This window comes from Cydia pomonella, chromosome 21 (assembly GCF_033807575.1).
Source record: "Cydia pomonella isolate Wapato2018A chromosome 21, ilCydPomo1, whole genome shotgun sequence".
In the NCBI taxonomy this organism is placed as follows: Eukaryota; Metazoa; Arthropoda; class Insecta; order Lepidoptera; family Tortricidae; genus Cydia; species Cydia pomonella.
In genome coordinates, this window is record NC_084723.1 from 12144492 (window position 1) to 12203790 (window position 59299).

A 59299-nucleotide genomic window follows, 5' to 3' on the forward strand; every position below is an offset into this window, starting at 1 on the left:
GCCATCTTGTGGGCTACATCGGAACAATAAACATCACATTTACGCCTCGCGCCAAAAATCTGACGGCTCCTGTGCTGCCTCCTACAGTTCATGCACGCTCCATATAAGGTTCATAGATCTGTGTGGAAAGAGAAGAGTCGTGGAATATATGGGGCCCAATACATTCCACGACTCTTCTCTTTCCGAACAGACGTAGCTAATCGTTTTGACTGTTCGAAACCAAAGAGCATATAATCACTACGTTCTATTCGAAACAAGAAACAGATTTGACTAGTAGGAATGTACCCTATTGATACTCTTTGTTGTTTAATTTCGTAGCTTATAAATCTTATAATACCTAATATACTTTACTCTTTGGCTTATAATATTTTCATTGTCATGGTTTTATGTCAATGTGATGTGCCGTCAAATGTCAACCAGTAAAAGACTGCTGCACCCTCTTATAAATAAAGGTTCTTGCGAGTTAAGGATTATTACAAATAGGTCTAAAATACGAAGTATGTTTCTCATTTCAGTATAAAAAATATTACATTAAAAAAGCTTACATACTAGTTTATAACCTGCCGTGGTTATATTTAACTAAGTAGATATGTTTTTTGAAAACTGTTCTGATCTCGATGCATTGGCGCAACTTCGAAAATGCGATACTTTTCAAAATCACTAATATCTAAACCATAAGCAAAATAAAATGCCGCATACAAAGGAAATAAAACACAAGTTAATATATTTTTGTAAGAAAGTCATTTCATTTGTTCTTAGAAACCAAAAGCACTTCATTTGCCAGACACGCGCTACTGCAACGATTACCAAGACATCTTTTTTACCTGTTGCTATAATAGAAAATTCTTCTAATTTAGTGGATATTTGTTATTTTAAAATTATCCCGTTCTCGAAATTAACCCAATACAGTCACCATCATTAAATTTAAGAACAGGGCTCTTGTCGATGCAGCTTGATGAAGTTGTCTCCACCTTGGTCGATCCAAAGCCAGCCCTTTTGTGTCCTGGTATGACACGGCCCCTACATGCTCCTTTACTTGGCTCATATAACTTTTTCTTGGTCTTCCCCTCCCTCTCCTTCCATTTATTTTCCCTTCTAAGGGTATTTAATGTTGTATTCGTAAAATTGTGACTAAGAATTGTAAATTGTTGTTGCTTATAAGCTTTCCTCATATTTTTACAGGTTGTCAAAATGTCTTCCAAGCGCGTGGAGGACAAGCATAAGAAATGGCTGGACAGGATCCTCTCGCACAGCGGTCTGGTCTGCGTCAGGTCGCCACCACCGTCTGCTCAGGTTTCGGCTGCGACTCTAGTGACGGAAGAAGCAGGTAGAATTTAGACAGAAGCTAACTTAGGCCGCGAACTGGACGCAAGAGACGCAACACGGCCACAGAATAAATAATAGTAGTACCGTGCCGAAAGGAAACTTCCTACAAAACCGAAGTTTGACAGCGATTCAGGGACGAATCGTGTTGTACCTTTCTATTGTATGGAACTATCCCTTTCGGCTATTTAAGGTTATCAAAATAACGTAATTATGTTATCTGTGGTTGTACACGAAAAGGAACGTCAAGTTGTGCCAACGCTAATAATTGCTCGGAGCAATGCTGAGCCGAAAGGAGCCGAGAAAACCCGAACGTACCTACTAGTTTCCTCCCCCTGACATTACGCTCGCTCGACCAAATGTATGAATGGCCTGGATATGCCTCTTGCCGCGCCGCGCGCCGCTTGCGTCCAGTCCGCGGCCTAATAGATATCCTGTTCTACTCATCTCTTATCATCTTTGGTACCTAACGAGCTAGGAACCTGAGCATACACGCCTCCGCTCAACGTCCAGCCTTCTCGGGTGAAACCAACTTGTCACCCGCGCCTTCAGACTGTTCAGCTAGAGGAAGGTTTACATCCTGAGGTCAGTCTGTTTTATCCTTATAATTCCAAGGGCATCTGTGCCAGCTGCAAATAATTAGACAAAATTTAAATCATTGATAAAAATATTTCAAAATCCTGGTACAACACTGGGGGCGACTGTTTTTCTTTCGCAGCGATTATTTCCGAAAATATTCATTTTATGAAATGTTCAATTTTCGGCAATGATTCAGAGAACCGTGGAGTATCGTTTGATATATCTTTCGGAAATAATTACGGAACCCTAAACAGAATACTATTATGTGAAGTCGCATCGTTTGTATCTTGAGCTTACAAATAACTCTCCATTCAGCTTCCACTGAGGAGGAAGAAGATAGCAGTATAGAAATCATATCACGCGAAGAATCACAAAAAGAGGTCCTCGAAGAATCTTACGAAGAGGAAAGCACTATCTTCCCCTCTCCTTCTCTCCGCCGACTTGTTCCTGATAAAATACGAAAAATTGAGGAACATAACAGAATTCACGTATTGCCGAAAGAGTTTAAGACTAATATAGATCCGGCGTTAATACCTAAGATTGTTCCTCAAGTGAGGTAAGGATTCACAGTTTTTTCTCTTAATTTATTAAGCCCTCTTCGTTCCCATTAAGCCCTCAGTATGCCACGGGATCGTCCATATACAAAAAGAGAAAACGTTTTTCCACTTCTAAATATTTTACATTCTGCATGACTTTTTAATATGTTATTGATACGAAACCTAGAAAAAAGGGAAACCTATAAACCTAGAATATATTATGCTGAAGAGATCGACATCAAAATCAAAGTGATTTGTTAAGATTTATAGTTAGTGGAAGCCGTTTTCTTCTGAAACGTAATTTCATGGAATAATTACCGTTATTTGGTTAGATTCAAAAAGCTATTCTTCCCTCTTTAAGCGAGTTCTATTTTAGCAAGAACTTGTACCTATGCAATTTTCATTAAGTACATTGCGGCACCTTTTCAAGGTCCCTTTTTAGTTTTTCGTAAATGACCCGTTAACGGTGGCCCATAGCAAAAAAATGTACCCGAGCAAGCGAAAGATTTTGAAATTGAACCACGTAGCGAGTGGTTCGAAAAGTGGTCTCTTGAGCGTTGCAGGGTTTCAAGGCACGAGGGTTAAACAAATTTTGCCACCGAGTGAAATACAACATTTTTCACCACATCAACGCAAGGAAAATACTAACTGTAAAATATCAAACGAAACGAAATTAATTCAAAAATAATGTTATTGAATATTTACCCTTCAAAATTATGATTTAAAAGTCAATTCTACCAGCCAACGTAAGAAAACAATTCAAAATTTGCATTTGATTAGGTACTTTGTCCCACATGTGGATAAAATGCAACTTTCTCATTCGTTTTTGAACAATCAAGAAGGCCTACTAGCTGGTGTGGTGAAAATACTAAAAATTATCTATTCCAGGTATATAGATATAATAGCAAGTTTGGTGGGTTGTACGGAGTATAAGAGCAGTTTGGCCGAGTTCTGGTTCTTGGACACGTTGGCCAACTTGTTGAGGAGGGCTCAGGAGGATCTGCTTCCAAGAAGTAAGTTTCATTCATTCATTTTGGTAAATATTTTTTCTTGGCACAACATGGATTGCGCGCGATCAGAGGGCCTACCGCGAACCACGTTCGACGTGTTGCCTCTCTGTCACACTTGTAAATTCGTACGTAAGTGTGACAGGGAGGCAACATGTCGAACGTGGTTCGCGGTAGACCTTTAGATACGCGCATTGCATGATCGCGATCTTCATACGATAGCGTCCACACTAACGATCATGATACGCTACGCGACGGACATACGATACGGCGAAATGATACAAGTGTGAACCTAGCTTTTAAGAGAGACACACTAGCGTCTTTTGAGCGTCGGCGTCTAGTCAGCGCTATGGCAAATGGCGTCGCTGTGCAGTTGCGCCAACGTTGCGTCGAGCAGCAGCCATAGAGTTGACTAGACGCTGACGCTCGGGAGTCGCTAGCGTGGGGTGGCCCTTATTTCTGGCATTACCGCGTAGGTACGACTACGAGAACCTTATCTCTACTACAAGTAGGTATCTATGTAGTCGCGTGACTGCGCGACTACAGAGACCCTACCGCGAAAACCCAAAATCGCTAATTGCGGGGATCTTTCTCTTTTACTCCAATGAAGGCGTAATTAAAGTGACTGAGAAAGATGCCCGCAATTTGCGAACTTTGATATTCGCCGTTATAGCCCAGTTCAGCAACTGGCGGTGAATTTCCTAAAAGTTGCAAAATGTTTTCAGTTTATGGAAAATTTCGTGGAAATATATGTTTTGGAAACGGAACGTGCATGTATGCACCATTGGTAACTACTGGGAAAAAAATATCCCACTAGTTACCACCAACTCGGTTTGGTGGTAACTACTGGGATTTTTTTTCCCAGTAGTTACCACTGGTAAAAGGTGGGAATTTTTTTCCCAGTAGTTACCACCAAATTTTGGTTAGCGTTCAATAGTAATAAAAACAGTTTAAATAGAGAGTGCTTTAATCAATAATTAATTAAAAGTTCAATTAATTATAAGTCGATTAGTGTTTCAGACTGCCTTAAAAGCGATAAAAACTAGTAACTAGTGGGATATTATTTTCCCAGTAGTTACCAGTGGTAAAAGGTGGAAAAAAAAATCCCAGTAGTTACCACTGGTAACAACTTGGTGGTAACTAGTGGGAATAACCCGCGAAAACGCTAGAGGGTCAGCTGTCAAATTCACGGCTACAACCTTACACCATGATCAGCATTCCTTTATTGCAGCCACTCAGGCGGTCCTGATGCTGTGGTTCTGCGAGTGGATGAAGGAGATTCAGAACTTCGACGCTGCGAGCCGAAAACGTATGCTGAGACGATTCAAGGTATCATGCAATACCTCCTACAGGTACCTACTACAATTTGATCCGCTGCAGTGTCCAGAACTGTACCAGGATATATTTGTATGTTCTGTCTAGTGTTCCTATCTTAGACTTGTACTGTGAATTTGTATTTTGTAGCTAAGAAGTGACTGACTTTAACCTAACGCCCGATTCGAAGAATGAGATACAATAATGATAAGTTCTCATTCACTTATCGTTTATATGTCGTACAATTGCCAGAAGCAGCTCGATTCAGGCAACCAATGTCACTTTGACGTTAGAAATATCGCAGATAGATCTTATTGAGATCACAGCGGAATCAAAATAAACGTCAATTTTAACATGTCGTTTAGTTATAGATCTTTCCAAGATTTTAAACGTGTCTTAATCATTGTTCGAATCAACGTGAAACACTTGTTATCGGCTACGACCGTAGCTCGGCGGTGAATGTGTTAAGGGAGTAAGTTCCTATACAGGTTGTTTATTTAGTTACCTGCAATAATTTATGTGCAAGGTTAGAGTAAATAGGTATCTCATAGGTAAGCGTGCTCCACCGTAGACCGCATCATCACTTACCATCAGGTGAGATCGTGGTCAAACGCCTGCCTATCCTCCATAAAAAAAAATATATGTGCTGAATATAGGTCATACTGAGCAACTTTTACTATGGGACCAACCCCGAAATCACGAAAAAAATTACTCTTTCAAAGAGTCCACACTTACGTACAAATTTACGAGTGGGACAGAGAGGCAACACGTCGAACGTGGTTCGCGGTAGCCCCTCAGGGCCCATACATTTCACGCCGTTGACGGAAAAGTGACGTCACGCTACATAGAGTATGATTCCAATTAGTATTTTCGTAATAATTAATCATTTATCAACCTCTTTAGTTCACAGATGTCTGATATAGATACATACTTGACAAGCACTACAGAAACGTCTAACTGACTACCATCTTATTGTCACTCAACTAAATCTGATCATTACTATATGTTCCCGCCTCATATAAGGTGGCGGTCACGTGGGGGGCACACATGGTCTACCTACACCATTAAATTCCCCAGGACAACATGCTCTCAGCCGCCCGTTTCATCGCCGAAGTTCCCCGCCTGCCCACTCCCTCGGAGGCCGGGGTCCGCTACAGAGCCCTAGAGGAAGATGTAGAGACACATACTAAGGATGCGCGCTCGAAGAAAAGCCTAGTGGTTGAGGATATACGTCTGGTGACGTTTGAGGGCTGCGCGTACGAGTGCGCCATGAGGGATCTGGTTACGATCATGCATTATATCTTTGATTTGTAAGTCATTGTACTGTTATTTTTTTTATTATTATTAAGAAACAAACGGTCATTTACAATATGCGGCATTATTAAATATTGCATTTTAAACATAGACCAACGGTTTCCTTAATTAAAATAAGAGTGCTAGATTTTTTACACCATTTTTTTTTTTGCTACAGAACATCTGAGTTTAATATATATATATATATATATATATATATATTTCGGCTCTGAGATCTTAGACTATAAGCCGAAGAAAAAAGTCACGAGGAAACCGAACCAACCCTGATATTACTTTATTTTCTGCGTTAATTAGGTTGGGTTAGGATTGTATGGAAGCGACTTTTCGGCAGATTCGAGAGACTTAAATGTCATTTCAGATTTAGTACCGACTACCAGTTCGATTTAGTCCGCTCCATCTTTACTTTCACCCCCGAATACAATCTCATCGACCTGCCCCTCACTCTGCAAAACCCGAAGCGGCTGTTCTTACCCCTCAAGCCCAAGAAGGAGAAACCTAAGAAGGAGAAAGAAGTTAAAAAGGACAAGGGGAAGAAGAAGGACGTGGACACGGAGGAATATTTGGCGTTGATGGAGGTTGGCTTGGAACTTTATTAGCCATTTTAGAGTCCGTCTATAATACCAGCTTATCGACCTGCCCCGCACTCTGCAAAACCTGAAGTGGCTGGTCCTGCCCCTCAAATTCAAGAAGGCGAAAGAAGTTAAAAGGGACAAGGGGAAGACGGAAGACGTGGACAAGGAGGAATATTTGGCGTTGATGGAGGTTAGCGTGGAACTTTAATGGCCATTTCAGAGTCCGTCTAAGCTATAATATAAATTTTACAGTACATATGGGGCTACTTTATAGCACTAGTGCGAGAAGTAGCATATTATGTTACTGTGTCGAACATTTAAAGGGCCATATGTACTGTAAAACGTTGTACGATACATGTGCGAATAGGTAATTCGCAACTCGTGTCGATTTAAAACACTCCCTTCGGTCGTGTTTTAATTTATCGCCACTCGTTTCGAATTTCCTATTTTTCGCACTTGTATCGTAATGTACTATTCTCAAATTATGTTTACGCCTAAGACCCTAATCTATTAAAAAATGGCATTGTTTCTTTTGTGCGAGCGGTGGGCTCCCGTGTTGGGCGCGTGGCAAAGCATCAACGTCGTTTAAATAGCGGCTGTATCGTGGTGGTTTTAAGGTTCAATTCTATTTAATAATATGAGCGCTCGCCTTCATTGAGGTGGTCGATCGTCCTACATTACCAAAACATGTTACATGTACATAGATTTGAACCGTCGCACAAAAGAAACAATGCCTTATGTAACGTTTAACAGATTAGGGTCTTAGGCGTAAAAATCATTTGAGAAAATTCATAAACTCTGCGAGCCGTTTGATAGATAGATTTTATTTGGTAGTAATAAATAATAAATAACACATAATACATTGACCTGTGTCAAGGTCTGATTGGTATAACCTTTGTAAATAATTTAGGTTTTAAGATAATTTTACTAACCATATATGGACTTCTGGGTCTGAAATAAAGATATATTTAATTGATTTTTTATTTATTTCTAGTTAAAAGCTCGATCCGAGCGCGAGTTGGAAGAGCAAGAAGCCAAGGATGCCGAACTTTGGAACATGCGTAGCAGTATTCTTCCGCTGATGTTCGCGGGGACAGACGAGCTGTTCGACAAGTACTGGCCGCCGCCGCCCCCGGAGCCCGAGCCGGAGCCCGAGCCCAAGCCCGACAAGGGGAAGAAGAAGAAATAGGGCTCCATTTTTAACTAATAGTTATTATTTCCCTGTTTTTTTCTATGTGCTTGCTACTCAGTTTTTCCTTCAACTATTCATACAGTCCCTATCAGATATATCAGAGCGGTCACGATGCTCGATAATATCCGAACATGCACTTCAGTTCTGCAGGTACTGGCCCTGGGCGGAGGCCGAGCGCAAGCCAGGGGTCTTTTCCCCGGAGAAGAAATAGGGTTTCAATTTCATACTTTACTAATAATAATAATATATCACTGTAAAACTTTATTCTTTTGCTTGATTATATTTTTCCCTTAAACTGCTTATACACCTATCTGATACGAAGGACATAAAACGGTATTTTTCCCACTTTGAAAAAAAACTATAGGTATAGTATTATAGTTACTATTCTATTCTAACAAGTTGCTAGTAACAGGTAGGAATAACCCCCATTTGTTTTAAACGAAACAAAGTATTACAGTAAAAAAAAGAAGTTTGGATTACAGACATTTTATTCTCTATTAATTTATAATATCAAGTTGCACTGTATATAATGTACAAGAATAACGACTTTTCAAAATACATAGTATTTTATATGACAAAGTTGTGCCGACTATGTTTATACGACAGAACCACAACTATTCTACATCGAGACGATTTTTACACTCTGCATATATCCTTTGGTCTTGGACCATTTTAACCCATTACCTTTAGGTGCCCACCATTTTTCTAATGTTGTTAGTTAGTAGAAAATTGAATCAAACACCGTAACCCAGGTGTACCCAAGTGGGTACAATGGGCGGTAATGGGTTAAGTTCATATAAAGTAAAAGAAATAAGAATGTTACAAAATAATTACTGATACAAATCAGTAGTAACGGGTGAGTTAGTGTAAGGCCTGAGTGGACGCTAGAGTTGTGCGTGCAGCGGGGCGGGGCGTGCGGCGTGCAAGTTAAACAAATGCAGACGTATAGGAGCGGCCGCACTGCATGCTGCTCACATCGCTTGTGAGCCCGACGCCACGCTGCACGCCCCGCTGAACGCTCCGCTTCGAGCGTCCTACCAGGCCTTACTCTAATCCAGGCCAAAATATCTCTTCTTAAGTCAGATTTGGCAGTTGAACCTTTACAAGTTATTACGATACAAGTGCGCAAAGTAGGAAATTCGCAACGATAGTGATAAATTAAAACACGACGGAAGAAAATGTTTCAAATTCAAGTTTCGAATTACCTATTCGCGCGTGTAACGTACAACGTTTTACAATACACATGGCCCTTTAAACTTTCGACGTAGACACGGAAAGTGCTCATTCCTAGCACCATATGTACTGTAAAACCACTTATAGTATAAATCATTACCATATATTTATTACATTATTTATGTATAGAAACATAATATGAAAAGAGAGTTATATTTATAACTGGCCTATTTTATTCAATAATTCTTAATATTAAAGTCTTACGTGTATAATGGCGACTATACAATATTAATAATATATTTACAATACATTTAAAATAATTAGCTTAGTTGAGATATCACTTAAGTGCGTTATAGATACCACAATAAGTAGTAAGATTTTCGCAAGATTACGTTTTCACCTAAGAGACACCAAGGTTAGTTTTTTTTTACAGATTTTTAGAAAGGTTACCAATTCTAACCTAACGTCCAATTACTTCTACGAAATGTTTATCTCAAAAGTTCGAAAATTAACGGTTATCGAAAAAAACGCATTCAGTCTAATGAAAAATCGGGCAAGCATATTTCGAATTTGCGATATGATACGTGTGTTATTTATTTTTTGTTTTTTCAGAGGTCTCTACAGATTAAAAAATACTTTTTCTGGAAGCACAGAATGCGAAAATCTTACTACTTAGGCAATTTTTAATATAACGCACTCTAAATTTGGTTAATGAATAGAAGTCGAAACAATTTGGTTCGAAACTACATGAGCAGCAAAGTTTTGAGCGTTAGTATGGTTCTTGCTAATTTACATTTACTTTTTTAACGCCTAGGTAGCACTGAAAAAAAATACCTTTATTCGTCTTCTAATAGGGAGTATTGCATGTTCTGCCGCCAGAGTGCAGCACTAGCACCTTTCGTAAATCTCTACGTAACTTGTATATACTGTGCCTTAAACTGTTTTTTGGCAAGTTTTCACTGCAGATAATAAAATATGGCATTGATGCATCTAGGCGGTTTGTTTACAAAGAGTCTACCGGGAAACGCGAAAATCGAAATTTAGTTATCTACCTCTTCATCGCTCGAATATGCAAGAGTGATAGAGAGGTTAGATAACCAAATTTCCATTTTCTTGTGCCGCGGTGTCGCGTAATATTCCCTATTAAATAATTACATTATGTTAAGAATTTTACCTTTACCAGCAGTATTCGTAACACTATGAAAAGAAAAGTAGACGAATTGACTATATTTTTATCCCTCCCGCTGTCCAATCCAGGAACATTGATAATTCAAAACTTATAAAAATATCAGCCATAACCACAGCGGCATTTTAGGGTTTTTTTTTCTTCAATATATATACCTAATGTTAAAAAGGCAAATCTTAAATTAAACAACAAATTAAAGTTTAGTGAGCACGAAAAAGGCAAGAACAAGTAAATACAACATTTTTTCCCTCAAAAGAAGAAGTAAAAAGACAATAGTAAATTTTGACTAGTGTAAAAAATAATTGACACTAAAGTAACCGACCATTGTTTTTTTTTATAAAGTTTAATAGTTACAACGAATGAGATGAGCGAGATCAATTATTGTGATGTAATAAAATTGCTTTAGTATAAGAAAAAAACAGATATGAAATAATATAGCGGGGATTTCTATACACGTTTTGCATGAACATGTATGGAAAATTATTTTCCCATTTTGTTACCATTTCACATATTGTGTTATTTAACGGTAACATAATGGAAGTACGAAAGATTTTTGGAAAAAAAACCGATATACGCGATAAAATATTAACTTTTTAGGGAATGTTATTCTATGGATTTAACTACATGAGTTTACATTTAGACGAACCAGAAAAAAAGATGTAAACTTAACTCGAATACAGTTGCACCCGCTTAATACGATGTTTTAGGACATAAGTGACATAATACACACAAAACAAGTTGCAGGTACAGTAGAAAGTGTCTACCCTGTCGCGTCGAATGATGATACCCGTGGCAGTTCCTTTAAATCTTTTTAAAATGTCTACACACATTTTTCGTGACAACTACTCCTTATAAAATGAGTGGTGTAGCCATATCGTGTGAATAAGAAAGAGAAGGGGAATAAGAAGGCAGAATAAGAGATTGCCCAAAGCAGTATTCTACTCGAAGCTCTCTTGTGGAAAGCATAAGCAGGGGGCACCTGCGACATAAAGATGTTCTCAAACACCACCTCGTCGCTCGCGGTATACCAACTGACTGCTGGGATTGCATTACAAAGATCGGAATGGCGTTCTAGTGTTCATGAGAAAGTAGATCAATTTAAGCAGCAGAGTCTGGAAGACCTTGATCAGTGGTTCTTAACCTTTTCAGTTCTGCACCCCTATTACTAACTAGGGAACCTGATTTTACCCCTCCTCCCAATAATTATCAATATTCTTTCTTACAGGGCTAATTTTTGTTATCTTGAATTGGGCTTATTACCCCCGTAAAATACCAGTTTTACCCCTACGGGTTTTACCCCCAAGTTAAGAACCGCTGACCTAGATGCTAAGCATCATATCCGCAAGACTCGACCTAAGCCCACGCAACTCGACTAGACAACTTCATTACACATCGTATGACCGCTCAAGACAAAGTTTGGTTTTGCGAGCTACATTAGACCATTTCATAATCCGGGTAGGAATTGTTGATGGAGTCGCTATTATCGGATACGGCTAGGGAGATTGATATGTGATAAAAATGAATTGTCATAGGGACGCATCGTTCGCATCATTCGACGTGACTGATGGTATAACTTGTTAAGCGCGCCCATACATATAGCAGTAGTACCATATGTACAGTCAGCGTCAAATACTTAGTAGCAGTCAAAGTAGCCTAATAGTTCGGTACACCATACTAAATATATGGTGTACCGAACTATTTGGCTACTTTGGTTGCTACAAACTATTTGACGCTGACTGTACGATAAATACGTTTTCCCGCTTGAGATGCGTTTTTGACGTGGGCCCATCAGAATTTTCTTAAAAGGATTTTACTGTTTAAAAAAAGCGCTGCATATTTACGTATGAGAAATTGAGTCTTATTGCTGCTAGTTACTGATTCAAGGGGTAAACATGTAAGACAGGAAGACAATAGAATATATATGATTGACTTAAAATACTAACTTAAACTAGGTAAAGCAGTTACATTAATTAAATAATGAGTCGGAAATGTAAAAACTGGTTAAAAACTTTAAAAAAAAAACATAATTAAGGACATTGTCTTCATTGAGCCTATTTTTTTCCGCTAGTCTGGAAAATCTAATTTGCCAGTGGAAAAAAAAACTATACTCGTCCCTTTCTTTTAGTTGTTGGTACTAGCGAAGACAAAGACAGTATGATTTTCTCTGTTTATGTTTGAAATGAGACAGTCCCTAGCCAAATTATATTTAATTATTCTCCATTGTGTACCGAATGTGAACGAATGAAAGCCCTTAGTTGTATTTTTTATTTTGTCCATTTTTTAAATCGCAGTTGAAATCGAAATAAATCTATTACTTGATATTTGGCGCTTTGAGTCGACAATGCTTAATGTGAATAACAAGAATTATACTCATAAGAAAAAACTGAATTTTAGATTTAGGCAGTGATACTTTTAATACTATGTTTATAACACACGCAAATCAACAGATATAAAAACAGGTCAAACTGCATAGAATCCCCATATAAAGTGACCCATTTTTATGTATTTTAATTATGTTCATATTTTAATTTTTTGAAATAGGTACTTCAAAATTTCATTTTATATGGTATTCCTTGTTTTGCTTTTTACCCATCAAATTGACAGCTTTTTACAAATTAAAAATTGTATTCATACAAATGACATCATGTCTAAATATAAATTAAATGTCTCTGAGAAATTCTTCATCATTTTAATCTTCATAATTCATCAGAAAAGTATACGTATTAGGTTAGAAATATAAAAATATTTTGAGCTAAAATTTTGGTGAGTTCATTAAATATGTACACATATATAATAACATAGTAAAATTCAAGCTAATTTTACAATTTATCCCATCAAATTGTAGCGTAGGTATGGGTCAACATTATTTTCGATATCTTGTTTCTGACCAAATACAAATCAAATAAATAAATAAAGTCGAGCGCTATTGCAACTCTTTCTAGCTGTAGATTATAATTTACGTGATAAAAAAAAATAACATGTCATTGAAACAGCTACACTCCGTCACATTTTTTCGTCAAAAAACAACGAAGATTTGGACCTAACCTTTTCGCCGCCATTGACTTGATATCAAGTCAGAACATTTCGTGCCCCACACGCCACGACTTCATATTAAGTCGTGGTTTTGGTTAGGTTTGTCGTGTAATTTTTGACGGCGTTGATGACACTAAAGATAAAGATAGTTTATTATTCAAGTAGGCATATTACAATGCGCTTATGAACGTCAAATAAAGCTACACCGGCTCTAACCCTATAGTCTGTTCTTTAATTCCGTAGACTAAAATGACAACCACAAATGTCAAACGCAGAAATAATGTGACCAGCTTAAAACAGAGTGCTGATCTTTGATTTCGGTTTGTGAATAACTGATAAATATTAGATCCAAAATAAACAATTAATGAAATCTACTCACTACATAATAGGAAGTAAATAATAAATAAAATCTACTCACTACTAATCCACTCAAACATTTAAAAATTGCATTATGAGCTTCGAGGTGACTGTTAATCTTACAATAAAATCGCTTTTAAATATAAGAAATATTGTGTTTAGTTAGACTTAGATACAAACTTTCTAAATGCCTCAAAATAGTGTTACATGTCTATATAAGTAACTCCCAATAGTTTATTTTGGGTTAGTACCGGTTGTAGTACATCACTATTTATAAGCCGTAAAAAACCAGCAACACATGAAATGTCATTTTAGTCTACGGGATAAAAAAATAGACTATACACCTCTGACCTGAGATTTATATCCCCCCTCAATTGGAGGAGAGTATCCCAATATGGACCGGCAAGAAACTTTATTACTTCATTGACGTGGCGGCGAAAAGGTTAAATACCTACCTTGGTCAGACCAAGATAAGTTGGCAGCGATTTTGATAGTCCAGACTATGGAGCGTGGAATTAAAAGGTGTGAAATCTCTTATGGTAGAACTGTTGCAAAAGTCCAGCTCTCAGCTATAAATAGTTCCAAATCTCTCCAGAGTAGCGCTAGAGTAGCTAAGAACCTAGGCTTTATTGACGGAGTGAAGTGCGCTGTCTATGATTTGTTTTTTTTTCAATTATTCTAGGTATTGTAGCGGTATTGTACTTTTTTTTTTATATTACGTCGGTGGCAAACAAGCATACGGCCCGCCTGATGGTAAGCAGTCTCCGTAGCCTATGTACGCCTGTAACTCCAGAGGAGTTACGTGCGCGTTGCCGACCCTAAACCTGCCCCCCCTTGTTGAGCTCTGGCAACCTTACTCACCGGCAGGAACACAACACTATGAGCAGGGTCTAGTGTTATTTGGCTGCTGTTTTCTGTAAGGTGGAGTTACTTCTCCAGTTGGACTCTGCTCTAGATCTGGAATGACATCCGCTGTGCTGTGCCCTACCACACAAAGCGAGATGACATTCACAATGCCCATAGCTCTCTTTTGGACGTAGTTTAAGGACGTACCCGGGTCCGGGTCGCGGGTTTTTGGTACATGGAGATTTCATTCCTTAACTCCACATAGCCCAGACGGCGCATGTGTCAAGTAAACGTCATAATTTAATAGAACTTTGGTTTAACATAACCCGTACACGGTCTGGGCTATCAAAATAGCTGCCAAGTTATCTTGGTCTGACTCTAACACGAAAGAAAATCTTACTTCTGTACTTTTCGTGAAATAAAATTAAAACGTAGAGCTTTGCTGGTGAATCGTGTCTTAAGTTATTTTTATGCCAACGATTTTGCTTATAAAAACTGTTTCAAGCTAGGTAGGTTTCACTTCATATCATAGTTGTTTTTAGGGTTCCGTAGCCAAATGGCAAAAATAGGAACCCTTATAGATTCATCATGTCCGTCTGTCTGTCCGTTTTTTTTATTGCCAGGTAAGATTCTGTGGTTAATCTTTAGTTATTTTATTAGTTTTAACCCCCTGGTGCCTAGTGACGTCATATGATGTCAGTATTGAATCTTATATCGTTGTAAAAATACATAGTATATAAATATCGGGGTTCTGACGGGTTACATTTCATATTGATAACGACTACCCCATTTTTGTTAGAAAATATTAAGTACTTCACTTCTACTGAACATTGCAGAGCGAAATAGTGTCTCTTGATTTTTTTTCCCTAATTTTACCAATCTTTAAATAATTCACATAATAGTACGAATATTATACCGTTTTAGACTTATTTTTCTCCTTATTTCAATCGAAAAAACTTGCAAACGTGTACTTTTTAGTACAGTCACGGACTTTAATAGTTGAGACATCTAGGGTTTACTTTACATTGGACATTTCATACCGTTAGTAGTTTGAATGACATGTGACTGTACACACTTAAATTTTTCACATAATTTCCCAAATAAAAAATGGTGCGAGTACAGGTTTTTTTAGACACGTTCTGGTAATAAATGCAATAAATACTTTGAGATTCTATTAATAAATGCATTTGTCGGATCTTAACACTTTGAAGTTTAAAATACATAATGGCACATATTATGCCATATTATGGCTTTAATGACACTTTCAACCACATTTTTTTATATTAAATGCTTTTTTATAGCTTTCTTTCCTGTTCTGTTTAATATTGCACAATTATATCGCTTTACGCTTCTGAGTCAGATACTGCGTTAGTAATTCTCTCCCGGACGATAATTCGTCAAGTGGTTAAAGAAGATGTATGATGAAGTTTCGTCAACGTCAGCTGCCGCTGCGTTCAATAGAAGTCCGCTACCCTAACAAGTAATAAGTTTTTTATTAATATTTTCAATTTTGATACAAGTTTTTATCGCTGACTGTACTTTTCATTCAACAGTCAACTAATACTCATCGAGACAATTCTAACAAACCTAAACACAATCAGGTTGCGTTGTTTTATCAGAGTTCCTATGGCCACCTCCTGTCTTCATCATCAGATCAGCTCGATGGTACCATAATATTGCATTGTCACCCAACTTACATATGTATGTGAAGTTTCAGGTTAATCAAATTATAGAAAAAACATACATTGCAAGTAAAAAAAAAATTTATTTATTTCTTACCATTGACGAGTGGGTTCTGACGTTCACGAGGCTTCATGATACATTACCCTTAATCACAGGAATAGAACTTGTTAATATAATATCTTTTGCTGGCTCGTGATCCATTCATATATAATATTAGTTTTGCGATAGAAATGCTTATATTTCATTTTCCAGTACGCTTAATTTTATATTTAATAAATCGCAGATATATTCTTATAACATATTTTTTATAATACTAATACATTATATTTAAAACCCACAAAACAATCGACTTCTTACCATCTCAACGACATATCTCATTCACATTGATAGCGTAATGTAGACATTATTTCTTGGAGAACAAAGTTTGTTTTGCAATGTGATGGAAATTTTACTATATTTAAGCTGCTTTTTTGGCTAACGTCATAATACAAACCTAGTTTGTTATATGACAGTATAAATCCGTTCAAGTCCACTGTGTTACGTAACACTTCAATACACCTAAAGAGTCCACTGTGTTACACTGGATAATGCGTCCTCAAGTACAAAGCCTTTCCACTGTTTTACACCTTTCCACTGTGTTACACATTTCCACTGTGTTACACCTTTCCACTGTGTTACACATTTCCACTGTGTTACGCCTGCCTCACGCCAAAGGTTTTCGTGCCTTACAGTCATGGGAAATACTTTAATGCGAATTTTGGTAAGTTAAAAATAATTGTGTTTTTTTTTTTTGTATAAGTAATAATGTCATCTCTCATCATCTAATTATAATATGAAATAGATGTTATATCTTAAAGAAAAAGTATTGAAGCCCTCGAGTGGTGAAGTGGTGAGAGGTGGTGACCTAAGGACGCCGGTTCTAATCCGATCACCACTGGAGGGCTTCGTCAATTTTTTTATATATGATTATTGCTCCGAAAGAAGTGTTTACCATATCAAGCGTATATAGAAAACAGATCGAACAAAAAAAACTTGACTCCTTTAGCTTATTATACTAACTTTTTGACCGCCAGGACTATGTTATATAATACGCAATAATAAACTTTACAGTACATATGGGGCTACTTTATAGCACTAGTGCGAGAAGTAGCATATTATGTTACTGTGTCGAACATTTAAAGGGCCATATGTACTGTAAAACGTTGTACGATACATGTGCGAATAGGTAATTCGCAACTCGTGTCGATTTAAAACACTCCCTTCGGTCGTGTTTTAATTTATCGCCACTCGTTTCGAATTTCCTATTTTTCGCACTTGTATCGTAATGTACTATTATCGGTTAATTTTATATTTCAACTTTTGTTAGTTATGCCCGACTGCGGCGTTCAAAGAGTTAAGTACAATCGCCATCAAATATATCTGCGCGATCAAGGTTCTCACAAATATCTGAACATACCTATTGTCAAGGCGTTACAACGCGTGCTCAGATATTTTTGAACACCTCGACCGCTCCGATATATTTCACGACGACTGTACCCTAGTGAGTAATGAAATTGTAACAATGGCTTCGCTTAAAAGTATGCCCCATGACACTCCCTCACACTGCCCACCACTAAATCACATCTAATCACTTACAATACTTACATATTCTTTCTCTTGTATACCGGTTAAAAAGCAGATGCAGAGCGGGAGCGAGAGCGGAGGCGGGCGCGGTCTCAGCCGGCCGCTGCTGTGTCGGGCGGTTAGAGATGCAGAGCGGCGGCGGGCGCGGGCGCGGGGGCGGGGGCGGAGGCGGAGGCGGAGGCGGGAGCGGGCGCGGGCTACAGCAGCGCGCGGCGGCAGTCGTCGCGGTAGGCGCCCGCCGTGCCCCTGTTTCATGTCTGCCATCTGTACAATGTTATATTCAATACATTAATCAATATTATACGGACATTCTTACACAAATTGACTGACAAGGAAGGGTACCCAACTGTCCGGCTCCGATTTGATTTATTTTTATATATGTTATAGAGTAGTCTAAGATAACTGCCACGTATTTTTTTTTAGCTGCCCAAACTCAACTTACTCGGAGAAATTGGCCTCCAAAGTACTGAAAAGTGAAAAAAACCCTCTAATTTCTGTAGAGGGTTTTGTTTAAGCAAATTGCTAGTTAATTACTGGTTTAAATATATGTTGGAGAACATGAAAAAATAATGGACACGTGTTTTGTTATTTCGGCTAAAATTCATATTTTACAAAAAAACGCACATCAAAGTTTCATAATTCTCATCATTTCCACTCAATAGGGAGTATTACTGCAATGTTCTGCCGCCAAAGAGCAGCACTATTACATCACATAAACCATAGAGTGAGTATGGTTGCCAGAGCTCAACGAGGGGGAGGGGGGCGGGTTTAGGGTCGGCAACGTGCATGTAACTCGTCTGGAGTTGCAGGCGTACATAGACTACGGAGACTGCTTACCATCAGACGGGCCGTATGCTTGTTTGCCACCGGCGTAGTATAAAAAAAAAAGAAAAAAAAATAGAGTAACTTATGCATACGATGACTTACACAGTTTTTACTAAGACATTGATGCATCAAGGCGATTTGTTTACAGAGGCCTACCGCGAAACGCGAAAATCGAAATTTCGTTGTCTGACCTCTTTGTCGCTCGAACATGCAAGAGTGATAGAAAGGCAGATAACGAAATTTCGATTAGTTTGTCAAACCACTGAGTCAGAAGAAAAAGGCGCGAAATTCAAATTTTCTATGGGACTATAACTCTACGCGCCTAATTTTTTTTATTTGCCGCTTTTTTTTACAGGCGGAAATGGCTCGACAGACTATATCATGTGACTAAAGTATCAACCGGAAGGCGATGACTGACGAAATTTGCGTCTGGCTCCCGGTCTATTATTTACCACATTTACCTGGATTTCTGCAGCTCGATCTGTCCCTCTAAAGTCTTGGCCAGGTAGATGACGAACAGCTGTGACAGCGCTACCCCCAGAGCCACGGACGTTACAGTGTATAAGTTACGCTCCATCCACACTTGTACACATCATACCTGGATTTCTGCAGCTCGATCTGTCCCTCTAAAGTCTTGGCCAGGTAGATGACGAACAGCTGTGACAGGGCTACCCCCAGAGCCACGGACGTTACAGTGTATAAGTTACGCTCCATCCATACTTGTACACATCATACCTGGATTTCTGCAGCTCGATCTGTCCCTCTAAAGTCTTGGCCAGGTAGATGACGAACAGCTGTGACAGCGCTACCCCCAGAGCCACGGACGTTACAGTGTATAAGTTACGCTCCATCCACACTTGTACACATCATACCTGGATTTCTGCAGCTCGATCTGTCCCTCTAAAGTCTTGGCCAGGTAGATGACGAACAGCTGTGACAGGGCTACCCCCAGAGCCACGGACGTTACAGTGTATAAGTTACGCTCCATCCACACTTGTACACATCATACCTGGATTTCTGCAGCTCGATCTGTCCCTCTAAAGTCTTGGCCAGGTAGATGACGAACAGCTGTGACAGGGCTACCCCCAGAGCCACGGACGTTACAGTGTATAAGTTACGCTCCATCCATACTTGTACACATCATACCTGGATTTCTGCAGCTCGATCTGTCCCTCTAAAGTCTTGGCCAGGTAGATGACGAACAGCTGTGATAGCGCTACCCCCAGAGCCACGGACGCTATAGTGTATAAGTTGCGTTCCATCCAGGAGCGAACTATTTCTATGCACCCGCTTGTCCAGACACGCTTGCTCGCTTCGGCCACCTGGAATGATGAGGTTTTGAATTCGTTTTTGCAGGTTTTCTAACGCGTTTGTTGGAAGACCGGTTAACTGAGAGATTAATCTAAGAAATAAACCTAATACCTTGCAAAATTCCGAATCTGAACTATCTACCTTAATTACGATTTATTGTTAAGTTCTGTTTAAGGCTGGAATGTCCTTAAAAGCACCTAATCGTTGATTTAACCCTTTAACGGTCAAACTAGTATCAGAAATTACGAAAAAAATGAAATTCATTGTTATAGGGTGGTCATTTTTGACATATAATCGAAGTTTCCCCGTTAAAGGGTTAATAGAAAGCAATGGGTCCCATTCCAATATATATATTAGATCCCCTAGATCCTGTAATCTAGCCTATTGTGGCCAAAATTCATAATCTTACAGGATAGTTCTGGGCCCCATATCCACACATGATGTTGACCAGCCCCGAGGCAATGTCCGTGGCGTTGATGCAGCACGAGAATGGAACCCCGCACCGCTCAACAGAGGGCGATGAGCAGTTGAAGTACTCGTTCTTCGACCAGTCCATATAGCCGTCGGAGGTGAGACCGCAGCAATGGAACTGGAAAAAAAAGGATTAAAAACTTTAAACCTCCTCGTTAATACCCAGTCACACGTACGCGATATTTCATCTAAAATGACAACCAACATTCAATTCTAAATTAAAAACCTCATAATCGTTTTTAGACTAGCAACTTTTAACTCCTAGGGCTCGATGGGTCAATAATTTATTCAATAATTTTTGATTCAAAATTAGCTCGATAGTAGGTAGGTATGCATACTCACTTGTTAACATCGATTTAATATACCATGTGCTACCACGGGTATATTAAATCGATGCTTGTATACCTTTCATATGCATACCTTTTTCCTGTGGTCGGGTAACAAAAGTAAAATATAGATTGTGCACGCATATATAGATCACCTAAATATACAGCTTATTAGTTTACTGGTTTTCCGTGTCTCTAAGCGTATTAAGACCGGCGTGTATACGTATTTATTTTACTATTTTAATTGTGCAATAAAGTATAAATAATTGGGTCAGTCACTGATCAATTCGTTCCAACGTTTCGAATCGGGTTTCGCTGGTTATGGATAAATTCACGCATTCGTTGTGCCCTAGCGCGTCGAAATACTTATTATTTCATTAAGCATTTTTCTTTAATATGTATGGAAGCCGTTCAGATTATATTCCACGGAAGGAGACGAATCGAATGAGGAAACGCAAAGAACTCGCTTCATCAAAATGATCATCTATAAACTCCATGAAGCCGATTCTATTGAAAGTGAAGCATATATTAGTCTGGTGGTGGGATTATACATTTTGGTGCCGTGACCAGGATATGTAAGAACGCGGGAACGAAAACTCGTAGTAAAGAAGCAATAATCATGTCGGTGTGAAAAAACTCGAAATGATGAAGGTCAGAATCGCCTCTCTAGGCATGAAGCACTCTCTCCGTGAAACCAATCTCGGGGAAACCGTGAAAATGTTGCTTAAGAAAAGTACTCGATAAGAAATTTTTTAAGCAATACTCACGTCACCCTGAGCAATTTCAATACAATTCTAAACAGGTGACTGTGCAGGTCCCTGGACCGGGGGCCAGTTCGAGTGAGTCATCCGTTAGCCACATAAGTGTTAAGCCACCGCCCTTTTATCCGGATAAGCCGACTATGTGGTTCGCTCAGCTAGATGGCCAGTTTACGTTGACAAAGATTACGAGTGACACTACCAAGTTTTATCATGCCATATCCGTTTTGGAGTATAAATACGCGGTTGAAGTTGAGGATATTATAACCAACCCGCCGGCGAGTGATAAATATGGCACCCTCAAGAGGGAACTCATAGCTCGTTTGTCAAGTTCTAAGCAGGAGCGTTTAAAGCAGTTGATGTCGAAAGAGGAGCTCGGTGACAGGAAGCCGAGCCAGTTTTTGCGGCATATTCGGAGTTTAGCGGGTGCAGATTATCCGGATGATTTTATTCGCCATTTGTGGATGAGTCGATTACCTACAGTGTTGCAAAGCATAGTCGCTTACCAGGATAATTTGCCCTTGGACACCGTGGCGCAGATGGCGGACAAGGTGCATGAAGTTACCCCGCCCGGACCTGGTTATCAGGTGGCTGCGGCGTCGTCATCAAGCGTTCCTGGTTCCATGATAGACCAGTTGCACCAGAAAATTGACGCGTTAGCGTCAAGGCTTGACGCGATGTCCACCTCCCGGGGCCGTCAGGGTCAGCCCCGGTCGAGGTCCCGCGGCAAGCCACGTAATCGTTCCAGGAGCCGGCCGCGAGCTGGCAAGCCCAGCGGCGACGGCCAGCGCCTGTGCTGGTACCACTACAAGTATGCGGAAAAGGCAGATAAGTGCATTCCCCCTTGTGCGTATTCAAAAAACTAGTAGATCGGTCGCTCGTAGCGGCCAGTGAAAGTGTTCCAGTGTCAAAGCGTTTATTTGTTACTGACGCTAAAACAAAAATTCAGTTTTTGGTGGACACCGGGTCCGATCTATGTGTTTATCCGGTTAGCTTTTTGCGTGCGCAACGACGTCATATTAAGACTGATTATGAACTTTACGCCGCAAATAATACTACCATTAGTACTTATGGCTGGCTTACCTTGTCGCTTGATTTTAATTTACGCCGTATGTTTTGTTGGCGCTTTGTAATCGCTGATGTGAGCAAACCTATTATCGGAGTGGATTTTCTCTCATTTTATCATTTACTTGTCGATGTTCGTTATGCTCGTTTAGTCGATGGAATAACTTTGCTCTCATCAGCCGCTGTAGATGCTTCAGCTTGTCCTTACCCCAAAATTAAAGTAATTTCTGGTAATATGCCGTTTCACACCCTACTTGAGGAATACCCGGACATTATTAAGCCTGCCGGTAATCCTCAGCAGCGTAAGTGTAAACACCAGACGCAGCACTTTATTAAGACTACGCCAGGTGCGCCTGTATTTTCAAGGCCACGGCGTTTAGCACCGGATCGCCTCAAAATTGCGAAGCGGGAATTTGAGGATATGGTGCGCTCGGGGATTGCGCGACGATCGGAGAGTCCTTGGTCGTCTCCGCTGCACTTAGTACCTAAAAAGGACAATGGCTGGCGTCCTTGTGGCGATTATCGCGCTCTTAACGCACGGACTGTCCCTGATAGGTACCCAGTGCGGCACATCGCTGATTTCTCGCATAACCTTTTTAAATGCAAGGTATTTAGCAAGTTGGATTTAGTGCGCGCGTATAATCAAATTCCCGTCGCGCCCGAGGACGTTCCGAAAACGGCAATCACGACACCTTTTGGACTTTTCGAATTCCCATTTATGAGTTTTGGTTTGCGCAATGCGGCGCAAACATTCCAACGGTTTATGGACGAAGTCCTTAGGGGTCTTGATTTCTGTTTTCCGTTTATCGATGACGTTTTAGTAGCCTCTGCCAATGACTCAGAACATGAAGCCCATTTACGAGCGGTTTTTGAGCGTTTCAATGATCATGGTATACTGCTTAATGCTAATAAATGTGTATTTGCGGTACCGGAAGTAGAGTTTTTAGGTTACCTGGTCTCGTCGGAGGGTACTAAGCCTATAGGAGCTAGGGTGAAGGCTATTAAAAATATCTGTCGCCACAAATTCAATCAAGTTCTGAATATCAGGAACTCTTGTATTAGCAGTGTACGTATTATTCATAGGCTCTCCAAAACATGTCACGGGAGTGACTAAAAATACGTGAATTAAACCGTACAATTAGGTTAATACTTACATCGCTCTGAGCAAAGTCAATGAAGTTCTGCAAATCAGGGTCATCTCTATATGCGTGAAGAACTCTCTCCGTGAAGCCGATCTCGAGGAAGCCGTGAAGTGAGCGCGGGAACGCGAAGCCGCAGACGGCGCCGCCCATCTCCACAAGGAACAAGATTAGAAGGCAGAGGGAGTACTGGAAATTGATACATATCACTTAATTTCTGTACTGAGCAGAGCCTGCTAAGTTGCAACATGGAGGAATAAAAGACAATATATATAAAAAACGCGTTCTTTCGTTATTCCGGTTATTGCCAAGTGGCGTTACTAACGCAGCAGGTCTCAGTACCATCCTTTTAATTATATGCTTAGACTTCTTATCAAACTAACTTCCGTTCAATAAACGGCGTGACACGATATCATCCGTCTTCGTGTTTCATTCGTCCATGGTTTCAATTAGATTAGATGATTTATTTCATGAAAGACAATTACATAATAAATTTGCATTGATGTCAAAAATATAAGAATTTCTATCATGATCGTCAAAATAAAATAAAAATGAAAATAATAACAATACTAATGAAATAAAATTATAGCTTCAATAAGGATTGTCAACACACAACAATATAAAAAACTATGAAATAGTATCTCATTGATCATCTATGAAATAGTATTGAAAGTACTTACAAATTTGAGCAAGCATGTGTTTTCCCGCAAGGCACCAACACATCCTGCGAAACTAACGACGAACACCACGGCCCCCAGCAACGCGAGTAACAGACTGATGTTCAGCATCACGTCGTATACTGTGTCCAACTGGAAACGTAAACATAAATAAGTGATTTCTAACCTGTAGGGCGCCCTAGATGGTCGAAGCCTCTATGAGATACAAATATTTTGCTAATCCGCGAAATAATAACAACAATTAGTGCTAACCCGTTATACTCTTATACGTGTTTGGCGTTTTTGGCAATCTTCATGAATCACAAGTTTTATTATTAAAAAAAAATAACAACGCAGGACACAAAAAGCGTACATACGGTAGGGAGTTGCTACAAAATGTTTCATTTGAAGCAACCCAAAACTAGTTTTACAAAAAAAACTCATGCCCAATGATATTTCTACCTAACATTTCTTGGTGTTCAAAGAATTTATATTTTGTGGTTAATATAAACGGCTGTATATAGAAGGGCCTGTTTAACAATGTCCAAGTAAAATCCTGAATAAGCTACTTGCCACTTATCTGACGAATAAAGTCATCGTTGGCGTTTCACAATCTTCAAATAAGCTTAACTGGTAGATAAAGTGCTAAGTTTTGCAAAGTTTGTGATTTTCAATCCAATTAGTTTCTACCTTAACAAGAACAATAAAGAATCTCTCGCTACTGTTAGCGCCTACTTGGTATTACCTTCATGCGTTGCTGGCCGCTGATCGCCGTATTAATTTTGAATTCAGTTTTTGACATTGACTATATATATATGCCAATTAATTTTCTTTTGGTGTGATAGATTTTTTTACAAAGAAGAAGAATGTATGAATTTATGTACTAAAACTTAAAAGTATAATAATAAAGTTGATATGTTTGAACGATTGTATGTTCTCTAACAAATTTTGGTGACCCCGACGTGATGTGATCAAATTCGCAATATTTGTATGAAGATTGCGCTGAGTTGAAATGAAGATTATCCTTCAAAGAATATCCCAATTTATCCAATAACGATAACCAGATATTGTGAGTTTAAGCCGGTGAGAAACTAGAATTTATACATTAATAGTACACTATGATACAAGTGCGAAAAATAGGAAATACGCAAGAGTGGGGATCAATTAAAACACGACCGAAGTGAGTGTTTCCTTTCCAGTCGACACGAGTTGCCAATTGCCTATTCGCACATGTATCATACAACATTTTACAGTACATAAGGCCTTTTAAATTTTCGATATAGTTACGGAAAGTGCTAATTATCGCATTAGGGCGGTAAGTAGAACCATATATGTATTTCATACAAATTTTTTTTTTTTATTCTTTGACATTTGGAGAACCTTTACACCTCCAAATCTTATTATTGTGTATTATTATTTTTCTCAGACCGTGGGGACCTTATACATCTCCAAACTTAATGTATTAACCGTGGAGACTATACGTCTCTGTCATATTGTATAATATACTTGACTTGGTACATACTAGTTATGTACAGAATGTAGCATTAGTTTATGAGACTGCTAGTTTAACAGTCCAGACGCGGTTTATTTATTTAGTATAAATTTTATTTTGACACTTGGAGAGACTTTACACCTCCAAATTTTATTAATATTAGTACTTTGACATTGGGGACCTTTTACATCTCCAGATTTAATGTGTTTTTAACCATAGAGACTATACATCTCTATTGTATTGTAGTAATTATTTATTTTAAGATTATTATAATGTAATGTTTACCCAGGTATTGGCTGTTGTATTTATAAAATGTTGTTGTGTATTTTTCATGTCACTATATGATGTTACTATAAATGTTGTATTGACTTGTAAAAGAGCCCTTGAGGCCTACTTGCAGAATAAAATTTTGAATTTTGAATTTTGAATTTTTGAATTTTGACTGTAAAATATATTATAAAAGATCTCGCCTTCAGTGGTAAAATAAATGAAACATACCTTTATGAGTCCCGTAGCCTGCCATTTGTCCAGGAATGCGTATAATCCAACGGCTATCAGTAGTCCTCCGAGCAACTGTGGAACAATGACATTTCATCATCATCATCATCATCATCATATCAGCCTTTTATCGCCCACTGCTGAGCATAGGCCTCTCTTCTAGTACGCCACTTATCCCGGTCCCGAGCCAATCTCATCCAGAAGTGACCCGCAGTCTTCCGAATTCGGAATGACATTTGCAATGTATAATGATCAATAGGATTCATCTTGAAACAATAGGCCAGACAATAAGACTACTAAGAAACTGAAAAATGGGACCTTCAAAGCCCCCTCTCCCTCCCAGCTTAAGGGCTACGGCCGGGGACTTTTGATATGTTTACCTCCTAACTAGTCCAAACTAAGTTACAAAGGCAAAAATTGTGTTCCAAGTATTTCTCTATATTTTTTTTTACATTCGTCCTGCCTACAACCATAAAGCAGCAAATCTGTTATGTTTTCATCTTATAATCTGTTTCTATTTTAAAGAAAGAACGCTTTGTACATTAACCTGCCTGTTTCTAACTCTGTCGCACGCGCATAATTATATTACTGTCCCGCTCACACAGTCACTGACCGCCGGTATCATGGCCTGGACAGCATTATAATTACGTGCGTGGGACAGATATCTCATTCTTCGTGCTCAGAGTTCTTACTTTAATGGAGTTGAGAGATTTGTAACTTTAAGTACTGTTGCTTATGGTTGCTATCATATTATCTCTTTTAAATTGAGTTAAGAGGTTTGTGAATTTTGGCAATAATATATACACAATACATAATACTGCTATAATCATATCCTTTCCTGTAAACATAAAAGGTGATAATTGATAAAGTGTCGTAAATAGGCACTTGTTATTATTATTGCGAGTCTATTGTGTCTCACTGCTGGTCAAAGACCTCCTCTTTTTCGTGTTGTCCCATTTTTTTTACCCACTTAAGAGAAAACTTAAGTGGTAGGTATACATATTTTTTCGCCAAACTGTGGACAGTTTGTTGGCGAATAGTGCGCTCCAAAATAAAACTAACAATGTTGTGTCATTCCCTACTCATACATTATACAAACTTATTTGAGCGTACATTTGGCCAGCCTCTCAAAATGGAGTCGAGTTATCCTACCATCGCCAACGGGGTCTGTTGGATCCTCGGTTTGACTCATGGGGCGCCCACTCCATGTTTATCTTGGGCCCATGGACATTTGTTATTTGTGAATTTTAATAATTTATAACGTTGCAGAGAAGGACAAAATTAATCTCAGATTATTGCCATTATTTGTAGTGTTTTCAACGAAACGTGTACTTATTGTTGGTTGTCAATAAGACGCTATTTCCATAAAGCTTCAAAATTAATTCAACCTAATCGTTGAAAGAGCGTCGTCGTCGTCGGCAATAATCGTTGAGCGGTCGGGTAAGTCGGGTTGAGCTGGAGCGAAGCCAGAAGGCGAGCTGAAGATAGGAAGGCGCACTTGTGAAGGCCCTTTGCACCTCAGTAGGGCTAAGATGGTCGACTCTTTATCATTTGTCACCATGCCTGTCACGTTCTAACAAGTATGTAAGTGCGAAAGTGACGGACATAGTGACAAGTGATAAAAATGGAACCATGCTTCCACCGCTGGGGTGCTCTAGGACATCAACAACAACAACAATCGTTGAAAACTTCTCATTTAAACCCATAGTTCATAAACATTGACATCATCAATACAAGGAAATATTTGTCACATTGCTTTGTTATTATTTAAAATTAAGTTGAATTATGTGACCTAATATTTCCAATCGGCAATTCTAGAATATATCCTGAATGTAAAGTAGATTTTTCCTGAACACCAAGTTAAATTACTTCAATAAAATAAATGATGTAGCAGGCCCGAGTTTGAATCATGGTAAGGGCATTTTTAGTGGGTTTATCACAAATATTTGTCAAAAGGGTATTTGACAACTAATTAATTAATCATGTTATTCTCATAAGATACGGTACATAGGTGTTACATCAAAATAGTACTGCCAAACTGCTGCTGCTGCTAAGTCAAATCAGTTTCTTTTTTTAACAGACTTCAAAAAAAGAGGAGGTTCTCAATTCGATTGTTTTTTTTTTGTATGTATGTTACTCGATATCTCTGAGAATCTTGAACCGATTTTCAAAAAAATTTTTTTTATCGAACGGGTATAACATCGATTTGGTCCCGTTGGCACCAAGTCGGGGTCTGATGATGGGATCTTGGAGAAATCAAGGGTACTCTTCAAATGTCGCCGGCGGAAAACAAGCATATGGCCCGCCTGATGGTAAGCAGTATCTGTAGCTTAAGTAAGTTAGTTGGGTTGATTCAGTCTGATATGCAAGTAGGTGACTAATTGCGCCAGCGAAAGTGTTAAAACAATCATGATAAAATTCATCTTCTAGTTTTTATTGTAACCATAACAATATGTGAAATGAGCAAAAAGATATCTTACTTATCTAAGAGGAAATCAATATGGTTAACAGTATTAACCAATAATTAAGGAAGTAGGTTATTAGGGGTTTATAATTATATTTGAATAGTGATTTAATTAATTACTTCCTCAACATAAATAATTTTATTGTATACTACGTCAGCGGCAAACAAGCATACGGCCTGCCTGATGGTAAGCAGTCTCCGTAGCCTATGGACGCCTGCAACTCCAGACGAGTTACATGCGCGTTGCCGACCCTCGTTGAACTCTGGCAACCTTATTAAAAAAAATTTTTTTTTTTTTAGTTTTTTTATGTAAAAAATTCAGTAAGGTCAATGTAGGTCAAGTCCAAGACCATCTACAAACTCTTTTGTCGCTTTTAACTCTTATGATTGTACACATACTTCACTTACGGAAGGTCGGAAGAGCAGGACTAAAGCTCTGCCTTTCCGACTCTGTCTCATCAACATAAATACAGAAATTCATGTCCAGGCTTACCCTATTAAGCCTATCACAAACAGAGTGATAATATATGTTAATATACCAAGATACTGACAGACATTGTATAAAATAGCTAAGCACAACAAACGCCAACACTAAGTAATTTATATACCAAAATATAAATTACTGACTGTCAAGCACCTACAATGTGAGAGACAAAATATACTAAAATATATTGTAATATACCAAGCTCTATATCGCAAGGTATCTTGATAGGTTCATGTGTGGACTCTGTCAAATAAAGAACATAAAGAATATATTTATTTGAAGAATTTGGCATTACAAGAGCAGGCTCAGCCTGTAACTTGGGAATCTCAGAGAAGTATCGAAATGGTGCGGTTCTTATTTTAACAGAATATATTATTGTTAAAGCTAAATTATACATAAGATTTTTTTTATTATATGGCTAACTATCAAACTAAGTTCAAAGACAGTTAAAAAGGTCTCAGTAAGTTGTATGTAAGTGAATAGTACATAAGATACATATATCAAAAGATGCCTCGCTGTAAGACATCTTTTGGTATATTATTGCTCCATGCTTTATGAAGTTCTTCCCAGCATTACATTTCAAATGCAGATCTTCTCCACATTGAACTTGATATTTTTACTGTTAATGATTCCCAACAAAGAAAAAGGTGAGTTTTTTAAATATGTTTTATTAGGGTACAAACAATATATATATATATATATATATATATATAATAGCATAAATTAATAAGCCTAACTATGGCCATTAAAGTTTTTTAACTGACGAATATGTTTTATATTTTTTTATTTATTAAATATAATGTTTAGCACAAAAGTCCAGGACAATGTGAAATCAATGCAAATAATAATTCGCGACCACTACTGAGATAACCGCAGCGGAAACAGATAGTCGCGGCTACGATTGGTTATACATTTCAATTCAATGCTAACCCATCACCAGTCTGGGAAAAAATGATTCACCATGTACACAATACAACAATAGCCCACACAAAACCGAGGAACTCTTTTCTAATGAATGTAATGAGATAACTATCATTCCAATTATTTTCTATATTTAATTATTACAAAGAATAATTAGCAAAAACTTACCCAAAATATAAAATTCAGCACAAATATCATATACTTCACACAACCACTAACGTAAGTAAAGTTTGGTCCCCTTCGACGCTGCATGATTATTTTTTTACGTCATATAACAGATAATAAAAATAATTTGGGGCTCAAAAATACTACTGGAGTTTACTATTTACAATAACATATAATAAATATAAATAATCCATTGATGAGTAATTCTGTTTCTCCAACCACAACGTCCGCTCGATTATTTTATTGGTTTGACAGCTGAGCATAGACTAAAGTAGACATCTTTTTTTATTGAGTGTATGACCAGTACAAATAAATCTAAAAATTCCCTACCGCGAAAATCGAAATTCGCAAATTGCGGGGATCTTACTCTTTTACTCTCACTAAGACGTAGTTAGACTAGTTAGAGTGACAGATAAAAATGCCTGCAATTGACGAACTTCGATTTTCGCGGTCATAGCCCAGGCATGTCAAGCGCCAATTACATCCACACTTCTCGATATCGGGCCCGAAATCAGGGGGCCTACCGCGAAAACCGAAATTCGCAAATTGCTGGTATCTTTCTCTTTTACTCTTCGTAAGACGGAATCAGAGTGACAGAGAAAAATGCCCGCAATTGACGAATTTCGATTTTCCCGGTAGCCGCCCAGTCCCCCAGTCGCGATTTTGGGCCTGATAATCGTTTTCTGTTTCACGGAATTTCAGCACATCGTTAACAATACTTGAAATGTAACTTTGTCTCTAATTGCCAAAAATGTTCAATGTTTGATATTTTTGCATATGAACCATTTTTTTACATTTCAAATATTGTAAACGATGTGCTGATATTCGGTGAAACTGAAAAATACTCTTTCTCGAGACCGAAATCGGATCTGATATCAGGTCTGATAAAGTGTGAATGTAATTGGCACTTTGTCGGTAGAAAAAGGCGGCAAATTTGAAAAATATAGGCGGGAAATCCCAATTAGTGGATTTTGCACCCTTTTCTACTGAAAAAGTGGGACGCCAGCAAAGAGTAAAGTAAAATTATATTTTGAATTTCTGAGATCTTTGGCGAAAGTCTTATCGCTTTTTTATAGAACGCTTATGTTCGTTCTCGTGATTTTATGTCGTGACGTGATCATTGACTTGAGTCTTCACGATGTCTTGGTGACAAAGCGTTCGAGGTAGTAGCTGTACAGTACTACTAACAATAAGTACACTAAGTAACTATCGTTCGCGTGAAGAATGCAGTATAAACATTATTTTCCGTCAGCCTAGCTACTCCCGTAACCAATTAAATCGTACCTAATTAGAAAGACAATGTCACAGTGACCATCAAAAGCTTTCTATCGAATTATATAGGAACGGTTTGATTGGTTCTGAGCATCACTAGGCCGGCAGACATGATGATTTTACTGTATACAGAGGGCCTACCGCGAACCACTTTCGACGTGTTGCCTCCCTATCACACTTACGCACGAATTTACAAGTGCGACAGACAGGCAACACGTCGAACGTGGTTCGCGGTAGGCCCTCTGTATTCTTAACGCGAATAAACTACATGGTAGGCGGTGATTATATTTAAAACATAATTGTATAATAAAAAACATTTAATATTCCTGCAACGTAGTCAAGTTGTCATTAATGTCCTTCATCTATACTGATAGTGAGATTTTCTGGCTCGTAGTCGGGGTCAATCATTCTGTTGGCGATGATGTGTTTGTAGACCAGCGCGGATTTGCGAGCAGTTCGCGTCCTCTCGGGCGATGTGTAGTCAACCTCGTACAGCCCAAAGCGCTCTCTGTTGAAACAATAATAAGTTTTACGGATTGCCAATGTCAGGTTTGATTGGTTACGAAGTACCTAAGTATTATGAATAGGGCCCGTACTTTTCATGCCGTTGACGCAAAAATGACGTAATTTAACATACAGGGAGTTACTACAAATTTAGATGACTTATACTTATTGATGGGTATCATAATAAATATTTGTTACGTGAATAAAAGCTTGTTACGCTATTAAAAACCAAAAATATATATTATTTCATAAATTAATAATCTATTATTTATTTGTGTGACAATAAAATGAAAGTCAGTTTGACGTTTCTATACTGATTGTCAAGTATATGTATTAGTTACCTAAAGAGGTTGACACATGATTAATTATTACGAAAATACTAATTGGAATCACACTCTATGTAGCGTGACGTCATTTTTCTGTCAACGGCATGAAATTTACGGGCTCTGATTATGAAGATCACAGTTCGTTAGCCTGATTTTTGGGTTGCAAGCACCTCCCGCATCTCGCATAGGTCTACCGCTAAAGATCTTCTTCTTCGGATCTTCTCTTAAAATATGGCTTCCATCAAATCTATGATGACTTTGCCAATGTCAAGTTTCGTTGTAAGTTTTAAGTGTGCTCGTAGAGCATGACGTTGTTCGGTAGTTGCTTTTAGGAAAGAGATAGCTGGACTTTACTAAAAGCCACGATGGATTGCCGGGTCTTGATTAAAACATGGTAAACGTGTTTCAAGATTCACTTCCATGATAGTTCACTGCATAATAAGCTATCAATATTACACTTTGAACAACATGAATGAGCAAAACACAAAAAAATATTCTCGATACATCTTCGCCATCTTGAATCTTAACGACAACCACCAACCGCTAAAGATTAAAATCGAAAATTCGTAAACTGCCTCTCTATCTGACAATATAACGAAATTTCGAGTTCCGTGTTTCCCGGTAGGTCCTTTTTAGTAGGACTTTTTCCGTCGAGAAGGGCAGATAAAGATAGATGTTGTTTCCCTATTTCTCATAACATCAAGACAGCACAAAGTGTTCATATTTGTCCGGTGTAAGAATAGATGTAAGTAACTCCTTTTCCCTTTCTGATGTTTTGACGGAGAATTCCCAAAATTACAAAAAAAAAAATATTTAGAAAGTTCTCCGAAATTCATTACAATTTCCTATTAGCAACATTATTTCCTTCTTTCTTTTATGAAAGAGGAGGCAAACGAGCAGACGGATCACCTGATGGTAAGCGATTACCGCCGCCCATGGACACCTGCAACATCAGAAGGGTTGTAAATGCGTGGCCGGCATTTAAAACGGGAGTACGCTCTTTTCTTGAAGGTTTGAAGGTCAGTTAATAACTTAATACCCTCTACATTTTTAGATCTTTCGCTAATTTCATGCAAAATAAATGTATTTTTGTAGCTTTAAGTTCTCATGTAAGTGAATTGTCAATTTCTTAGTGAGAAATAAAGAATCTTAAACCTAAGGTCGTATCGGTCCGGAAATACCGCAGGCGACAGTTCATTCCACAGTTTAGTTTTCTTCCCAGATGAAAACTTGTTTTATTTCCTGTTTATTTTCCGAGACCTTTTTACTTTTTTATGATATAGAAGGTAAACGAGCAGTCGAATCACTAAACGCGTAAGGGATTACCGTCACCCATGGACACTCGCAACACCAGAGGGGCTATAAGTGCGTTGCCGGCATTTAAGATGGGAGTACCCTCTTTCTAGCAAACTTTTCCCAATTTGCACATCTATAGATTACTCATGTGTATCCCTCCATCCACTCAAAATTGTCCATTAAACTCCAGGCCATGTATCCTTTTAGCTGGACTCCCTCGTCCAGCACATCCAGCAGGTCGCCCAGCGCGGCTCGGTAGTAACGGATACGGTCGTCATCCTGAAGACCGCCGGCTGTCGACCATCCGTTCTCCGTCACGTATATATCTGGGCTGTTGTACCTCTTGTGTATGTCGATTAAGGTGTTGTACAAGCTGCGTGGCGCTTGCTGTTGAAAAAAGATCTTGGTTAGATTGTTTTCTAGCCAAAGAAACCCTAATTCCACCTCTCATCACCTTCCTAGCACTGTCCCAGCATTTTGCCACAGCCCGCTCGGCAATATATCATTCTCAGGGGGCCTAGCCAGCACTGCACACTGTTTGCGCCGTAGAGAACGAATCGCGAATGTCTTTCTGTCGCACTAATATGGAAGAGTGATAGAGAGACACGGTTTCGTTCGCTACGGCGTAAACGATTGGCATCTTGGATTGGCCTCAGGGCAGAAAAAAGGTTTTTTTAAGATTAACCTGAACTACTCACGATATTTTCCCTTATCGAATAACAACATAAACATCCAAATGATGCTTGGAAACTCAATGGTAGGAGCCGGGTATGAAACCGAAACACCCGGTTTGAAAGTCAAGCTCATGCTTACCTTGGTCAAGTGAACAATATGTCTATAATTGAACCAGGAAGATGCAGTGAAAATCTATTTTCTTCACTTACTTAACAACCTATAAACATTATATATATATATATATATATATCTACGGCTGTAGCATGGTGGTTTTATCACCTGTCGCGTCATGCGTCACTTTCGCACTTACATACTTGTTAGAACGTGACAGTCATGGTAACAGGCGATAAAAATGCGACCATGTTACCATGGACTTACATTTAACCAGCTTGACACTGATTTAGGCCAATCGTCCGGCACAAACGTGCCTGCATCCACATCATCCAACAGCCCTGGCACAGGATATTCTCCTTTATAATCAGTAGCTGACACTAAGGCGGATGTGTAATGATTAACACCGTAGAAGTCCGAAGCGCCTTTAGCAAGGGCTATCTCTTCCTCAGTGAACTCTGGAAGACGAGATCTGGGGAAGCCCTGTTCCTTGCTTTTTGCGGCAACGCGCTCAGTCAACTCCTTGGGGAAGCCACCTTGCTCCGAGAAAATTGGCTCGGCGTATATGACCCACTGAAAATCAAAGACATGAATAATAATTTCGAACAGCTCTTTTCGTACAGACTCTACCTGGGAAGAGCATAGAACTTCTAGGCTCTACCGAATTACTTGTTAGAATAAAGCCACCTGCACCCTATTGGTTAAATATGACACCACGTTACTTATATAGATAAGATTCGCCAATAGTCCTTGGATAAGATAAGGACAACGTTGAATATTTTAGTAACTAAAATTAAGGTATTTCTTTTTCAAGATTTAAGCCGTCTGACAACCATGCAATTACTAACTTTGCTTATCTAAGACCTAATTTGGACTAAAAACTTACCTGTCCTTGCGAATAAAGTTCAGCAGCAGCCTTATCCTCCTCAGAATCCGTCATCGGCACAAAAGAGTTAGTACTGATCGTGATACCACACTGGCCACCCTGGTTGGGCTTGAAGTCGTTGTTGTACGCGTGGTACGCCTTCGCGTGAGCCATCACCAAGTGCTTCGCACACAAGTACTCCGCAATCCCAGTGGCATTCAGCTGAGGGGCTTTTGTTGTCCACCCGTAACCTTCAAAGCATACCTCTCTAGGCTCATTAAACGTTATCCAATGTTTAACTCGATCACCAAACAAGGAAAATACTACTCTAGCGTAATCCTCAAACCATTCAATAACGAGGGGGTTTGTAAATCCTCCTAACTCTTGGAGTTTCTGTGGCAAATCCCAATGGTACAGTGTTACCATGGGTTTAATGTTGTACTTGAGCATTTCATCGATGTAGTTGTTATAGAAGTCAACTCCCGCTTGGTTTATTTGGTTGGAGAAGCCGGTGGGCAGAATTCTGGACCAGGACAGTGAGAATCTGTACGCATCTAGACCTAATTCCCTCATCATCTCTACGTCCCGTTTGTAGTTGTGGTACGAGTCGTCTGCGATGTCTCCGTTGCTCTGGTCTTTGATCACGTGAGGCTTGTTGTGGGTCATATGGTCCCATATGTTTTCTCCTTTGCCTAAAACGCAGTAATAACATAACGTTAGGTGTTAAACTCAGGGGGCCTACCACCAAGCTATCCATATAAACTATCCTACGATTGAGGATGTTTGCGTTAGGTCCCCAAATCTAATTGTATGGTCAAGGAATACTTTTATGTATATCTTCCAGATTTTCGTAAATATAGATAGCCTACCTAATCTAACTAACCTATCAGATCTAATAAATATTATATAAAATAGCTAATAACAAATCCATCTTTAAATTCTGATGCGTCTGCTCTATTGAGTCTATATTTTTGGTTATCACTGGGGTTTCATCCTTCCTCTATCTAAAACTTTTCTCTTAGACTTAATAAGAGCGATATACCTAAGGCTTATCTCTCCCCTGTGTAGAGAGCCTAACGCCAACATCGACATCTACTCTAAATCCATATCGCTCGAAATCTCGAAGCAATGCAAGAGTGATAGAAATGATCATAACTTTTTTTATGATATAAAATAATTATTGGAATTAATAATAAAAACTATAAGTAAACTAAAAGAGTGATAGAAAGGCAGATAATGAAATTTATATTTTCTGTGACGGCCCTCAAAACTTTGTTCTTACCATCTTCATCCCAAGCGCCCTCTATCTGGTAGGCCGCGGTGGCACAACCAAAGAGTAAATCATCCGGAAACCTCCTCTCCTGCTTGACGGATGCGGCATTGCTGCCGAGCACTGCTAAACTGCAATACAATTTGTTATATAATATAATTGTATATAATTTTTCACGTCTCATGCTCTGAAAGTGGGTCGTTGTTGTTTTATGAAGTGTGCAGAAATTGAGACCTTTCTGCAGTAGAGAATTTTATTTTCCAAGTAGTTACGTTTTGGATGTACAATTTCCATTTTAATATTTAACTCTCTATTCTAAATAATGCTTCTTTTACCTAAATTGTTAAGATAATACTATACCTAAAGTGTACAGAAAGTGATACGTTTCTGCTCTAATGCCGAAAAGTAACTCCTCTGAGTCCCCGTTCGATTCAGCAGTTAGGTGGAAACAAATATGGAAAAATATTCTCTATTTACCCGCCTGGAACAATTGTTAATTGTTCCAATTTTCGGATCGGACGGATCTCCATGGCAACGTGAGAAAATCCTATCTATGTAAAAAATAAATGTAAAAAGTACAAAGATCAATAACAAGTATCAAGCAGTGACAAAATTAAAAAGGTACAAAAGGTTAAAAAGGATAATACGTTTAAAAGGTTAAAAAGTTAAAAAGGTTAAAACAGAATCTTAAATATCACACATGTATACAAGTTGTAAATAAATTGTTTATAGCACATGGTTACATAATCTAAGTAAAAAAGTAAATAAATGTTTATTTATCGAAAACAATGTATTTATTTAATTCAAATCATAAATAAAAATATGCAATTTTTCATCAATGTTTTCTTATAACGTTATCACTTATAACACAAAATTACCGTCCGTAAACCAACTTTACAGACAACCAATTTTTTAAGTTATTTGGCGTTATTCATGTAACTAAAAATGTAAGATAAAACTTGCTTATTTTACTCATGAATTTGTTGTTAATAATTTAAATTCCCTGAAATAGTTTAGGTAATTACAGTCTGTCTAGTCATTTCCGTCTGTAGAAAAAAGCGCCAAATGTAGGCGCGAAGGTTTATCGTCCCACAGAAAACTTGGATTTCGCGCCTTTTTCTACTGACAAAGTTGTTTGACCGGCTATTTGTTGGCAGTATGAGTAATGAACGTTGTTGACTATTGGCAGTTTTAGAACAAAAAAATAAAAAATTAAAAAGTAATCCCGCTGATTTTCACACTTTAAGGAATAAATCATTTTAAAATTACTGTAGATTGATAAAATACCTGTAGTTGACTCTGTTCACCCAGCTCTGTCATAAATATTGCAAAACAGTAGGTACAAAGTTAAAACCGCCGCACCGGACGCCGCTCCGCAGTGCGGAGCAGTGTGATAAACGCTGTTATTATTTACCTTAAAAGGACGATTATCTGCATGGCTGCCAGCAGCAAACAACATTTAGATCAAGTGCTGCCTATTCTTATATATCGATTCGAGTGGTTGGACATATTAACTATATCTTATATATCTACTTATCTTGTACGTTTTCATCGCAATCATCGCACATCGGGTTATTCTCGCACACATAAAGTTAATACAGTAAAAAAACGCCGTTTGAGTTTTGAAAATAAGTACTGGTTTCACGTTATTGTTTGTAACATAAAATTTTCTTCATACATTGCAGATTAAGCTAATTATCTAACATTTGCAAACTCAAAGGTCACTTTTAGGTAATACCGAACATGTTTTAAATTGTCACGGCCGTGGCCTCAAAAATCTGTCACCGCCACGGGTTTTTGAGTCCACGTTCGTGACATAATATAGACATGTTGTCATGACTATGGAAGGTAGAGTCTGGACTGGCCTAAGTATGTCAAATCTCCGGGACTCGAATCTCCATATCATTTTATCTAAAAATCGATTCAGCAGTTTAAGCGTGGTACAATGACTTCTGAAAACATCGATACGATCGAAGTGCCAAAAATATGTATACACGACCTTATGGCCCATATATTAGGGTAGTGTATACATATATGTGGCACTTTGTCCGTCTCGATATTTTCAGACGTGACCGTACATAACAGAAGGCAGACCGGCAGATTTGCTGTCGCATTTATGTATAATATTAACATTAGGAAAATGTAGATACTTTATTCAGGAAGTATATCTAAAGATATAATATTTAAAATAAAACTGGTTTATTAACATATTGTAGTTTATTACAGAATTTACCTTGTTTGTACGAAAAACAGTCGATACATGTTCAAGAGGTGCTATCATAAAAAGATTGTAGAGAATATCTTATTTTGAGAACAATATCTCGTGATTAACATGAAGTGGGCCCATCTTACCTTACCATGTAGATAAGCTCTACTAGGTAAGAGTTGCTATCCGGGGTTGGGCAGTATTTCAATTACATACATAATAGTATTTGAATACAAATACGTATTTTGTAAGTATTTGTATTTCAAATACTACTCGGATACGTATTTTGTATTTATTATTTTTGTAATTGAAATAGTTATGAATAACGCGCACCTAGTCACATTAAAAGTATTTCTTTTTTTTAAAGTCTAGTGACTAGGTCAAGTGGGGTAATTCAAAGTGTGTACGGAACCCTCGGTGCGAAAACTATTCTGTTAGAATAGTGGGTTTATTTTTTTACGATTATTGATAAATTCTATAAAAACCAAATTTTTGTACATTCCCATTCAATAATAAATTTGGCAATTTTATTTGTGGTTTCCAAGTTTTACTCATTTTACTTTGCTATTACACTTTCACAGGCACTGCCATTTTTTTACCTTACCGATTTAATTTTTAAGTAAAAACTATTCAATTAACTCAGAAAATTATGTCTTAAAAAAGGCCCGGTGCCATGGCAAAGGATTCTTCCTAAGAAAAACCATGTAGGTAGAGTAAGCTACACAACTCTGCAGTTAGCGACAATAGCGACAGTTAGCGATCTTTGTTGTTCGCGGTAGGCCGTCTGTCCCCTTCAGTTCACGCACGCTCTCATTTAAGTACTTTTACATGGTTTTCCATTCTCGATAATAGCGGGATCATTGCGTAATAAAATACACCCGCCATTCCCACAGTTAGAATGGCGGGTGTATTATTTTTGGATAATAACTTTAAGTACCAGGAGGTAGAATTTTTTTTAAAGGAGGAACTAAATAGTGCAAATTGGGTACAAATATGGTATGCTTTTTGTTCATTTTTATTTAGGTACACCCGCCATCTCACACAATTAGTTATAATTGCATGTTTTTTTTTGAGGATTTCAATCAATTCTACTTCCCTTAGGATTCTCTAATAAACCTGTTATCTATTGTACGTTTCCCAGAAACTTCCAATTTGTGAATAAGTATAAATGATGCGCGTGTACCGCGATTTAAACGCCCCACACATAAAGCGCTTGGCTTGTGGCGTCACGTCATAGGCCGCACGGTAAATAAGTTAGCTATTTACGCGTAAAATTGCGTTTAAGTATAAGTTGCCAAAGGTACTATGTTATATCTCGTTATAACACAATAATTCTAATAAGAATGTTTAATATTTATTAGGCCAATTAAAAAAATATATCAAGATTTTACGTTTTTAAACTCGAATTTTACAAAAATATTACAAAAAATTGCGGATTTCATTTACTATAAAATATTATTTATGCATGTAGCCCATAGTATATACAGTATACAGATGGGTCTGCCAGATAGATCTGACGTCTGGCGTGTATGATGTGAATTAGGCACAGGTGAGTCTTTACAGAGATTTCCGACTAACATATTATGCCTAATGTGTGCTATATGTGTATTCCTAATTCTTAAAGGAAATAAGTTTCATGGAAAGAAATTCCTTCTTCAATTCATAAAAAAAACCTGTAATAATTATTGGCAGATATGTTTAAAAAAACATGAAATGTATTTAGTATTTAAAATACCTTATTTTGAACCCAGTATTTTTATATTTCGAATACCTGTCACCAAAGTAATTGGTTTTTATATTTCAAATACAATTTAAAATATATTTTGTAATTTGTATTTGAAATACGATGATGTCAGTATTTTGCTCAACCCTGAGGTAATAAAGCTTCATAAATACTTTTCATGAAAATTATTTCAATAATGATCGGTTGAGCTATTAATGAATAAAATAATCGGACAGACAGACGGACATGACGAATCTATAAGGGTTCCGTTTTTTGCCATTTGGCTACGGAACCCTAAAAAAATCTGATATTTAGATTAAAACGTATAAATACTACGGATGAAGATACGGAACCCTCCACTATGCGTGGTCCGACATGCATTTGGCTGGTTTCTTGCTGATACAATATTATTATGCATTTTTTCGCATGTTTGATATTTTCACTAAATATTGCCCCGTAGCTATTATTTTGTTAAACCAACTTGGGAAAGAGAAGTGGCGAGAAAATAAAATATCAAGGTCTATTATTATTTTATTTTTTTATAATATATATTATGGGACAATCTTACAGAAATCGACCTAGCCCCACACTCTGATAACAAGGCTTGAGTCGTCGTAGGTACTAGACAATTATACACGGTGGCCAAAAAATTTGTGCATTCCCGTTGCCAGGTAAGTTTTGGGCTTATACTGAGCAACTTTTACTAAGTATGGGACCAATTCCGAAATTGCGAAAGAATTATTTACCCTCCCATAGAAAATGGACCAGCTAAAATGTATGAAACAGCCAGAATTTTTTTCGCGATTTCGGGATTGGTCCCATTGTAAAAGTTGCTCAGTATAAGCCCAAAACCTACCTGGCAACGGGAATGCACATATTTTTGGCCACCTTGTATACATAACAGATAGATAATAGATAAATACTTAAATACGTATTAGAAAATATCCATAACTCAGGAACAAATATTTATATCAACACTGAAATAAATGCCCTTGCCAGGATTTGAATCCAGGACCTCCTCCGGGTCACTAATGACTAGGCTAGGAGGCAGTTAAAATTACTATCTATTTATTCTTAAGATTCGTTAACCCGTTGACCGCCAAAGTCGTCAACTAAAGCACGCGGTCGCAGCCCAATATCATGTTCGTACACGATGACGTGCCGAGCACGATAGACATGGCGGTTATGAGTTTAATGTCCCTCGTCGATCTTCATAGTCCAGTTTTCAGGGCGATAGTCGGCGGCGACAGCAGCACGTCTGCGTAATACTTCTTTATAAAAGAACGCAGAAAGACGTGGAGTCCGTGTTCGTTCAGGGGAAGAGAAGTCTACGGCGTACAGACCAAAACGCTCGCTGTGGACAGAAATAGTGTGTTAAATGGGAATATTCATGTGTGTTCTGTGTGGAATGGGAACAAATGTTATGGAATTCAAATTGATAACTCATAAGGAGTCGACATCGACAATCGCACATATGATACGGCTTGTTCAAATGCTTGGTGTCCATTTTCCACAGAAAATATGATATATATAGAGAGGCACTTCCATACGCTGCCAATTCGTTGACGAGTTAGCTTTTACGGACTTTTGTACCTTTCAAAGTTAAATGGGGTTTGAAGCATCATCAGATGCTTCAACAGATTAATGCTAAGATCAGAGACAGAGAGGAAGAGATAAAATAGGAAAAAACTTACGTATATCCCCTCATCCACTCAAAATTATCCATCAAACTCCAGGCTGTATAACCCTTCAGTTTCACCCCATCATCTATAGCATCCAGCATCTGTTCCATCATCGTAGCGTAATACGTGACTCGGAGCTCATCCATGAGACTGGCGTCGGGAGCGTTGGACCAGCCGTTTTCGGTGACGTAGATCTCGGGGTCATTATAGCGCTGGCGTAGCAGGGTCAGGCAGTTATAAAGGCTGTTGGGGACTAGCTGGAAGGGTATTCAGACTTTAGATGTGCCAGAATTTTTTAGATATTTATGTAACAGTTAACAACAGGACATGTAGGTATGTACTGCGCGATCTGTGAGCATTATGTTTAATTTTAAATTAATAGACCGCGGGCCAGGAGCATAATTATATCGTTAGTCATCGCTTCCCGGCTGATACTTTGTCAGGTGATAGTTTAGATGCTATTAAAAAAACCGCCAGCCGGTTGTATCGCGGTGGAAAGTCCGTCAGCTGGTCATACATGTAATAATACGCGCTATTACCACTTATGTCCGCAAAGTATGCGGAATGCGATGCGTCCATTTATTGAAACGCCTGATGGAATGCTACATGCAAATTTTTATGATTTTTTTATCACTATCATAAAAAGGTAAAGCGCTTATTTTTTACATTTTCATGCGACCAGCTGACGGTCTTTTCTAGGCGATACAACCAGCTGACGATTTTCAAATTGACAATAGCTAGATGCTATCGTCTGACAAAGTATCAAACGGGAGGCGATGACAATTTTTTTACGTGTTAAGGTGGTTGCTATACCTCAACCCACCAATGGAGCAGCAGCTGACGTCTATGAGGGATTAATATACACAGCTGTTAACCACTATACGAGTTATCACCCGGGGGGCGATTGGTTATGGAAATCTGTTCTTGGCTCGTGATCTATAAGTATATATACCTACTAAGTTTCCTTTGACTCCTAGTTGGTCGTACACGGCAATTTTAGCTTCACGTTACTCCTGTGGATATAGCCAAAGTTAAGTGCTTTTTTTTATACCACGTCGGTAGCAAACAAGCATACGGCCCGCCTGATGGTAAGCAGTCTCCGTAGCCTATGTACGCCTGCAACTCCAGAGGAGTTACATGCGCGTTGCCGACCCTAAACCCGCCCCCCCTCGTTGAGCTCTGGCAACCTTACTCACCGGCAGGAACACAACACTATGAGTAGGGTTTAGTGTTATAGTGCTATGAAGCCTAATTTTATATTCAAACCCTTACGTGAATAAGGGGAACTCCTTTTCTGTTATTTTGTGTGAAAAATCAATCTCCTATAGGAATGACAACTTTTGGTAAAAATCTTTTTATGGCCCTAGATGGGAGGCGCCCTCACTTCGTAAGCCTATTTTATGCTTTAAGATCTTACATACGTACATAAGCCCAAGCCGCCTGGCCCTTCAACCACGTCTCATCAACAGTCCATCCAACATCTATATCATCATATATCGACGGCACCGCTTGCGGTGTCTTATACTTCGTCGCCGAAACGATGTTCCCTGAATAATGGTTCAGTCCTAAGAAATCATAAGTGCCTTGGACGTAAACCCTTTCTTCTTCTGTGAAGGACAGCATTCGGGAACGAGGGAAACCTTGCTCAGCACTTTTCTTGGCGACTAAGTCTGATAATTCTTTGGGGAAACCGCCTTCGGGTAAGTAGATAGGATCGGTGTAAAGCGCCCACTGTAAAAAAAAATCACAACAGTTTATGTTATGTTTACATGCCAATGAAATAATGTTAATTTTATTTCGAGTGCTTGGCCACTGCATTAATGAATGTGAAGTTTCCAAAAAGTGTAAAAATATCTGGAAAGCAATAATATATACAGGAAGTTTCCATTTTGGTAATGACAAAATGTAAGAACTTGATCTATGTGGAAAATTTCGCAATATTGGAGACTTTCCATCGGCACATCACTACACCAAAATGGATCTAAAGCAAAAGGTAACCATATATGTAACTAAATAATATTTACAATAGCTTGGTTCATCAAATCCACCGCACGTACGTCTTCTTCCGAGTCCGTATCAGGCATATACCATTGCAAATTAATCGTAAGCCCGCACTGCCCGCCTTGTGACGGCTTGAAATCGTTATTATACGCGTGGTACGCCCTCGCATGACCCATCACTAAATGCTTCGCACACAGGTATTCTCCTACACCAGTAGCATTTACTTGTGGTATTTTAACCACAGACCCATATCCTTGATAACAGATCTGCATAGGTTCGTTAAAAGTAATCCATAACTTGACTCTGTCTCCGAACAGGCTGTATGCAACTCTTGCGTAGTCTTCAAACCATTCTTCGAATAAAGGGTTTGTAAAGCCGCCTAACTCATGAAGTTTTTGAGGTAAGTCCCAATGGTACAGCGTTATTATAGGTTGGATGTTGTACTTCAGCATTTCGTCGATATAGTTGTTATAAAAGTCGACGCCAGCTTGGTTAATGTGGTTGGGGAAGCCAGAAGGGAGGATTCTGGACCAGGATAGTGAGAAACGGTAGCAGTCCAAGCCGAGTTCTCGCATCATTTCGACGTCTCTCTTGTAGTTGTGGTAGGAGTCAGCGGCCACGTCGCCATTGCTTTGATCGTCAATGATGGCCGGGTCACGGTGGGTGTTGTAGTCCCAAATATTTTCACCTTTGCCTGAAAGGGAAGCAATCGGGTTAGTGAAAAAGTGGAGATGGATTGAAGATGTGAGTTCGCCCCTGCAATGAGAAATATTATATTCATTCTCAATAGACTCGTCGGTGACGAGTGGTGCCTTGAAATAACGGGACAGACCGGGCGAATAAAATATGCTTGGAATTATAACTTGTAAGTATACCTAATATATATGCAAACTTTCAAGGTCCGATAAATGTTACAGGTCACATCAGGGGCCTTATTCGAGATGCACAACTGTCAAATTTCACGTCCACATCAAATCAACACTTGATTCTATCGCATGTTGATTGTATCAAGTGTTGATTCTATCAACTGTGGATATTATCATTTGGAACAATCAAAACTCATTCATAGAAAAAATAATCAAACAAAAATCAACTTTGTTTATTACTACTATATAGTTTGAAATGGCTCTGAACTCGAAGTGGTTCGGTTTGATTTGATTGTCACCTGACTGTGGATTGCTAATGTCAAATTTTGACAAGTGCTGATTTTATTGCTAGACTTTATTGTCTATGGGCTTGGGCACCATCTTGGATTTTTTGACGTACGACAGGGAATACCCTTCCTTTCCTACAATATATGGCATAGAGTAAAGCGTCTTTTTTTTTAAACATAAGTTTACAGGAATCAGCGACATCTTGTATTCGATAGGATAAGTAATGCGCTATGAACAATGCGGCGGCGAGTAGTGAAACTGTACCTGACAACGTCAATCAATTAAAAAGTGACCACACAGTTGATGGTCGATAAAGGCGATTATTAATTGAATTTTAACGACAATAAAGAACTATTGACATGCGATCTTTTGTTGAACCCACACCTACACGTCGAATAATGCTCGCTCCACATATTCTCCTATAAACGCTCAAAATTGTAAAAAAAATTGATGCAATTTACTCCGCACCCAGTCTCAAGTTGCTTCTAAATCTAAACCACATTCACGAACCAAGTTGTAACCTAACACATCTGTAAATATAAGGCATTTGATTTAGAGATAAAGTCCGTTTTTTTAAATTAAGAGATGGTTCATGAATAACCTTTATTACTATAAAAATAATACTACATTTGTCAAAAAAAAATTCTGTATTGCGCTATTACATAATGCATAAAATTGATATAAAGATAGGTACCATAGTAGCTCGCTCACTTGGTCTATCAACAACTATTTTAATGCTCTTTGTACTTGTATACGCGACCCCATTGTATGTACAGTCGCCATCAGATATATCGGAACGCATGTATGAGATCTCAAATTATTAAGATAAGACCTACTGTACTGTCTATATTACTTACCAAGACCTAAGTACCTATTATTTATATGTACCTACACAAAGAGAATTCCTATGTTAAAAGGAGATTAAATACATATTTTGTTATTCAACTACAATAGGCACAATGGTTGTCGATTTGCGGAAAATGACCAGAAGCACTAACTATTCAACTACAAATAAAATAAAATTTATCTTTTTCAGTAAACACATTTTTTTACCGATTTCTTTAATAAAATAAAACATTAAAGTATTATGTGACTATATTTCATTGTCTTCGGTGTAGATTATTTACTGATGTTCCAATTTCCTGTATCAGTTCGGTACCAGGAAATATAAAAACTACACCTCTTCAAAAACTTTGCTGGTAGTTCGACATCTGTAAGTTTAAATATAAAACATGATAAAAACACTTAAGTCAAAAACGTATACATAAAATATTTGCCCTATATTCTGGTCGCTCGGTAGGGTGCCCAGAAGGCTGGGTGCATTTCCGCGCTGGTTAACAATGCTGATCCTCTGGTCACCAGAAGCCTATATAAGGCGCTCTCATAGAGCCACGCTAGTGCCCTAGAGTTTCAAATTCAACCCCAAGTGCCACAAATATGTAGTTAAGGGTTTAAATTCTGGATCAAGAACAAGGAATACTATTCGCTAGTAAGGCCATAGGTATTAGAAAAAAATAATAGTAGGAGACGGCCGTGGTCATGGTAGGTGGTACAGGTGGGCCAGGCAAGCTCTGAAATTATGCACCTATTTTACTATAACTTTGTTCACCTGTGTATATTTACTGTTTCCATGATAATCATTTTTAATATGTAGCCCGTGTAATCGGGCTGTATAATTGGTCTCATATTTTTTAACACAAAATCATAATTATAATTCAATAATTAATGGTGTTTTACATATTAATCATTAATGTACCTATTTTGCAAAATTTTCTTGCATATAATAATATTGTTTACTTCAATTGACGTGTTTATTATTTTCGTTACTATGTCAACGTTAATACTTAAAAAGTTATAACGTGAAGGTTGAGTCCGCAGTACAGTTACAGTTTACGTACATAGTGGCATTAGCACAGTCGGATTAGGACATTTTAGGACCAAACTCGAAATGTCTGAACAGTCATGAAATTTGGTATGTATATACGCCCCTTAAATGCCCCTTTTTCATGCCCACACCATTTGACATTTGGGGACCTCGAGGAACCGCAGCCATCTTGGAAAATGTGGACCATCCAGGAGAAATTCGCGTTTTACTCTAAATCTACGTTCTTTATTCAATAATCGTGTAAGGCAACATTCAAGCTTATAAAATTCTACATAAAATAGTTTTAAACATCTTTGCGAAAAAAAAATGATCTTGCTTTAAAAAATACTTGCTAAACCCAGATTTAGCCCTTATACCCTTTCATGGGATATTCTCTTAATAGGAAACTTGGAAGAATAAAAATTCCACTTTTAACTATACATTTGTACATAATCTACCCCAATATCAATATTTTACTTGACTGCAACTTAACCAGAAAGTAGGGTTATGGGTATAAGTACTGAGGATTCAGGACACCCTGTAGCTTAGGATACTGGACGGATTTTTTAAATGACGTATTATTTAGCCCTAAACCTTTTTCTTCCGTTAATTTTAGTAACTTTGTATTGCATAGCACTTGTATACTAACTGTGGATCTACTGATGTCTGTTTTACTGTACTCCGCTCAATAGTTTAGGCGCTAGAAGAAAAAATATGATTTAATATTCGGAGTCCTCTCAAGGCGGCTGTATTGATTTTTCTTTAATAGAACAAGTATAAGTAGGTTGTGAATGGCAAGAGGAATCTAACGATACGTCATTTAAAAAAATCCGTCCAGTATCCTAATACCTAGCTACTGGGTGTACTGAATCATCATAACCCTTACCACCCTTCTTTCTGGTTTAGTCACAGTAGAGTAAAATGTTAATATTGGGGTAGACCACGTACAAATGTATAGTTAAAAATAGAATTCATATTCCTCCGAGTTTCCTTTTAAGAGAATGTCCCCTGGAAGTGTATAAGCGTTAAACTTAGATTCAGCAAGTATTCTCTATAACAAGATGTATTGTTCTGCAAAGATATCGAGGACTTTTTTGTGTAGAATTTAATAAGTTTTAATGTTGACTGTTGTGTTGATGGTACACATTTTCCAAGATGGTTCGGATTCCTCGAGGTCCCCAAATGTTAAATGGTTTGGGCATGAAAACGGGGCCTTTAATTTATATACATAATAAATTTCATGACTGTTACAGAGATTTCGAGGTTGGTCCTAATCCGATTATGCTACATTGTGCGTCCGCAGCAAATTCGGTTCTCCATACAAATGTAGTTACGCTCTCATTTTAAAATGACTTGCTAGATTGCTCTGAAACTTTGTACTTACAATAGGATATGGTATGTCTATGCCTAATATTAATTTAAAACATAAATGTGAAATGAGAGCCAATTAAGTTCAATATTAAGAATATGTGTCGTTGTTGACTCGCCGACAACGGAATTGAGATCTATATGGGTGCCATGTTCTGTGCTATGTAGAAAATCCTGAAATTATAAAGGATTTGTCTTGGCTAGTTTTTACGTATAGGCTGCGTATCACCGAAACGTCACAAACACCACGGAGGTTCGGCTTGTACGGGCTCTCGTTTTTCCTATATTCTTATACGCTGCAGAGACCTGGACTATCCGAAAGACAGAGGAGAAGACGATAGACGCCCTAGAAATATGGTGCTGGAGGAAAATGCTGGGGATATCCTGGACCGAGTTTCGGACTAATGTCTCCATCCTTAAAGAACTCCGTATCAAGCAGCGCCTTTCGACTCTCGTAAAGACCCGCATACTCAGTTTTTTCGGTCACGTCTCGGGGAGGAACAAAGACTCCATAGAGCGTCTAGTGGTGCAGGGTAGAGCAAACGGAAAAAGACCGCGCAAAAGGCCACCTATGCGATGGACTGACCAAATCAAATCTGCCATGAAGGGTCCCCTGAACGCATTTGCCAGAATGGCCCCCAACCGCGAAAAATGGCGAGAAATCGTACGGCAAGCAACATCTGCGCCTGATATCAGCAGTTGACCACGACGCTCTGCAAAGAGTACAACGACAAAGAAGAAGAAGACGTATCATATTTGTCTAAAATTTGGTTTGTTGGTACACACACAAGGGATAGTCTCTAGCTAGGTACGGGGGCCACACTCGTCAGCGCGACGGCGATATTTTTTAACTTTTACCTAAAAATCTCAAATTTGTGTACGGGCTCAGCTCCTGTTTCGTCTTAAGCCTGAATTTAACAGATTCTGACTCACAGGGGGTTTTGAGCATGCTGTTGCGTTCGTTTTCAAATTTTGAAAAAAAGAACTAGCCTAACAACACAATAAAGGCTTGTTTATCCGCATTCTTCACTATATCTCCCTGTCTCACTACTATCTGACCTTCTAACCCAGAGGGGAAAATATACCTTATTGGGGCTACTCCATCTTCCTCATGATAATATATTTTACTTTACTGAAAAGCAATCGGTACATGATACAAGATGCACATTGTTAAGAGCCGGGGTTAGAACCCACGACCATTGGTTTTAAAATGAAGCTTTGTATATAATTTGTATTTTTATAATAAATCTGTTTTCTTGTTGACATTTTGTGGTATTGTATTGCTTTATGTTAATTGTCAAGATATTTCTTTCATCCTGGACAATTGTCACATGCGTCACATGTACGTTTTTATGATAGATCTACATCGACGCAACTGCATGTCATTGTCAAAGAGCATATAATCACTACGTTTTAAGAGACGGGACTTCCATACTAGCGAGTGGAATCAGTTTGTTTCGCAAATCATTACCAAAATGTACGACAAAGAACTGTCAAAGAACCATAGTAGCAACATAAGCGATTTAAATAGTGTAGTACGCTACACGCTTACGATTCTTATCGATATCGATAAAATAAACAACATAAGCTCCTAACATAACAACAACATAGGCTCCTGTCTACAAATTTTGTACTCGAAATCAGGTTAGCATCGAGTCCACATTTAAGTTGCATGTTATAAAGTGGATAGTTCTTAATTGGACTACTATCTGGTCGGGCTTAATGTGGACCCGAATTATTTTAATACAGTTTTTAAGTCGTGTTTTTTTATTTTATTAAATGCTTGATTTTCATAATGATGTGCACATACATGTTTGAATAAATGTAACTTTTCTATGGGAAGATGTATCAGGTCTTCGTTTCCAACAAATTTGGCCCACTGCCTACATCTGAAAACATACAGCCTTGGAAAAACATGACTTTATCTACAGTTTATATTCCATGTGTTTGCTAATGAGATGATCAACTGATTATTTCGCGCTAATATGCATCTATAAATCATGTTTTTCGGCATCCAGTTATCAACAACCCTTTATCAATGCTTTAACTTTTTATGTATTTATATGTCTGTTAATCATGAGAACGGGTCTGGCCTTGTTGGCAGCGACCCTGCCTATGAAGCCGATGGTCCCAGGTTCAAATCCTGGAACGGGCATTTATTAGTGTGATGAGCATGAATATTTGTTCCTGAGGCATGGGTATTTTCTATGTATTTATAAATACTTATAAATTAGGTCTATGTACATATATATATACATTATTGCACAAACTGACTTAGTACTAAAGTATGAATGGCATGTGTTGTGGGTATATATATATATATATATATATATATATATATATATATATATATATATATATATATATATATATATATATATATATATCGTTGTCTAAGTACCCACAACACATGCCATTCAAACTTTAGTACTAAGTCAGTTTGTGTAATAATGTCCTATAATATTTCTTTATTTATCATAAAAACAGAGATTAATTTTCTTACATTTTAGGTTAATATATTAAATAATAATAATAATAATAAAATTCTTTATTGTGCACTACTAAAGAAAAACTCATATTACAAACAAAGACAGGACTTAAATTAGACCATAAAAAAAAAAAATGCTGGTGGCCTAGCGGTAAGAGCGTGCGACTTGCAATCCGGAGGTCGCGGGTTCAAACCCCGGCTCGTACCAATGAGTTTTTCGGAACTTATGTACGAAATATCATTTGATATTTACCAGTCGCTTTTCGGTGAAGGAAAACATCGTGAGGAAACCGGACTAATCCCAACAAGGCCTAGTTTATCCTCTGGGTTGGAAGGTCTGATGGCAGTCGCTTTCGTAAAAACTAGTGCCTACGCCAAATCTTGGGATTAGTTGTCAAGCGGACCCCAGGCTCCCATGAGCCGTGGCAAATGCCGGGACAACGCGAGGAAGAAGAGAATAATAAATTAAATGTGATTAATAATCACTAGATAAAAAAAATATGTTAACTAATGACCATTAATGCATAAGTGATAGATAATTTATGCATTATTAAGCTTCGACGAATTAATTATGGTCATATTGCATGCTAGTTCTAAGGAAATTTCACATATTTAATTTAATTATTTACACTGATATACAAATAAAACTACAGTTATCGATAGTTATAGTACATCCCTAGTTCACAACGAAAAATAATGTAAAATATCTAATTTTCGATGTGTTTATAGCCTGCTGACCCAAAATAAGGTCAAAAGTATCTAAAGCAATACTTACCAGTCTTCATCCAAGGGAAATTTCGCCATAAAATCCCTTTTTTCGTGATTTTCTCGAGTGGCTCGCTTGCCACATATTTCACACTTAGTAAACCGTTTTCTCGCTCTTTACTCTGATCACGGTTGACTATTTTCGATTTTTGCACTAAACAATAAAGAAATTACACGAAATACCCGAACAAAACATTGAAGCCTTCAAAACAAACAAAGCAATTAGGCTGACAGTAGACTTGATGTAAACTTGACAGAATAAATAGCACTGACGTTTTCTTTTTCTTCGTTGGCAATGATTTGCGAAACAAATTCCATACAAAACTTTTTTCTTCCTAGTTGCGTCAGCCTGATCGGAATTTGGCAGCTAACTCCATCTTGCGTCCAGTAGAAGAATCAAAATCGTACAGGTAAAACTACTCTCTGCCTTAGGATCCCCTTTTAAATGTCATAAATCCAAACATGGCAGCCATACCCATCGACAAAAAAGTCTACCGTTGATCTAATTTCATTTGACAGTTAACTAATACGTATTCGACACGCTTATATTTGACAACTAGAATCCTGACTAGAGCTGGGACTGCGTACCAAAAGTACGTCTCTGTTACTCGTACCAAAAGTACGTCTAAAATACCAGTTTTACGAGTATGACCCCCAATAGGCAGTTTACGTATTTGCCGTGCTTAGGCGTCTTACAAATAAGGATTATTTATACAAATATCGACTTATTATTTCGGTAAGGGTCGGAAATATGGTGACGTTTTGAGTGAAGGCTATGAATCTATTGTCATATTTTTGTTATATATTATTACATTATTTTTAGATACAACAGACACCCAGACGACCATCTGTTAACAAAATTTTATTTTACCTAAAGTAACGGTAAGAATGGAAGTACGAGGTGATAAAAGTTTCATATTTGTTTTATTTCAGAAATCAAAGTCCGAACTTTTAAATACTCGACAAGCTAAAAGTAGTCTATTACAAATAACCTGTTCCAAAAACTATTCCGGTACAACGCCCCGCCTCTAGTGTGGATATTGTTCACTGACAGGTGGTGATAATAGCAATTCGACAAGTCACAATATTTCTCACATCAAATGGAAATCAACACGAAACGTCACTTTTAGCATGTCGAATAAGGGCCCAGATAATGGTGGCAAGGACCAATTATTCTTTCGACCATTTTCCATTGACTTATATGTACTACGTACTAAGACAGATAGTCAAAAAATTGTGTCCGCCATTTTCGTCAGTCACTGAGATAAAGAGTAAGGAGCTAAAAAGAGAAGAAACTGTTGTGATAACTGATCATATTCTGCCTATATACGCACCGTCAAGAATCGTGATGAAAATTATTTATTTATTTTCAAGTGTGATGATTTCTTTTACATATGTTATACAGGCAGTATTAAAAGTATACAAAAATAGTCATAAAACCCTTTCTTTTTCACTCTCGTAACAAGTTTGATCAAGTCGTGCTTATAGCACAATATACTTTAAGCAAAAACCCTACAAAATACTTCGAGATAAACAATTATATGTCATTACTGTGCATATGTTCTGTAAACATTGCTACGTATTACGTCTGCAAAATTTAATCTATGCGCCAAAGAAATCCTGTAGTTGACTCTGTTCACCCAGCTCAGATCACCCGGGTCAATTAAGTAAACTAAAAATTCACTTAGTAAGAAAATGACGTCAGGCCGCGATAGATTTTAGTGAAATTTCAAAATAATCCAAATGAGCTTAAAACAGTTTTCCCGCAGTGGAATGTTATTATATTGATTTTGTTATGTTTATAGATAAGATTGGAATACATTTTCATTACGCACAAACGCATTTTTAATTTTTATTATTATTTTTTAATTTTCGGACCATGCGGGGCATCTCGTCAGTAGTCGGAGACGTGGGTGCAGGAGTAAACGCAATGAATTGCCGGCACTTCATTGACTTGCGGAAACATTCTCTTAGAGATGCCTTCTCTAGTAATACATATAATACCTCAATGTCATCTTCCGGCCATGCCCAACCAGTAGCCAATATTTTTCTAGCTTTATTTATTTCTTTATTTTCTCAATTTACACATACATATCAATTTAATAAATATCAATTGACAGTGAAAAATCTATTTATTGACAATAACAATATACATAATGGATATATACAGATGATTACTATAACTAGCTTATATCTAAAATAGGCCCTTGAGGCATTGTACCAAGGATGCTGGCGGCATTTCCTCGTTGTATCGCAATACTGATACGTTGTGCGAGGAAGCCGCCAGCTCTTCGGTCACCAGTTACGTCAACCAGACGTTTCGCGATTTCTCCAAAAAACTTGTGCGCGCTGGGACCCCATGGACCTAGAGTTTCAACGCCAAAAGGTACAAAATGGTACTCTCTACCGAGGCTCTTATATTTATTACGTTTCAAAATTTCGGCGCTTTCCGCCGCTGCGCCCGCTTTTACATTAGTCCGTTGGAGGTGGGACGGTGCCAGTGTGTCTACGCAGGTAGCATCCCACACTAACATCCGTCCCAAGCTCCAAGGAACCAAGGACACCCCATCAGGCCTCTTGCCATCATCCCTGATAATGCCAGTTGGCTCAAGAAGAGCAGGCACATTGATGGTGGCAAGAGATCGACGAATTATGTCATTAAGCGACGCATGTCTTGAAAAACGACCTGCACTTTTTTGACAAGATAATCCGTGGTGTCCCAGTCGGTCCACGTCCGTGCCACAAGAGCATATATGTGGCGTACATACCGAAACCCCGAGTCGCAAACCAGTCGCCAGTCTTAGGGAGGTCGGATCCAAGAAAGTACCAGTATTAGGTGAAGGATGGGCATGTAGCCAGTAGCCGGCTTCCCGGGCTCCGACCGCCAAAAGTCTCGCGTGATCTGGACCTGTACAGTTGTTTAGAAGAGTATTGTAAGTTAAATCACAGTAAATATTATCCCAGCTCCTTTGTGATTTTGGGTTGTCTGGAAATTGTTTGCCCGGGCAAGCAATTTTAAAAGCATTTTTAGCATCCTCAAAGCCCGTAATCTCATAGTTTGTGGGCAAAGCCCTTAAGATATTTCCTATGAGACCAGACGTGCTATTAATGGATGCCAAAAAGGCTGAGGAAGCCACACTGGAAATTTTGCGAATTCCTAAACCTCCGAACCGAATAGGGAGGGACGCTTGAGACCAGGAAGGCTCACTCAGTTGAATGTTTAGAATCGTCTCTAAACTAATTTTGATCAAATCGTCTATAGGCGACAATAAATTTTGATGTTTCCAAAAAGGACAGCAGCGGAGCACATATGTAAATTTAGGGACAAAAAGACAGAATTTCAGAATCACAAGAGCATAATGAGGGCTAATTTCGAGTAAACTATTCGTGTGACTTTTGAATTTAGATATAGAGTTAGAAACATTATATTGACAGTTGTTATTTGTCAACATTTTCATGCAGCCGTGCATACTCTGTGCTACGGATGCCCAAGATAAGGCAGTGTCTTACCTGAGCGAATAACTCGCTAACGCGAAGCGGCGCGGCACGGCGCGGCGCGGGTGAATTCAATCCTTTGATACCTATGGAAGTGTCCTACGTGGGCGATCTCTGAATGCCGTTGGGCTGCCGCGCCGCGCCGATTCGCATTCGCGAGTCATCGCCCACATAAACCGCGCTGTTAGTCGCGCACGAAACATAACGTAACGTTACTAACGTTTACCCGCGACAGCCGCCGCAGCCGTAAGGCGGTAGCGGCCCCTCATACCCCCGTGACGGGGGGTATCGACAGATCACTCAAGTACTAACGTTTGATTTTACTTCTCATATATTAAGTTAGCCTTACCATCTTCATCCCAAGCGCCCTCGATCTGGTACGATGCGGTAGCAGTACCGAAGATGAAGTCATCAGGGAACCGACGCTGCTGCCGCGGAACAGTGGCGGCGGCTGCGACCAGTACACTGGGAAAACAAATAAGTACCTACAAACCGCTGTGAAGTTAGTGCCCAAAAGTTAGCGGCCAAATGTTGACGCCAATCAGCCGCCAACATTTAGCCGCTAACTTTAAACTGGTTAAATACATAGGTATATAGGTATTTTCATTTATTTATTTACTGATAGGTTCAGATTCAGTTCAGATTCTATATTGTGTACAAGAAATAAGAAGCTATCTTGAGAAATTCAAACCCTAAGAGGGTTAAAAAGGGGATGAAAAGTTTTATTTTAATCTACGAACTTGAAACTTCGTAAAAATACATTTTAATAAAATACAAGGAAAGTTATTTTAGCGTTTTTGAACACCGTTAGAAAGCAAAAGAAGTAATTTATACTACGTCGGTGGCGAACAAGCATCCGGCCTGCCTGATGGTAAGCAGTATCCGTAGCCTATGTACGCCTGCAACTCCAGAGGAGTTACATGCGCGTTGCCGACCCTAACCCCCTCCCACCCTCGTTGAGCTCAATTAATTCGTTAATTTCAGTGTTTTTGTAAATTCATCTTCATAAGGGGAGGTTAAAAGTTATTTTATCCGGAACCAAAATGTTTTTAAATCCAAAAAGTTGAATCGATCCAGCAGTTTGAAGATTATCAGCTCTTTTCCAAAATGATATTAGGCATTTTTGACATAAAATTATAATAAATAAAATGGCACACTACACCCTACTCATAGTGTTGTGTTCCTGCCGGTGAGTAAGGTTGCCAGAGCTCAACGAGGGGGGGGGGGGGCGGGTTTAGGGTCGGCAACGCGCATGTAACTCCTCTGGAGTTGCAGGCGTACATAGGCTACGGAGACTGCTTACCATCAGGCGGGCCGTATGCTTGTTTGCCACCGACGTAGTATTAAAAAAAAATGGATATTTTTGGGATATAGCGTAGGGAGTTTGAATTTTTTTACTAAATTGTATTTTTTTTAAGAGTAATTTTTCCTCTATCAGGCTCAAGCGAGGCTTGATTGAACTCAAGATTTTATTTATTTAAAAAAAGGTTAAACTAAAATTGGCACCTACCTCAATAATATAAATAACTTCATCACTGTGATACAAACAACCGACTGGAATCGAAATAACAAATCGTCTTATATAACCATATCAATCCCTACAACTATCAGCATAAATATAGAATAGGTAAGTATTAAGGTGCAGTTGGTACAGCCAGCAGAGTTATTGAAAAATTGTACAATAATTTTAGTAAAAAATAGCTAGTGATATTGCCGAGGGATTTTGATAAGAAAAATTTAGAGACATATGTCTCTTCAGATATATGTCAATGATTGCTTAGTATTATCTGGCGTGGTTCCACTTAAGACCGTCTCTACTGATTAGCAATAACAATAGGATTAAGTCGTGGGTGGTGAATTATTTGTAAGCACTTGCTAAACAAGTGCGACAGACAATGTTGCAAACAGTTTTATATTGTTCCTTTGTTATCTTTTCGTCTGATAATAAATGCAAATTTTAAATATCAGTACATTTTTAGGGTTCCTAGCCAAATGGCATAAAACGGAACCCTTATAGTTTCGCCATGTCCGTCTGTCTGTCTGTCTGTCTGTCTGTCCGAGGCTTTGCTCCGTGGTCGTTAGTGCTAGGAAACTGAAATTTGGCATGGATATATAAATCAATAAAGCCGACAAAGTCGTACAATAAAATCTAAAAATTTAATTTTTTTTAGGGTACCTCCCCTACACGTAAAGTGGGGGTGAATTTTTTTTTCGCTTCAACCCTAGAGTGTGGGGTATCGTTGGAAAGGTCTTTCAAAACTAATAGGGGTTTTCAAGAAACATTTTTTGATAAAGTGAATATATTCGGAGATAATCGCTCCGAAAGAAAAAAAAATGTGTCCCCCCCCTCTAACTTTTGAACCATAGGTCCAAAAAATATGAAAAAAATCGTGGAAGTAGAGCTTAAGAAAGACATTAAATGAAAACTATAGCAGACATGATTAGTTTAGCTGTTTTTGAGTTATCGCAAAAAGTTTTCCCTTCATAGTAAAAAGACTTACTTTAATTAGGTACTGATTATGCAAATTTGCCTATTTGTTTAACTCGGGTGAAAGGTACCGATTCATCCCTTGGTTAACAATTTACTATACTTTAAGCTCCAGTTTAGCTTATTGTGACGGAAGAGTAACTACGGAACCCTACACTGAGCGTGGCTCGACATGCTCTTGGCCGGTTTTTTTAAATACCATAAGTCTTACTTTGTTGGATAGGAAGCAACTCAGACACTGAAATTACCGAACATAATTCGAAAACAGGAAAAATATCGAGTGTGTTTCTCTATTTGTCCCCGCCCCAAGTGACTGCCGTGAAGCGCCTATTCCCATCTGTGCCCGGCGGGGATACATAGGAATTCACTATATCGAGTACCAAAGCTCGTCATACCTTAAAAAATATGTAGGTACTTTTATTTGTTAATTTAGTTTAGTTACGGTAGCCATTGAAGAGTTCCACTATCAACTATTATCTATAGGTAAAAAACTTAAGTAAGTCACCTGTTGTATGTAGTTGTGACGTGTTCGAATAGACATTTGTTTTGTTTGTGTGTGTCTTTTAAACATGTATTGTCTATTCGAACACGTCACAACTACATACAACAGGTTACTTACTTAAGTTTTTTACCTATAGTTTCATTATCCTATCAGGGTGCGTAGCCAACATGCTAATCCGTAGCGAACGAAACGCAACTGTCACTGTCGCACTAATATGGAAGAGTGATAGAGCCAGGCCAAGATAACTCTGCAGCGATTTTTATGGCACAGACGTGCAAGTGTTATTTAAATATTAACGTATGTTTACTTAACACTTGCATACTGTGCCATAAAAATCGCTGCCAACTAAGCTTTTTTTTTTTTTTTTTTATTTATTTAGGATTACAACAGCTTATAATAATTACATGTGCAATTTTAAATTTTAAGTGTATAAAGCCAATTACAGTAATCCACAATGTCAAATCTTGATATAAGTAAATAGTTAAGAAGGTAGTTACAGAATAGTAGGTATACATTAGTGAACATGATTGAGCACTTACTGAGACACAATTAGCTAATCAAATATATAAAAAGAACCTTTTTTTTTTACTCTGATTAATTATTGAATTGAATATTGAGGTAGGCAATACATTATAAAACAATATTTCAATATTATGTGTAAGCTAGGTCTAGAACCAGTACGGATATTTATGTCTACATATATATAGGAGTGTGTGTGTGTGTGTGTGTGTATGTAATTACATAATTTTAATTAGTTATATAAAAAGTTGATTAAGATACCATGAGTAGAAACGCTCATTTATACCATAGCAAGTTACCGATACAATGCATTCTACTGATTACCCCGGCTAGTAGCTGATACAACCTTTATTATTTTAGATTTGAATAAGTGTTTGGATCCGAGAAACAAATCGATATCTTTGAACTTACT

The 59299-nt window shown here is 38.2% G+C and overlaps 3 protein-coding genes across 5 annotated transcripts; 1 reads left to right on the forward strand and 2 right to left on the reverse strand.

Annotated features, from left to right (window-relative positions):
- The first annotated feature begins 245 nt into the window (after positions 1 to 245).
- LOC133529608 (uncharacterized) lies at positions 246 to 8101 on the forward strand. 2 transcript variants are annotated; one of them, XM_061867356.1, is made up of 8 exons: positions 246 to 497; positions 1183 to 1327; positions 2218 to 2458; positions 3327 to 3451; positions 4677 to 4774; positions 5837 to 6069; positions 6432 to 6648; positions 7640 to 8101. In XM_061867356.1, exons 2-8 carry the CDS (start codon positions 1192 to 1194, stop codon positions 7832 to 7834), a joined length of 1245 nt encoding a protein of 414 aa, XP_061723340.1. In that variant the 5' UTR covers positions 246 to 497; positions 1183 to 1191; the 3' UTR covers positions 7835 to 8101. The 2 variants fall into 2 exon arrangements, with proteins under 2 accessions (XP_061723340.1, XP_061723341.1); XM_061867357.1 differs by having other exon boundaries at positions 246 to 1327.
- A 206-nt stretch (positions 8102 to 8307) lies between these two features.
- On the reverse strand, positions 8308 to 30610 carry LOC133529609 (tetraspanin-33-like). Of its 2 annotated transcripts, XM_061867360.1 has the most exons (8): positions 30317 to 30610; positions 26280 to 26354; positions 24314 to 24442; positions 23649 to 23822; positions 20284 to 20463; positions 19162 to 19885; positions 16760 to 18002; positions 8308 to 16723 (listed from the first exon to the last, which is right to left on the reverse strand). In XM_061867360.1, exons 1-6 carry the CDS (start codon positions 30398 to 30400, stop codon positions 19664 to 19666), a joined length of 864 nt encoding a protein of 287 aa, XP_061723344.1. In that variant the 5' UTR covers positions 30401 to 30610; the 3' UTR covers positions 8308 to 16723; positions 16760 to 18002; positions 19162 to 19663. The 2 variants fall into 2 exon arrangements, with proteins under 2 accessions (XP_061723344.1, XP_061723342.1); XM_061867358.1 differs by having other exon boundaries at positions 8308 to 18002.
- A 1269-nt stretch (positions 30611 to 31879) lies between these two features.
- Positions 31880 to 56926, reverse strand: LOC133529902 (lactase/phlorizin hydrolase-like). The gene is made up of 12 exons (XM_061867704.1): positions 56889 to 56926; positions 55728 to 55843; positions 44268 to 44938; positions 43669 to 43974; positions 42256 to 42500; positions 41758 to 41915; positions 38047 to 38071; positions 36645 to 36763; positions 35384 to 36054; positions 34765 to 35070; positions 33742 to 34098; positions 31880 to 32093 (listed from the first exon to the last, which is right to left on the reverse strand). Exons 1-11 carry the CDS (start codon positions 56909 to 56911, stop codon positions 33856 to 33858), a joined length of 2883 nt encoding a protein of 960 aa, XP_061723688.1. The 5' UTR covers positions 56912 to 56926; the 3' UTR covers positions 31880 to 32093; positions 33742 to 33855.
- Between the last annotated feature and the right edge of the window lie 2373 nt (positions 56927 to 59299).

What these genes read in the sequence shown, in the direction of transcription:
- LOC133529902 (XM_061867704.1), bottom strand. Translation starts at nt 56,911, where the DNA reads ATGAAGTTATTTATATTATTGAG. An exon ending in GGGCGCTTGGGATGAAGATG is followed by an intron (nt 36,055 to 36,644) that starts GTAAGAACAAAG and finishes ACTGCGTTTTAG; the next exon opens with GCAAAGGAGAAAACATATGG. An exon ending in CAGTGTCAAGCTGGTTAAAT is followed by an intron (nt 34,099 to 34,764) that starts GTAAGTCCATGG and finishes TTTTTTCAACAG; the next exon opens with CAAGCGCCACGCAGCTTGTA.
- LOC133529608 (XM_061867357.1), top strand. Translation starts at nt 1,192, where the DNA reads ATGTCTTCCAAGCGCGTGGAGGACAAGCATAAGAAATGGCTGGACAGG. An exon ending in TCTAGTGACGGAAGAAGCAG is followed by an intron (nt 1,328 to 2,217) that starts GTAGAATTTAGA and finishes CTCTCCATTCAG; the next exon opens with CTTCCACTGAGGAGGAAGAA. An exon ending in AAGATTGTTCCTCAAGTGAG is followed by an intron (nt 2,459 to 3,326) that starts GTAAGGATTCAC and finishes TATCTATTCCAG; the next exon opens with GTATATAGATATAATAGCAA.
- LOC133529609 (XM_061867360.1), bottom strand. Translation starts at nt 30,400, where the DNA reads ATGCAGCGTCGAAGGGGACCAAACTTTACTTACGTTAGTGGTTGTGTG. An exon ending in TGCTGAATTTTATATTTTGG is followed by an intron (nt 26,355 to 30,316) that starts GTAAGTTTTTGC and finishes ATTGTTCCACAG; the next exon opens with TTGCTCGGAGGACTACTGAT. An exon ending in AGGCTACGGGACTCATAAAG is followed by an intron (nt 24,443 to 26,279) that starts GTATGTTTCATT and finishes TTACGTTTCCAG; the next exon opens with TTGGACACAGTATACGACGT.